This window comes from Asparagus officinalis, chromosome 7 (assembly GCF_001876935.1).
Source record: "Asparagus officinalis chromosome 7, Aspof.V1, whole genome shotgun sequence".
In the NCBI taxonomy this organism is placed as follows: domain Eukaryota; kingdom Viridiplantae; phylum Streptophyta; class Magnoliopsida; order Asparagales; family Asparagaceae; genus Asparagus; species Asparagus officinalis.
The window spans coordinates 117,889,446-117,961,534 of record NC_033800.1 but is presented as its reverse complement, the minus strand read 5'-3'; the positions used below and the strand labels follow the sequence as shown (position 1 = coordinate 117,961,534).

Here is a 72,089-nt window from a genome sequence, read left to right as displayed (position 1 = left end):
GTAAAAAAATAAAACAGAAGTCATAAAAGGTAATATTTTGTGAATATTTTATAAAATAGTTTAATTATTTTGAGTGAATTTAGAAATCTTTAGAATGGATTTTCATAAGCTTTTTCAGTACTTTTATATGCTTGTGCAGATGCTTTTATCATATGAAAGTATACTAGAGTTAGCATGAATCTTTAATTTATAATCTTTTATGAAGTCTATTAATGATTAGGAACAAACTTTATATATATTCTCCTTTGTATTTTTTAGCATACTGTTAAGCAATTATTTTGCCTTATTGGTTTTAAATATTTATCTTCCTTGTATAACATTGTTTCAACATATTTTAATTTTGTAACACTATACTTTCTTAAGTAAAGCTTAGTTTCATGTCAGTCAAAATAATATGAAAATTTAAATTAGCTTAAATTATATTTGTTTTCTATTAATTCAAATATTAACATGAAAATTTAAATTGGGTGTAGCCTATTTAAACAAACATCAATGAAAAATAACTAATCGCAATATTAAAGTTTAGAGACAAAAGTGAGTATAAACTATTAAAGTTGAACCGAGAAACAAATTTTAGTTAGAAAATAAACCAAAAATACTTAATCATGATATTTAACCATGTACATTTCACATGTATAAAACCTAGTATCTCTAAAAGTTTGAGTTGTTGTGCTGATTCACAATCATGCACAAAATAAAAGAACAGACCTATTTATATTATTATATACTCATAATTAAGCTATCTCAGAGGAGGAATGAACAAATGAAAGCTGATACGTGTTGGCTAACGATATTAATAAGGACCATGAAAGAGAAGCTTAAGAACGGATCGCCAGCGAAAAATCCCCAGCGCTTATTTGTTGGGGATTTTTAAGTTGGACTTAGACTTAAAATTAATATATTTAATATTAAATAAAATATGTTTGTTATTTAACATTTTTTAATATATTTATAGCTTAAATATTTAATATTATATTACATTTAGATATGAAGTATATTCCATTCATAGATATAACTTCTCCCTTGTCCGCCTTTTATACATAAAGAGAACTTGGTGGAATTTCTAAAAACACAGAAAATTGACATGTGTCATATTATGAAGACATAAAAAGTTGACACATGTCATATCATAAATATTTCCATGTCTCTTTATCCTATCAGAAGGTCACTCAGGGCCGGCCCTGGGTATAGGTGGGATAGGCCTTCGCGTAGGGCCCCCAAAAACAAGGGCCCCTAATGTAATATTTGATATATTTTAGATAGATATATATGGAAAAGTAAGATGACTTTTGTGTAAAATTGTTAGAGGGTTCTAATAGCATAATGGATTCCTACAGCCTTTCCTCTCCTCCCGTCCCTATCTTAGTTGCTGCTGATTGCTCTCACAAAAAAAGAGAGAAAACCCTAGGTCTCTCTCTCTCTCTGACCTCTCTTCTTCCAATCGCCCGCCGGCTTGTCCTCCTCCCTCTCGCCCGCCGGCCACCGCCATTGACCAATGTTAGGGTTTCTCACTTTCTCTGTAGTTTCTCAGTTCTCACTAGTGTTTAGGAATTAGGGCTTTAGGGCTTTGTGAAACTGAAATTGATTAGGGTTTTGTGAATTAGAGCAGAATCAAACGGGATTTGACGGATTGTCAAGAAAGAAAGTATCTTCAAAGTTTAAACTTGGAAGAAATTATAAGATCTTTTACCTATACAGATTTTATTATTTAATTTCAAATTTTAATTTAAATATTTGATATATTTTAGTCCCTAACATGCTTTTTGGTAGGAATTCTGATTAATTTATTTTTCTCGATATTTATTAGATTGTAGCAGAGTCAGAATTAAATTTGGATATCATGCCTCCTCGAAAGTATACGTCTGGACATGATAAGCGGATAAAGAAACAAAAAAATTGAAGAATTTAATCGATCTCAAGCGGGAGCACTTGAAAAATTTATTACTGGTAGTAGATCTAATTTAGTTCAAGATTCGTTGAATGTTAAAAATGAGCAACCTGAAAATCAAGAAAGCGAGGATTTGGTTAATGAAAATTTGAATGAGAATATAAATTTCATTGAAGAATATGAAGAACCTAGCAATGTAAATGAACATGAAGGAAATGTAAATGAACATGAAGATTTGGTACAAGAAGAGTAAATGAACATGAAGGAAATGTAAATGAACATGAAGATTTGGTACAAGAAGAAAACCTTGAAAGAAGGCTTTCAAACATAAATGACCCAGGAAATTGAACATGAAGATTTGGTACAAGAAGAAAACCTTGAAAGAAGGCTTTCAAACATAAATGACCCAGGAAATTAGAAAAATATTGATCAAATATTGAGAGACTTACTAGTTGAAAGAGGTCCCAAAAAACTGATAATCTTGATTTTCCGAAAGATTCAGAAGACAAACATTTCTCCTCAACACATTACATTCGTAACTTATCCAATGGTGAACATCATGATAGAAAATGACTAATCTATTCAAATACTTTGGACAAGATTTTTTGTTTTTGTTGTAAGTTGTTCAAATATAATGCAAACAAAATTCAATTGGCAAATGATAGAGTTAGAGACTGGAGAAATCTCAGTGCCAAACTTAAAAGTCATGAAACAAGTAGTGAACACTGTTAGCCCTTATGTTTTGCTGGTGATTTACAATCACCATTATTGGTACTAATTTCTTTTTAAGTGATTTTGTAGTTAATATATATATCAAGCATGTTAGTACCACATATGGAGGATTGGATGGAATATGAGCTTCAACGATAATATCTAAAGGAGGAGGAGGCATAGTGATGAAGCAAATGTTAATCAAGAACAACACATTCAAGTCAAAGCTTCATCAACTCAAAGCTATATCAAGACTCAAATAATTGTAATTCTATGTGAGGATATTAGCTAGTTTTTCTTTTCTCTCTAGTGCTAGAATGTAGGCAAGTGGATGTAGATTTCACTTGAAGCTATTGGGATATCACACACACGTTTTTATACTTATATTTTTGAGCATTTTGACAAAATATAATTTTTCACAAGTATGAGGACCTTTTCATAAAATTCCTTTTCTAAACTGTTTGTTTTTAGTGTCAAAAACAATTTACAAAGTTACACAATTTTTAGAAATCATTTGAATATTTTTACAGATTTTTAAAGAGTCAAAAACTGCTTTTGAAAACAGTGTCAGCTATATCAGTTTGCGGTCGACCGCCACGGTCGACCGCGCCTGAGTTTTTACCTACCGTCAGCTCGAAAATTCCCACGGTCGCCCGCCACGGTCGACCGCCAAAGTCTATGGAAATTTTCTGAGCCTCGAAAATGGCTCGCGGTCGACCGCGAGATTTTCACAGTCGACCGCCGTTTACTCCAACGGACTTTTATGTACAGTTTCAGACGATGATTTTTACAGGATTTAGGGGATATGGGTATGGGTTTTGACTGTAGTGTTTTCTCTTATTTAAATCCCTTATACCCATTCTTCTTCAAGTGTCCCAAACATTTTGAAAAATCAGAGATCTGTTTTTACTGAGAGCAAACTTTCAAAACCTGATTTTCTTTGTTTTTAAGTTCACTTCTGATGCGGCATAATTATGTACCAAAATTACAAGTACACAATTAATCAAGTTATAGTATAAAAAGTTATCGATCCCACGAAGAATGTGATTTTAAGAGATTATTAGTATTGGTTCTTATGTTTTGTACGTGACAAAAATAGGATTAAAGAATAAGTGTGATTGTGATGAGTGATTGTTATGAATATATGCAAGAGATAATAAATTGAATTTTAGAGAAGAAAGAATCAAAGAATAAATAAAATCACAAGGCAAGAAAGAAGAATAAATAAAATCAAGAAATAAAATCAAGAATAAAAAGAAAATTCAAGAAAGTCAAGATGGAGGATTCAATTAAGATATGAGAAATCTAGAATTTAATCCACTAACTAACTCAAATATAAAATACAAACTATTCTATTTTTATCATATTTCAACTTAGATTTATTAAGCATAGACTATCAAACCATTTAAGGAAAGTATAACCTATCAAATTATCATCTAAGTTAAAATTACTATTCATGATAACAATAATAACAAGATAGTAATCCTAGAATTCATAAGCATAACCTATCAAACCATTTAAGATAAACATAGATTATCAATAAGCATAACCTATCAAACCATTTAAGATAAACATAGATTATCAAATTCTTCTTCTACCGATTAGTTCTCTAGTTGATTATCCTAAACATGAATATCAAATTCTTCTTCTACCGATTAGTTCTCTAGTTGATTATCCTAAACATGAATATTTTAAGTGAAAGAAAATAACTTGCATAACATAAAGGAATTTAGATTAGCATCATACAATTCTAAGATTCCTACAAGAATTAATTTCTCATCTTAAGAAATAAAAACAAGAAGAAAAAGAACTAATTACAAAATTAAAAAGAAAATAAAAATCTAAACTATGAACAAGAAATAAATCTAATTACAAAGAATTAAAATCTAAACTACAAAATATATTACAAAAATTAAATGCAAGAAAATAAATCTACTCTACAAATTAAAGTGCAAAAAGAAATAAAAAGACAAGAAAATAAATCTACACTACAAGCATGAATGTAAATCTAACTAATAAGCAATAATAAAGAAATTACTAAAAAGAAATAAAAGAGAAAAATAAAAGAAATGCAAACCTTCAAATTACTCTTCATTTCCATCCTCATCATTCAACAAAGAGGAGAAAAACAAATTTAAAGTGGAGAAAAATTATTATTATTAATTACAACAAAAGTTATAATTTTTGGAAGGTATTCTCAATTAAGAGTAGCCCTCCTCTCTAAATAGAGTTACAAAATTTTTTACACCACTAACCCCTCACTCTCTAATCCTATTTATAGTAAACATCAGTGAATGAGAGCCATTGGATTGAAATCTTATCCAAAAACAACAAATTTTCCCAGCCTTCTCCTTTTTCAGCCCGCAGCTTCCTCTTCTCCTTGGCTTTTGGGCTTGGGCTTTTGGCTTTGATATATATTTCTTTTCTTCTTTTGGTCTTTGACATTTTTCCTTCTTTGCTTAGGCTTTTGGATAATTTGAAAATTAATTTTCCAATGGGCTTCTTTGCTTCATTTCTTCATTTAATCAATGGGTTTTTGTTGAGAGATTGGAGTTTGAGATTTATTCTTCATTAACCTGTAATTAAAAGATAAAAATAATTATTAGTGGTATATTTATTCATATAAAATAGATAATGAGGGTATAAAATTGCAATAAAATGTGATTATCAATTTCCCAACTTCAGTGTAATCTTTCTCCTTGTCATAGGGACATTGTAAAGATAGAGTTTTTACAGCATTACTACTGTTGAGAGCTTGATCTTGTGGAGATCAACTGTGTGGGAGTGAGATCTTTTGGTGATCAACTGTGTAGTTGTGAGATCTTGTGGAGATCGTTGTGTAGAAGAAGTTCCGGCTTTCAAACCGGATTGTGTAGTGGATTCTCCTCGAGAGTGGGGAGCGGTGACTTATGTCAGCGGACCGAACCTCGTTAACACATCGCGCGTCACTTGGATAACGATTTCTAACTGTATCTCATTTATTATAGTTGTTCATTTTGTGGTTTCTTGGTTGTCTTATTTTTTATTGCACAATTATAACCTTAAGACCCTAATCACCTCCCTCTAGGGTCCAACAATTGGTATCAGAGCTTGGTCTCTATATTAGTTTTTGGTCTAACCACCTTAGAAAAAAGATCTTATAGAGGCTTCAATGAATGTTCATATGTTAGAGGGACAATCCACCACTAGACCACCTCTTTTCACCGGTAGTAATTTTGCTTATTGGAAAGCTAGAATAAGGATTAATCTTCGTTGCATTGATCTTGATATTCTAGAACTCATAGAGAAGAAATATGTAGAAAAACTCAAAGTTGGGAACATGACCGATGGAGGAAGGCACCAAGCTAATCTCAATGCGAAGGCCATGAACGCCTTAATTTACGGTCTTTCCCCCAATGAGTATAATAGGGTTTCTACGTGTGCAACCGCATACGAAATATGGGTAAAATTATGTATTACACATGAAGGAATCCCCCAAGTTAAGGAATCCAAAATCAGTGGGCTTATGCATGAATATAAGTTATTTAAGATGCTTCCTAATGAATCCATTGATGCTATGTTTTCTCGCTTCATTAACATAATCAATGAATTGCATGGTCTTGACAAGCGTTTGACTATCCAAGAGATGAACTACAAGATCCTTCATTCATTGACTCCGGCATGGGAACCCAAAGCTACGGCCATAGAGAAAACTCATGATCTTACTACTCTAGCTCTTGATGGCCTCATCGGCAAACTTAAGGTTCATGAGAAGAAGCTCAAGGGAAAGGAGAAGGAGGAAGTGCCCCCATGGGAAGTTGAGGAGCCATCACCAAAAATGAAGATCATAGCTCTCAAAGGAGCTAGTGATAACTCCTCATCATCATCGGATAGTAAAGTTGATTTTTCTAGAGAAGTGACTCACCTCTCTAGAAGAATTTCTAGACTCATTAAAATGAACAAGAAGTTCAATCCCCGATCTAACAATAAATTTTCTTCACGTGTAGGTAAGTGCTTTGAATGCAATGAACCGGGTCATATCGCTAAAGATTGCCCCAAGCTCAAGGAGAAATACTTGAAGTACAAGAAGAAGAAAGCCATGTATGTCGGATGAGAGGAATCCGAACCAAGCAATTCGGATAGCAGTGAAGAATGAGCTAAGATTGCTATTCATGATCCCAACATTTGCTTCATGGCTTATGAAAAGGAGGTAGTTTCCGACACCGAAAGTGAATCCTTTTGCATGCAATATGATCTAGCTACCGCATTAGAAGAATTAAACATTAAGTTTAAAAGGATGTCAAAAGAATTTTCTTCCTTTAAAAAATTGCATGCTTCTTGTGATGCAAAACTAGAACAACTACAAACCTCTCTTGCTTTAAAAGATAAATTACTAGGGGATCTTGATTTTGAAAACAAATAATTAAGATCCAAGATTGAAAGACTTGAAATTGAGAGTGGTAGGATTAGACCCACTCATGCTTATGCTAATTATCATCATCATGAGAGAAATAGATTTCATAGATCTCATGCCTCTACACACAAGAGAAATTTTGTGTGCACATATTGCATGAAACGTGGTCATATTTCTACTCATTGTAGGATTAAAGACAATCATGATTTTTATGGAATGACATGGGTACCCAAAGGTACCAAGCTTACTAACCACCAAGGACCTAAGATTTGGGTACCTAAAGTTACTACACCTTCATCTCTTGTAGGGAACATTACGAACATGACGTAGAGAGATGTGGTACCTTAATAGTGGTTGCTCACATCATATGACGGGCAACAAAGAGCTATTTGCAACCCTATCAAGGATTGAAGGAGGTAGCGTCTCCTTCAGTGGTGGAGAGAAAGGTAAAATCATTGGTATTGGATGTATTGGTAAGACACCCTCTCCCATAATAGAAGATGTTTATTTGGTTAGTGGCTTGAATCATAATCTTCTTAGCATTAGCCAATTGAGTGATAAAGGTTTTGATATTTCCTTTAAACCGGACAAATGCATTATTAGCTCAAATAGAAAAAAACTATTTTTGTTGCTAATAGAAAATCTAATGTATATATTTTTGAGATGAATGAGCTATTAGATCAAGATGTCAAATGCCTTGCAGCAGTGGATGAAAACCCTTGGATTTGGCATAAGAGGCTTGGACATGCGAACATGGAATTGATATCAAAATTGTCTAAGAGGAATCTTATAAAAGGGTTACCAAACTTGCATTTCATCAAATATACCATATGTGAAGATTATGCTAAAGGTAAACAAACTAAGTCTACCTTCAAATCCATCAATGAGGTATCAACTTCTAAACCCTTGCAATTACTTCATCTTGATTTATTTGGTTCTATGCGTGTTACCTCTCTTGGAGGAAAACACTATGTTTTTGTTATCATTGATGATTTTTCTCGTTTTACATGGACAATCTTTCTTGCAAATAAAGATGAATGTTTTAAAGAATTTTCGAATCATGTTAAAAGAATTGAAAGTCAAAAAGATTTGAAAGTTGTTAAAATAAGAAGTGATCATGGTGGTGAATTTTAAAATAATTTTTTCTATAATTTTTGTGCACATCGTGGTATAACTCATGTGTTTTCCGCTCTAAGAACACCACAACAAAATGGTGTTGTTGAACGAAAAAATTGCACTATACAAGAGATGACACGAACTATGTTAAACTCTTTTGATTTGCCTAAGTATTTTTGGGTGGAAGCCGTCAATACGGCTTCCCATGTTTTAAATCGTGTTTTGATTAGACCAAAGCTTAAGAAAACTCCTTATAAACTATTTTATAGCAAAACTCCTTTCATTGGATATTTTCGTATCTTTGGTTGTAAAAGTTTTATTTTAAATGCAAAAGATCACCATGATAAATTTGATTCTAAAATTGATGTTGGCATCTTCCTAGGATATGCGCCTCGAAGTAAGGCTTATAGGGTCTTCAACAAACGAACTCTTGTTGTTGAAGAATCTATAAACGTTACTTTTGATGAGACTAATATTGGTTTACAAGTTGATTTGCCTAGGAAAGATGATGATGATGTTGAGGGAGGATTGGAACTTTTGCAAATAAATGAAACACCCTCAATAGATGTTCAAAAGGATAGAGAAAGCACAAACAACATTCAAGAGCAAGAACAAGAAGAACTCCCCATAGTATGGAAATTTGCACCAAATCATCCAAAGGAGCAAATCATTAGAAATCCTTCACAAGGGGTTCTAACTCACTCAAAGGCTTTGAGTGAGTGTGGTAATGTTGCCTTCTTATCTCAATTAGAACCTAAGAAGATTAATGATGCTTTAAATGATGCATTTTGGGTTTTAGCTATGCATGATGAACTAAACAATTTTTAAAGAAATGATGTTTGGAAACTAGTTCCTAGACCTAACAATGCTAGTGTAATTAGAACAAAATGGGTTTTTAGTAACAAACTTGATGAACATGATATTGTAACTAGAAATAAAGCTAGTTTGGTTGCCCAAAGATACAATCAAGAGGAGGGCATAGACTATGATGAAACATTTGCACCGGTTGCAAGGCTAGAATAAATTAGGATGTTTTTGGCATTTGCAAGCTTTAAAGATTTTAAATTGTTTCAAATGGACGTTAAAAGTGCATTTTAGATGGTTTTATAGAAGAGGAAGTATATGTTGAGAAACCCCCCGGTTTTATGGATCATGCATTTCCTAATCATGTTTACCGAGTTGAAAAAGCTTTATATGGGTTGAAACAAGCTCCTAGAGCTTGGTATGCTCGCCTCTCTAGTTTTTTTTCTTAAAAATGGTTTTTCTAAAGGGAAAATTGATAATACTCTTTTTGTGAGAAAAAAGGAAAATGATTTTATTTTAGTTCAAATATATGTTGATGATATCATTTTTGGTGCTACTAATGAATCTCTATGCAATGATTTTTCTAAAGTTATGCAAGATCATTTTGAAATGAGCATGATGGGAGAGCTCACATTCTTTCTCGGGCTCCAAGTCAAGCAAACTAAGGATGAGATATTTATTTCTCAAAGCAAGTATGCTAGAGAATTGGTGAAGAAATTCAATTTGGAGAATTCTAAGCATGCACCAACTCCCATGAGTACAAGTGTCAAACTTGATGCGGATGATAGTGGTGAGGATGTAGACCAAAAACTATACCGATGTATGATAGGTAGTCTTCTTTATCTCACCGCTAGTAGACCCGATATCATGTTTAGTGTGTGTGCATGTGCACGTTTTCAAGCTTCTCCTAAAGCATCTCATTTGATTGCGGTTAAAAGAATTATTAAATATGCATGTGCACGTTTTCAAGCTTCTCCTAAAGCATCTCATTTGATTGCGGTTAAAAGAATTATTAAATATGTTCATGGAATAATTGATCTTGGTTTATTTTATCCAAAAAGCACCTCTTTTGATCTATATGGTTTTTGTGATGTCGACTTTGCCGGATGTAAGGTAGATCGCAAGAGTACGAGTGGTACATGTCAATTCTTGGGTAACTCTCTTTTCTCTTGGGCTTCTAAGAAACAAAATTGTGTTGTCTTGTCCACTACGGAAGCGGAATACATTGCCACCAGCTTATATTATGCCCAAGTTTTGTGGATGAAACAAAGTTTAGTTGACTATGATTTGAATTTTCAAAATATAAAAATCTTTTGTGATAACACTAGTGCTATCAATAATTCAAAAAATTCGGTTTTGCATTCTAGAACCAAGCATATTGATGTACGCCATCATTTCTTACATGATCATGTAGAGAGGCAAGATGTATCCCTTGTGTATATTGACACAAAATCTCAATTAGCGATATCTTTACCAATCCTCTTAGTGAAGATGATTTTTGTCGCATAAGAAATGGTTTGGGTTTATGCACTATGTGAAAGTTCTATTTGCTTGCTTGGTTAGTTGTATTTCATATGCATGTTTTGATTCCCATTTTATTTACCCCATTTTGATGGCGACAAAGGGGGAGAGAAATCTTCCCATTTGTGCACATAGTAAAGGGGAGCTCATAGATAGGGGGAGCACCTATCTATAAGTTATATTTATTTTGCTCTTATATAATGGTTGGTTGTCATCATCAAAAAGGGGGAGATTATTAGCCTTTATGTTTTGATGATATTTTACAACCACCATTATTGGTACTAATTTTTTTTGAGTGATATTGTAGTTAATATATATATCAAGCATGTTAGTACCACATATGAAGGATTGGATGGAATATGAGCTTCAACGATGATATCCAAAGGAGGAGGAGGCATAGTGATGACGCAAATATTAATCAAGAACAACACATTCAAGTCAGAGCTTTATCAACTCAAAGCTATATCATGACTCAAAGAATTGTAATTCTATGTGAGAATATTAACTAGTTTTTCTTTTCTCTCTAGTGCTAGAATGTAGGCAAGTGGTTGTAGATTTCACTTGAAGCTATTGGGATATCACACACACGTTTTCATACTTATATTTTTGAGCATTTTGAAAAATATTATTTTTCATAAGTATGAGGACCTTTTCGTAAAATTCCTTTTCTAAACAGTTTTTTTAGTATAAAAAATAATTTACAAAGTTACACAATTTTTAGAAGTCATTTGAATATTTTTATAGATTTTTAAAGAGTCAAAAACTGCTTTCAAAAACAGTGTCAGCTATATCAGTCTGCGGTCGACCGCCACGGTCGACCACGCCTGAGTTTTTACCTGCGGAGCCAAACAGAAACTTTCGGTCGACCGTCAACTCGAAAATTTCCACGGTCGCCCGCCGCGGTCTACCGCCAAAGTCTCTGGAAATTTTCTGAGCCTCGAAAGTGGCTCGCGGTCGACCGCAAGATTTTCACGGTCGATCGCCATTTACTCAAACGGAATTTTACGTACAGTTTCAGACGATGATTTTTTACGGGATTTAAGGGATATGGGAATAGGTTTTGGCTGCATTGTTTTCTCCTATTTAAACCCCTTATACCCCTTCTTCTTCAAGTGTCCTAAATATTTTTAAAAATCAGAGATCTGTTTTTACTGAGAGCAAACTTTCAAAACCTGATTTTCTCTGTTTTCAAGTTCACTTCCCAGCTTCAGTGTAATCTTTCTCCTTGCCAGAAGGACATTGTAAAGAGAGAATTTTTACACCATTACTACTGTTGAGAGCTTGATCTTGTGGAGATCAACTGTGTGGGAGTGAGATCTTGTGGTGATCAACTGTGTAGTTGTGAGATCTTATGGAGATCGTTATGTAGAAGAAGTTCCAGCTTCCAAACTGGGTTGTGTAGTGGATTCTCCTCGAGAGTGGGGAGCGGGTACGTAGGTCAGCGGGCCAAACCTCGTTAACACACCGCACATCACTTGGATAACGATTTCTAACTCTATCTCATTTACTATAGTTGTTCATTTTATGGTTTGTTGCTTGTCTTATTTTTTATTGCACAATTATAGCCTTAAGACCCTGATCACCTCCCCTCTAGGGTCCAACAAACACATTGTTAACATGAAGAGTTGGATTGAATTAGAGATCAGATTACGACAAAATGCGATAATCGATAAAAGTGTTGAAGAACAAATCAACAAAGAACGAGAACATTGGAGAAAAGTACTATTGAGAGTAGTTGCTGTTGTGAAAACACTTGCTAAAAATAGTTTGGTATTTCGTGGAGATAATGAGAAGCTTTATGGTAGTTGCTGTTGTGAAAACACTTGCTAAAAATAGTTTGGTATTTCGTGGAGATAATGAGAAGCTTTATGGAGAAAATAATGGAAAACTTTAAAGTATAATAGAAATGATTGCCGAATTTGATCCAATAATGAAAGAGCATGTTCGTCGAGTTCAGGAGAAAGAAATTCATTATCATTATCTTAGTCACAAAATTCAAAATGAATTTATTCTTCGAATAGTAGATGAGATCAAAAGTTTAATCATCCAAAAGATTAAAGAAGCAAAGTACTTTTCTGTTATTCTTGATTGTACTCCGGATGCAAGCCATGAAGAGCAAATGTCACTTATATTAAGATGCGTGAATATTTCAATAAGCCCAATAAAGATGGAGGAGTTCTTTTTAGGATTTTTAAAGGTGGATGATACATCAAGATGAGGATTTTTTGAAGAACTTGTAAATATTTTGCAAGAGCTTAAACTTGATATTGGCGATGTAAGAGGACAAGGGTATGATAATGGTTCTAATATGAAAGGAAAACATAAAGGTGTACAAAGAATATTATTAGAGATAAATCCTAGAGCATTCTACACACCTTGTGGTTGTCATAGTCTTAACCTTGCACTTTGTGATATGGTAAACTCTTGTTCGCAAGCTTCATCTTTTTTTGGAGTGGTGCAGCGCATATATTCATTGTTTGCATCTTCTACAAAGCGGTGGAAAGTTCTTACAGATAATGTTAAAGGTTTCACACTTAAGCCACCATCACAAACTCGTTGGGAAGGTCAAGTTGAAAGTGTTAAAGCAATAAGATTCCAAGCTCCAGATATAAGAGATGCTTTGATTTACTTAGCAAGTTCTAGTGAAGATCCCAAGACAAAAAGTGATGCTGAGTGCTTAGCAACATATGAAATTGAGAATTTTGAGTTCTTACTTGGTATGGTTATTTGGTTTGATATTTTGAATGCTATTAACAAAATAAGTAAAATCATGCAATCAGAGGATATGCAGATTGATGTTGCTATAGACCTTTTAAGAGGGCTCATTTCTTTTTTTGAAAGCTACAGAGAAAATGGATTTGAAGCAGCTATGGTTGAGGCTAAAGAAATTGCAGTTAGAATGAAAGTTTCGGCGATCGTCAACGCCAAATAAGGCAAGAGTTCGAGAGGACCGGATCTCAGATCTACGCAGGCGTACTCCGGATCAAAGCTTGGTCTTTGATCCCGAGATTCGAGCGATTGTTTCCTTGGTGAAACAATCCCTCCGGCTATTATTTCCTTGGTGAAATAATACCCGTTATGCTGCGTAGATCCGACCGGATCTAGATCTCGCAGTGGTCCACGGATAAACCCCGGCGCAGGCAAAGAACCCACAAAGCGAGCGACCGCAAAACAGGAGCTCGTGATTTGTTCAACAAACAAGGAGAAAAAGTTGTAATCTTTTCTTTATTTTCTTTGATTTTCATTATAACCGGATCTTATAAAAAGACCGGATCTTTGTAACCGATAAACTGTTATTTGAGATAGCAATGGAATCAATAAAGAAAGACACGATTTTTCCCGCGAACAGTGATATGATAAACTCTTGTTCACAAGCTACATCTTTTTTCGGAGTGGTGCAGCGCATATATTCATTGTTTGCATCTTCTACAAAGCGGTGGAAAGTTCTTACAGATAATGTTAAAGGTTTCACACTTAAGCCACCATCACAAACTCGTTGGGAAGGTCAAGTTGAAAGTGTTAAAGCAATAAGATTCCAAGCTCCAGATATAAGAGATACTTTGATTTACTTAGCAAGTTCTAGTGAAGATCCTAAGACAAAAAGTGATGCTGAGTGCTTAGCAACATATGAAATTGAGAATTTTGAGTTCTTATCTGATATGGTTATTTGGTTTGATATTTTGAATGCTATTAACAAAATAAGTAAAATCATGCAATCAGAGGATATGCAGATTGATGTTGCTATAGACCTTTTAAGAGGGCTCATTTCTTTTTTTGAAAGCTACAGAGAAAATGGATTTGAAGCAGCTATGGTTGAGGCTAAAGAAATTAAGCTACAGAGAAAATGGATTTGAAGCAGCTATGGTTGAGGCTAAAGAAATTGCAGTTAGAATAAAAGTTAAACCCATTTTTTGTGAACGTCGCATCATTCGTAGAAAGAAACATTTTGATGAAAATGCTAATAAAGAGATGGCAATGACAGTTGAAGAATCCTTTAGAGTCAATTACTTCATATATATCGTTGATCAAGCTCTTTCTTCACTCAAGAGTAGATTTGAACAGTTTCAACAGTATGATGAAACTTTTGGTTTCTTGTTTAATTTGGAGAGGTTGAAGTCTGCAGATAATGATAGTTTGAAGTGTTCATGTCTTAACCTTGAAGATCTCCTAAAGCATGACAAAAATTTTGATATTAGTGGGACATAATTATTTTCAGAATTCAAAATCTTAAGGGAAGCATTACCAAGAGGAACAAAAAAAGCAATTGAAGTATTGAATTTTATGGAAAGGCTAAATTGTTATTTTCCAAATGCTTGGATTGCTTATAGAGTATTATTGACAATACCAGTTACAGTTGCATCGGCTAAGAGAAGCTTTTCAAAGTTGAAGCTCATCAAATCTTATCTACGGTCAATAATGTTACAAGAGAGAGATTGAATGGATTGGCTATAATATCTATCGAAAAAAAAATTATTAGAGAAGCTTGATTGGAATATTTTAATTGATAATTTTGCAGCTCAAAATGCAAGGCGATCCTATTTAATGTAGTATGAATTGTGTTGTTTATAAAGCATCAAGAATTTTTTGATTTTAATATTAATACGATTATGTGCTTATTGTCTCATTTTAATAAAAAATATTTTGCTATCTTGTAAAATTTTTTGTGTATGAAATATTGTATATAGAGGCCCCTCATTTGAAAGCTTGATTAAGGCCCCGTGAAAAATTAAGAATATTAGGGTCGGTCCTGAGGTCACCTAGAGATATATTCACCTAAGAATTCTTATCAGATTAAAGCTATCCATAATTAAAGAAATCTCTTAATTATATATTTAAATATAAAAATAAAAAAAAAGTTCATGTAAAAAGTCTCTCTACCTAAAATCATAGATTGATTTTAGAAAACCCTCCTCAACTATTTTAATATAAGAAACACCCCCTACCCCTCTAAATCTGAGTATATTTTATATAACCCCCTCAACTATGATAATTTGAGATAACCTCTTGAACTTTTCTCACAATCCCCCCTCAAATATGGGGCATGTCTCAAAAAATCACCCTCAGCTATTTTATTTGAGAAACTCCCTCAAGTTTGAGCCTACTGTAGATAACTCCTCAAGTTTAAAATTTTGAGAAATCCCGATGAACCCTTATCTCTCTACGACGTAAAAGTTAACACTTTAGGTCTAGCGTGTCACATTGTGATGCCCCTGGGTTCACACAAGGCTACAGTCCGAGGTGAAACCAGGAATGTCAAATCTGCCATGCACCACACCGTGCAATAACATGTTTCACCATCACAATTACTATCTCTCTAGTAGAGTGAACAATAAGTGTAAGTACAAAAGTAAGTAAAAGATAATACAAGAGATATATGATGAAATAATAGAGATAAAAATGATATTTCATCATCCAACATACACAAATATAAAGGGAATTTCTAAAATAACTAGTCTGGAGATCTCAACAAGTCTCAAATACAGAATATCTGATAAAAGGAAATAAGGCACACAGTCTTTACAACTTCTAGAACATAACTCTCAAATGTCTAAACAAAATGTCTACAGTGGAGCTCCATAAATAAAATAAAACTACAAATAAAAGATGGACACTAATAAGTATCGCCATCAACCTTCGACTCTCCATGCACCTGGCTCGTTACCTGAAATGGGAGGGGACAACGAGCATCAAAACGCTAGCGAGTAACATCACAACCAACCCCAAGGGAGAGGGCTCGTTGCATATAGAAAATACTGTTTATATATATATATATATCCTAACAATAAGAGGGTTTTAGTATTTAGGAAATTACAACACGAGCATAGGTACGTCGAGTGAAATAATCCAAACAAGGAAACCCTCATGTATATACCTTGTATCTCAAATTATAAATCACTAAATACCAAATCCAAGATCTAATACACGAACAATAATATAAAGAAGACTAACCCATCTCAGAACTCAAATACCATGTCATGTCAAAACCCACATTAGTGTCATGTCCAGCCTATGTAAGTGTAAGTTTCATACTCAAGTTTTAAAGATGTGTCCAACACATGGACTAAGACTAGGTGTAGTGGATGCCCAACACATGGACTGCATATATAAATTATCCAACACATGGACTGAATGATGAATGTCCAACACATGGACTAAATATAATGAATGTCCAACACATGGACTAAATATGATGAATGTCCAACACATGGACTACACATAATAATTACCCAACACATAGACTGAATGAAATGTGTAGAATATCGATGAGATATATGAAAAGGATGCATATACACTAATTTCACACGTGTCTCGGTGTGCAAATCTAAACTCATGTCCGCAAGCCATCTCACATATGAAGATACATAATAAATAATAATTTCTAACGGCAAATATTCGAGACGACTCCTCATTCACATTAAAGTACACAACAAAAATAAACATGCACAAACTGTACCGGCGATCAACCGAAATAGGCAGAAACCATTCACAGGTTTCTGTCTGCTTCGAAACAAATCTAAAAGTGACATCATTATTTTCCAAGCATAATATTACTGATATTAACATATATGAAACAATATGAAACGAAATATTAGCATGTAAATATATCGTCGAAACCCTAAACATTTATATACACATGTTTAAACGTTTTAAAAGCAAACACTTGTGATTTAATTCATGATTAATAAATTTCAGATCTAAAATTTGTCAAGGTTACTATTGTAATCAATTAGAAAATTATGATAATGTATTCTCACTTCATAAGTTATAAAGATCTATCTTTTGTACACTAAAAATACGTTTTAGGCTCGAAAAATCCGAATAAAACTTAATAAAATATGCAAAATAAAAGGGTGTAGAGTTGGACGAGATGTTACTCGCCTCAGATGCTAAAAAACTCCTGCCACGTGAAAGAGAACCAATCCCCTTCGCTGTACTGCACAAAACCCACTGAAAAATCCTCTGAAATCCCTCAAAATCGCCAAAGAAAAGAACTAGGGTTCGAGAGGGGAAAACGGTCTGCTAGGTTTTGGAATATAGGAAAAAAGAGGTGTTTTTCATGTTTAAACATGTGTATATATGACAGCAAACCTAAAAAACTACAGCCCAAAACCCGAAACCCAAAACTGAAAAACCCAGTCTGACTAGAAACATACTCTTCAGTATTTTAGCTGTAACTTTTGTATCCGACCTCAGAATGAGGTGATTAAAGATTTGTTAGAAAGTTGATAAAGATATCTATAACTTTGGTCTTTTAAGTTTTTCCATATTCACAACGTATCAGTATGTGAAATATAAAATCTCTCCACTAATCATAAATTTCTAGATTTATACATCGAGCATGATTTATGCATTTGCTCTTATATATATACATATATACATTGAATTGATCTCAAATCAATTCCTAGCATACTCAAACATCATAATATGTTATTTATAAATATATAACATATTTATTATTATTTATCACAAAATATTTAAATTTTTAGGGTTTTACACACATGAAAAGTAGGTGACTAAGAAAGATCAAAATACCCCTCAATCATAAAAAATACTTTGAGAGGAGAAAGAGGGTAAAAATAATTGTAACCTGGGAATAGTTCTTTTTCATGGGTTGGGGGTTTCTTGGTAACTAAGGATATGTTTGGTATCTAGAGCCTAAGGTTCGTTAGTACATACATCTAAATAACATAATAACATTTCACAAAATTTACATATTTCCATTCATTTAACTATGTATCCTTTGATTCCATCTTGATCCCTTCTGTTCCTATTTTAGGAGAGATTTGTCATTGTCTTTCACCGTATCATTACTTTTGCTTCTTTTTGATCCGAGTCTTGCATCTATCCTTTAGGCTAGGAGCATCATCAAGAGTTGAAGACCCTGATCAGAGTAGTGGAGCATTAATGTGAGGAGATGACCTGAGAGGAGATCAGGTTGTCTCATCAGGCAGTGATTGTTGTAGTAGCAGAAGCTCTGGCACCTATGATAGGAGTGTCCGTGACTCATCCAACTAGAGGAGGTGATACCGCAGATCAGGATTCACGCAGGGGGTCAGTAGCCGATTTTTGCAAGCTATACCAAGCAGTATTTGGGGGATGAGACTGGAGTGATGGTTTTCTAGTAGCTCACGACTATAGAAGGATTTCTTCAGGCTTCCTTTATTCATGAGGATGACTGGGACAAGATCCTCAAGCTCCAGCTGACTCACACTACACAGGAGTAGTGGCTGATTGCTACCCATGATGGTGCGTTAGCTGCAACTTGACATTTTGAGGAGTCTTATGGAATGGGCACGTAGATGGTGCGAATAGTACAACGGGCGACTATATGTGACTTATAAGGCGGAGGGCACATCGCCAAGGATTGTTACCAGAAGTTAGGAAAGTTCCATGGATGTGGCAGGTAGGGACGCTACCAAGACTAATGCCCTTAGCTGATCTGACCAGTGTCATCTCAAAATAGTACCTTATTACCACACGCACCCCTACCACTACAAAAGGGATTTTCTAAGGATCCCGACTCGGACTATAGTATCAAGAGGCATGGACCATAATAGGAAGCCAGGAGACAGGCGATGCTGATGGATATAGAGGAGGGAGAGCCTACCTCACGTACCCTTCTAGTTTACTCAGTACTTGCACCCTCTCTATTTGATTTGTAAGCATCACATGGTTTCCTATCATCTATATTCATTCGAGTTCACTGCATCCCATGCATTCTTTTAGACCAATCTTGGCATGTTAGTACTAGTAGTGGAATAGTAGCAGTGGATCAAGCGTGTAATCTGTGCCTTATAGTTATTTGTGGTCAAGAGCTATATGCAAAATTGTTAGTACTAGATTACCTCGGGCATGACATTATCTAAGGAATGGATTAGCTCAGCATCTTTCATGTGACCATAGATTGCCACTTGTGAGTCGTTACTTTCCATTTGCCTAAGCATAGACCTTTTGTTCATGGGTAGTAGTTAGAGTTCAGATCCACCATGTTAAATTAAGTATTGAGTATTGGGTTAATGTGTTGTTACCCGTTAACCTTAACCCTATTTGTATCTTTACATCTTTCTGATAAGTTTCCCTCTATCCGCATTGCAGATGGTATTCTTTCTCCATTTCGTGGTGATGGAGTAGTTCATGCTACTTCCTCTTTAAAACTAACTGATGTGTTATATGTTCCTAGATTCCCTGTTAGCCTATTATCCATTAGCAAGTTTACAAAACAAAAAATTATAAAGTCACATTCTTTCCATCTTATTGTGTTTTTCAGGACCTAGCAACTGGGATGACGATTGGTTCGGGGCATGAGAGAGGAGGTATGTATTATTTGGACGACAGTGTGCCAAAAGTTGGCCTTGTTGCATCACAGTCTGACTCCACTTTATTGTGGCACTGGCGTCTGAGTCATCCTTCACTACAAAAACTTAGATCGATTAAAGTCACATTCTTTCCATCTTATTGTGTTTTTCAGGACCTAGCAACTGGGATGACGATTGGTTCGGGGCATGAGAGAGGAGGTATGTACTGTTTGGACGACAGTGTGCCAGAGGCTGGTCTTGTTGCATCACAGGCTGACTCTAATTTATTATGGCACTGGCGTCTGGGTCATCCTTCACTACAAAAACTTAGATCCGTAGTTTCTATTCAGCCATCTATTTCCTCTTTAGGTTGTGAGTCGTGTGAACTGGGTAAGCACCATCATGCTACTTTTCAGAGTCGTATCGATAAACGTAGTAGCTTTGCTTTTGAGTTGGTTCATTCTGATGTCTGGGGTCCTTATCATGTTCCCTCTGTGCAAGGTTTTCGATATTTCATTATCTTTATTGATAATTTCTCTCGCATGACGTGGCTTTATTTGTTAAAAGAGAGGTCAGAGGTCTTGCACATTATTGAACTCTTTTATAATGAAATAAAAACCCAGTTCTCTACTTCTGTTCGTATTCTTCGTACTGATAATGCTTTGGAATATATGAAAATTGATATTTCAAAATTTTGTGCTCTTAATGGCATTATTCATCAGACTTCTTGCTCTCACACTTTACAAAATAGAGTTGCTGAGATGAAGCATAGACATATTCTAGATGTTGCTAGAACACTGATAATACATATGAATATTCCAAAGTATTTATGGTCTGATGCTGTTCTCACTGCCAATTATTTGATTAATCGCATATGCCTTCCTCTGTCCTTGATGGTTTAATGCCATTCAATTGTCTTTATCCTGATAAAAAATAATTTTTTGTGATTCCCCGTGTCTTTGGTTCTACGTGTTTTGTTCAGGATTTAACAGTTGGTTTGGATAAGTTGTCTTCTAGATCCATCAAATGTATTTTTGTTGGATACTCTCGTACTCAAAAAGGGTATAGGTGTTATCATCCGTCCACCAAGAAATATTTTGTGTCTGCTGATGTTACCTTTTTTGAGTCTGTCCCATATTTTCCCTCTGGTTCCACTACTATTGGTTATCCAAAGGTACCACTACCTTCTTCTGCTCCTACTAGTATTCCATTACCTGCTCTTGTAGCTCCTGCACCGAAGCCTCTACTGACATATTCTCGCCACCCAAAAGTACATGCCCCTGCCTCTGACCCTGCTGAATCTTCATCTCCAGCTGCCGATCCATCTCATGTTGAAACTTCTATTCCTTCTGACTTGGATATTCATATTGCTCTTCGAAAAGGTAAACGGTCTTGCCCGAAATATCCTACCTCTCTTTTTGTCTCTTATGACCATCTCAACCCATCTTTTCGTCAGTTTGCCTTGTCTTTGTCTACTGTATTTATACCCAGGTCACATGAGGAAGCTATGTTAGTACCAGCTTGGAAGCAGGCTATGCATGAGGAAATGAGTGCACTGCTTTCTAGAGGGACTTGGGACTTGGTCTCTCTTCCTACTGGAGCGATTGTGGTTGGTTGCAGATGGACGTATACCTTGAAATATCGCCTCGATGGGTCTGTTGACCGATATAAAGCTCGCTTGGTTGCTAAATATTGTACCCAGACATATGGCGTCGACTATTTGGAAACCTTTTCTCCCATTGCTCATCTCAACTCCATCAGAATTCTTTTCTCTATGGCTGTTAATATGGATTGGGTGATGCACCAACTAGATGTGAAGAATACTTTCCTTTATGGTGATTTGGACGAGGAGGTTTATATGGAGCAACCTCTTGGGTATGTTGCTCAGGGGGAAAATATTATATGTAGGCTGAGGAAGGCCATCTATGGGTTAAAGCAGAGTCCTCGAGCTTGGTTTGACAAGTTCAACAAGGTTTTTTCTAGTGTTGGTTTCCAACGATGTCAGTTTGATCACTCTGTCTTTCTTTGACGCATAACAACTGGTTTGGTTATTTTAGCTGTATATGTTGATGATATTCTGCTGACTGGGAGTGACTCTGTTGTCTTAACTAAGACTAAGGAATATCTAAACCGTCATTTTGTCACTAAGGACATGGGAAAGCCAAATTATTTTCTTGGGATTGAAGTTGCATATCACAAACATGGCCTGTTGTTGTCCCAAAGGAAGTATATGCTAGATCTACTAGAAGAAGCAGGTCTCTTGGAATGCAAACCTGCAAGCACTCCAATGGAGGAAAATGTTGATTTGTGGCGTGATGATACCTCTCTACTAGATGATGTTAGACGATATAGGAGACTGATTGGAAAGTTAATATATTTGACAGTTACCAGACCTGATATTACCTTTGTAGTAGGTGTACTAAGCAGGTTTATGCACAAACCTAGAGAGGTTCATTAGACAACAGCTCTGAAGATTTTGGTATATGTCAAGAGTTGTCCTGGCAAGGGATTTCTATATAAGAAGCATGAGCATACTCACATTTTGACTTTCTCTGATGCTGGCTACGCAGAAGACATGGGAGACCGAAAGTCGACCTTATGATTCTGTACTTTTGTTGGAGGTAATCTTGTGACTTAGAGAAGCAAGAAATAAGATGTAGTATCACGATCTAGTGCAGAGGTCGAATATAGACTAATGGCTCATATTGCTTGTGGGATGGTGTGGCTACGAAAGTTTATAACAGAGCTTGGTTTTGTTCAGCCTGGACCCATGCCAATGCATTGTGACAACTAGTCTATCATTTATATTACATAGAATCCTGTGTTTCATGAGAGGACAAAATATATTGAAGTTGACTATAATTTTGTCAGAGATACTTGTGAGAAGAAGATAGTATCTCTCATATTCACTCCGTCCTCACAGCAACTTGCTAAAATTCTTACCAATGCTACTTCTTCAAAGGTGTTTTATACTATATGTGACAAGCTAGGCATGGTAGACATCTATGCTCCAGCTTGAGGGGAAGTGTTAAATTAAGTATTGGGTATTGGGTTAATGGGCTGTTACTCATTAACCTTAACCCTATTTGTATGGGTATATATATCTATCTTATTATCTCAATAAGTAAGAACTATGGTTTTCTCTATTCTCTACACACCAGAATATCGAGCTGTAGCTACTAGAGTTTTAGTTGCAATAGAGACAAATAAGTCAGTTGAGAAGAGACTATTCCACCTGTAGTGAGAGAGTTTATGGATATTTTTATTGAGGAGTTGTTGGGATTACCACACAATTGTAATATAGACTTTTCTGTTAGTGTAGTACCAATGTACCATGCATGACACTAATATCCAAGTTAGTGTACCGGATGACCCCGAAAGAGATAGAAGAGATCAAAGAGTAATTAGAGGACTACCAAAGGAAGTTTATACATCTTAATTATTCACCGTGGGATGTACCAGTTGTACTAGTAAGGAAGAAATATGAGAGAAGATGTATGTATGTGTGGACTATAGGGATTTGCACCGGTGATTATCAAGAATAAGTTCCCTATCCCTTGTATCGATGATCCATTTGAGGAGCCACCGTGTACTCAACGTTTTATTTGAGGTTTGGGTGTCACCAGTTCCATGTGAAGGAGGACATACCCAAGGCTATTTTTAGAACCAGATATGATCATTTTAAGTTCCTACTTATGACTTTCAATATAACTAATTCCCCGTTCATAGCCATAATGAATCAGATCTTTGTTCCATACTTAGAAAAGTTTATCAAAGTCTTCATTGACAATATCTTAGTGTATTCGAAGAGACAGGAAGTGTTGGGGATTCACAATCCCCTGATGCGATTTGGAAATAGAGATTTAAGAGAGAAAAGAGAAAATCAAACAATCTCAAACACACAAGATTTATGTGGTTCGCTTCTCAATGTGAGAAACTACGTCCACGGCCGCCGCAGGAGAAAAATTCACTATTTTTCGTCTTTTTACATCATGCCCTAATCAACCCTTTTATAGACTTAAGGGTTTAACCAATAAAAAAGAAAACAGAACAAAACAGGTTAAAATTCGAAACTGGGCCAAAACCCGACTCCGGTCGACCGCCGCACCACGTGCGGTCGAGCACGACGTCGGTCGACCGCCGCGCCATGGCCGGTCGACCGCGATGCAGAAAACTGTCTCCTTCGTCGTTTTGCTTGAACTTCGTCGTCGTCGATCATGTTCCTCCTGTTCCAACTTTGTTCCTCCTCTCTTCTGAAGTATAGGGCATGCTTGATAGTTAGGCTTCACATATCCTAACAATCTCCCACTTGGAGACTAACTATCAATCTCTTTCAGCTCTCTCTGCGGCGACGGTCTCCATATCATCAAGTGCTGAGGCCAACTGAAGTTGAACACAACTTCAGTTTCTCTGTAGTGACAACCTTGGTAAGCATATCAGCTGGGTTCTTGCTTCCTTGAATCTTCACAAGTTCCAACATGTCCTCGTCCAACGCTGATCTTATGAAGTGGTAGCGGACCTGTATGTGTTTGGTCCTTGCATGAAAAACGGGATTCTTTGCCAAATGAATTATGCTCTGGCTATCACAATGTAGGACACTCTTCTCACTTTTCTGTCCCAGCTCCTCCAAGAAACCCTGCAACCATATCATCTCCTTGCTTGCCTCTGTCACAGCAACATATTCAGCCTCTGTCGTTGATAAAGCAACGATCTTCTGCAACTGAGAAACCCAACTAATAGCTGTAGAGCCCAAAGTGAATACATATCCTGTAGTGCTCCTTCTCTGGTCTATCTCACCAGCATAGTCTGCATCAACAAAACCCTGCAGGACTAACTTGCCTCTCCTGAAGCATAAGCAATCTTCTATAGTACTACCTCACAGGTATCTCAGAATCCACTTTACTGCTTCCCAGTGCTGCTCTCCTGGATCTGACATAAATCTGCTCACTGCTCCCACTGCATGGGCAATGTCAGGTCTCGTGCATACCATGGCGTACATAAGGCTTCCGATGGCTGAAGCATAAGGAACCTTAGCCATGTAATCTTTCTCTTCATCAGTCTCGGGGCACTGCTCCTTAGTCAATCTGAAATGACTAGCTAACGGTGTGCTGACGGCCTTAGCACCACTCATCCCGAATCTCTCAAGCACCTGTCGAATATACTCGGCTTGAGATAGTCGTAGTGTGCCTAAGAGTTTGTCTCTGCTGATCTTCATTCCCAATATCTGCTTCGCTGCGCATAGGTCCTTCATGTCAAACTCACTCGACAGCTGCTTCTTCAGCTTCTTGATCTCTCTCATGTCTGAGCCGGCCACAAGCATGTCGTCGACATATAGGAGCAGGATGATGTAACTCTTGTCAAACTCTTTGACAAAACAGCAATGATCAGCATTGCACCTGGAGTAACCGTTCCTGTGCATGAATCCATCGAACTTTTTGTACCATTGCCTTGGAGCTTGTTTTAGGCCGTACAAGCTCTTCTTCAATCTGCATACCATCTTCTCTTTTCCCTTCTGAGTAAACCCCTCTGGCTGCTGCATATATATCTCTTCCTCTAGATCACCGTGGAGGAAAGCTGTCTTTACATCTAGCTGCTCGAGATGTAGATCTTCAGCTGCAACAATACTCAGGACTGTTCTGATGGTAGTCAGTTTGACTACTGGAGAGAAGATCTCTGTGTAATCAACTCCTTCTCTCTGCTGAAATCCTTTAACCACCAATCTGGCCTTGTATCTCTTGGAACCATCATATTCCTCTTTGATTCTGTACACCCATTTATTGCTCAAGGCCTTTTTCCCCGTTGGTAGCTTCGCAAGTTCCCATGTATTGTTGGTGTCCAAGGATTTTATTTCATCTTTCATAGCGAGCTCTCACTTGCTCGCATCATCCACTCGAAGAGCCTCATCATAACTTTCTGGCTCTCCACCGTCACTCAAAAGTAGGTAATTGAGATGAGCTCTTGGCTGTAGTGATGGATACTTAGGATTGGGCTTGGGAACTCTAGCTGACCGCCTCAACTCTCTAACGGGCGAAACAGTCTCTCCATCTTCATCTGCCCCCTCTGAAGTGGTCTCATCCATCATCTCTTCTTCTTCATCAGAACAAGCTTTGGGATTGCCTCCACCTGAGGCATAATCTGACTCGAAGTATGTAGGATCACTCTGCATCGAGCTAGTGGGCTGAACTGCATCACGGTCTTTGTAGAGGACTGATTCGTTAAAGACCACATCCCTGCTTCTGATGATTTTCTTGTTCTGCTCATCCCAGAACTTGTAGCCAAACTCATCGCCGCCATAGCCAACAAAGAAACATTTTAAGGACTTAGGATCGAGTTTGCTTCTAGCATGATCACTCAGATGTACATATGAAACACATCCAAATACTCTCAGGTGAGAAATGTTTACCTGCTTTCCACTCCATACTTCTTCAGGTATTTTGTGCTCCAAAGGCACTGATGGTCCCCGGTTGATCAAGTAGGCAGCTGTGTTGACTGCTTCTGCCCAGAATTGCTTTGGAAAACCTGCTTGTAACCGCATACTTCTGGCTCTCTCAGTCAATGTTCTGTTCATGCGTTCTGCTACGCCATTCTGCTGGGGTGTACCTGGCACTGTCCTCTCTAATCTAATGTCGCTGTCATAACAGAACTTCTTGAACTCTGAGTCTTCATACTCGCCGCCGTTGTCAGAACGAAGCTTCTTGATCTTCAAACCGGTCTCGTTCTCAACCATAGCCTTCCATCGCTTGAAGACTTCAAACACTTCTGATTTGTGTTTCATGAAATAGACCCAAGTCTTCCTCGAGTGATCATCTATAAAGGTCACGAAATATAACTTTCCGCCGGTGGATGGAACTGATGTTGGGCCCCACACATCTGTGTGAACTAACTCAAGATTCTCTTCTTTAGGAGTTCTGCCAACCCTTTTGAAGCTTATTCTCTTTTGTTTCCCTAGAATGCAGCTTTCACATAGGTCAATATCAGCCGATCTCAAACCTGGTAACTTCCCGTTCGATTGCATAACCTTTAGGCCTTTGCTACTCATGTGACCTAGCCTCTGGTGCCACAAATTTGGGTCTTCACTGCCTTCAGCCACTGCAATGGAACCTCGTGCATCTATCGTCATGTAGAGAGATCCCGTCTTCGTACCACGGGCAACAACCATGGATCCCTTTGTAACCTTCCATGTATCACATGCAAAGGTTGATACGTATCCCTCTTTCGCCAATTGTCCTATGGAAATCAGATTTTTCCTCAAGCTAGGAACATGTCTCACATCGCTCAGCTTCCATATAGACCCATTGAGCTTGATCTGCACGACTCCTTTGCCAACAATATCACAGGGCTGATCGTCACTAAGATAGACTTTTCCTAGGTTTCCTGAAATGTAGTTCTCAAATAAATCTCTATTTGAGGTAGCATGAAACGAAGCTCCTGAATCCAGCACCCACGATTCAGTTTTGCTCTCCAACGAACAGATTAGGGCATCATCTGATTCTCCTGAGGCCACATTCGCTTCAGTCTTGTTCTCCTTATCCTTCTTGGGTTCTCGGCACTGATTCTCATAGTTGCCAAACTTGCCACAATTCCAGCAATCGATCTCCTTCTTGCCCTTGCGGTTCCTGGACTTTGGCCTTCCGTTCCTCGAGTTAGATCTTCCTCGGCTACTCCCTCTATTTCTGTTTCTGTTTCTTCCTCTGCCCTCAAGATTCAAGGCCGACCCTGAATTAGAAATCCCTTCCTCTTGTCTTCTTATTTCCTCAGTCATAATCATGTCCACCACCTCTGAAAACTTCAGTTTTGATTTGCCACATGATCCGCTGATCGAGATAACGGTACCCTTCCAACTGTCGGGCAATTGACCAAGTATCAAGAGGGCTTGGATTTCATCGTCAAACTGAATATTGACCGAGTTTAGTTGATCCGTGATCTCGTTAAACTCGTTCAGGTGTTCCTTGAATTTCTGGCTCTCGGACATCCTCAAATTAAACAACTTTTTAATGAGATGTACCTTATTCGCCGCAGAGGGCTGCTCATACATACTGGACAACGCCGCCATGAGATCCGCCGTCGTATTCTGATTCTTGATGTTGAACGCTACTGATTTAGACAAGGTCAACCTGATCGCTCCAAGGGCCTTTCGATCCAATAGCTTCCAATCCGCATCTTTTATATCCGTCGGCTTCTCTCCCAATGGTAGGTATAAATCCTTCTGATAGAGGTAGTCCTCCATCTGCATCTTCCAGAACCTGAAGTTTGTTCCATCAAACTTCTCAATCTTGGATGTTTCCTTCTCAGATCCCATTGTCTCTGACCTCAAATCGCTCGCGCCGAACCTGGTCGCTCTGATACCACTTGTTGGGGATTCACAATCCCCTGATGCGATTTGGAAATAGAGATTTAAGAGAGAAGAGAGAAAATCAAATAATCTCAAACACACAAGATTTACGTGGTTCGCTTCTCAATGTGAGAAACTACGTCCACGACGCGGCAGGAGAAAAATTCACTATTTTTCGTCTTTTTACATCATGCCCTAATCAACCCTTTTATAGACTTAAGGGTTTAACCAATAAAAAAGGAAACAGAACAAAACAGGTTAAAATTCGAAACTGGGCCAAAACCCGACTCCGGTCGACCGCCGCACCACGTGCGGTCGACCGCGACGAATCCTATTCCTGATCGAGCTCTCTGGACTTTGGGCGGTCGACCGCAGCGCCATGTGCGGTCGACCGCGAAGCTGACTGCAGACTGGGCTTGCTCTCTGGACTTTTGCTGGTCGACCGCAGCGCCATGCTCGGTCGACCGCGATGAGCTCCTGGCCTGTGCACCCAGCTGTGCACGACGTCGGTCGACCGCCGCGCCATGGCCGGTCGACCGTGATGCAGAAAACTGTCTCCTTCGTCGTTTTTGCTTGAACTTCTCCATCGTCGATTCTGTTCCTCCTGTTCCAACTTTGTTCCTCCTCTCTTCTGAAGTATAGGGCATGCTTGATAGTTAGGCTTCACATATCCTAACATGAAGAACATGAGGAGCACTTGAGAGTAGTGCTAGAGGTGATGCAGGAGCAGCTGTATGGGAAACTTGAAAAGTGTGAGTTCTAGTGGAGTGAAGTTGTCGTCTTGGGGCATATTGTATTGGAAACTTGTATAGCCATTGACGATAATAAGATTGAGAATATAATCAGGCAGCTGACACTGAAGGATGTCACAAAAGTTTGGAAATTCTTGGAATTTGTAGGATATTATTAGATATTTGTTTAGGATTTTTTTGGATTGTTGGTCCTATTACTAGGTTAACCCAAAAGAAAGAGAAGTTCAAATGGACCAAGGAGAGCTAGGAATCCTTTGAGGAATTGAAGAAGAGACTGACCATCGCCCCTATCCTAGCCATTCCGGATGGATCAGGAGGTTATGCCATTCTCAGTGATGCATTAAGCAAAGGACTTGAATGTATATTGATGCAAATTGACAAGGTGATTGCTTACGACTCAAGACAATTGAAGCCTCATGATAGGAATAATGTCAGCCATGATTTGGAGTTGTCCACAGTCATTTTCGCCCTAAAGATTTGGATGCATTAGCTGTTGGATGAACAAGCTAATGTCTTCACTAACTATAAAAGCTTGAAGTACATATTCATCCAAAAGGAGCTCAACATGAGGCAGAGGAGATGGTTAGAGTTATTGGCGAATAACAACATGGTCTATAGTATCATCTAGGGAAGGTTAAGATGATATACTCGACACATTGAGTATACACCATGAGCTAAGGACATTGATACCTCAAGTAGATTTAGCCTAATAATGTAGGCGTCTAAAAAAGCCTATAGGTGTCCGCGCACAGCTCAAGACAAAGAGAAAGCAATGAACGCCATCATCCAAGTCGAGAAGATTTACCCGAGTGGCCCGCGTACTCATCGGCCACCACCAAGTGGCCCGTACGCTCAACGACCCTCGGAATGATGAACCAAGTGTCCCGTGCGCTTGCCGGCTATTTCCAATTGACCCGCACACTCATTAGCCAGTTCTAAGTAACCCGCGCATTCGCGGGCCATCGAAACGGCAAGCCAAGTGACCTGCACATTCGTCGACCACCGTCAAGCGATTCACGCGTTCACGAAACATACAAAGCGAGTCGAGGAAGTGTATCAGTCAGCGAAATGATGAAATACACACAAACGACGAAACAAGTCAAACCCTGGAAAACCAAAAAAGCCCCTAGTGGCCGAGTCGCGTCAAAACGACCCGGTCAGGCCAGTGGCTCGGCCAAGGCCGAGCCACCATTTGGTGACTCGGTCATGGCCGAGCCACCAAGTGGCGATTTGGCCAGTTCCGATCCAAGATCAGTTTTGTTTTGGTTTTCACGGATTCTTTCAGGATTTGTTTGTTCATGGGTGTCCTAACTCATCTGATACTATGGTTATACAGTTGTTAACTAAAGATAAAGAGGAATCTATCATTCTCATCCAAAGACCCACATCCGAGGCCTATAAATATGAGCCTAAGGCCTCCATTTTACTGGTTGGGCATCAAGAGGGAGAAACGCTGTCGAATTGGAGAGTGGAGCCAGGAATTTACAGCAAGGGTTAGCAGATCTTAGTGATCTCTTGTGCATAAAGAGTGGAGTTCGACAGATCCGAGACCCGTCCCCTATTCCTCTGGATTTAAGCTTAGTCTTAAATCTCGAGAAGAGCCGTGATCTCGCTTGGTCGAGATCATCGCTGTAGCGATTACTTCCTTCATGAAGTGAGAGCTTTGATCATTTATCTATCAACCGGATCTGATCCGCGATGGTCCACGGATATTAACGTCCCCGGCACAAGCAAAGTTCCCATGCAAGCAGTGGGTGATAAGCGTCCGTTGCGCTGTTTGACAAGAGTCGTATCTTTTGTATTTTCATTGTATAAGAAGATATTATAAAAATGTCAACTTTTTTATTTGAGTTTATTGTAAACGATTAAAGTTGTAATAGATTCAATCACAATGAAAACAATGATTTTTGACCCAAACATGCTGGCGACCACAGTGGAAGCCAACAGCTTCGCTGCCGAAGCTGTCGTGTTGCAACCACGGATCCGGATCCCGATTGATGAAGAGGTCGAGTACAAATTCGACCAACTGAAGTTCGAGGAGTATCTGTTATCCTCCTCCTTCAGATCCTCTGTCCCTCGCAAGCGTAGGAAAATCAAGGCCCCCGTTGCTATTACAATCTCGCCTTGCAACGCCCCTCCGACCACCAACAAGCCCGTATCTATAGATTTGGACCTTTCCTCCATCAAGGGGTCAATTGCAGAAGGCATGCCAACCCTATCAAAGTGGGCACGCCAAAGGCAGCGCTAACGACTCGCGCACCAATTCGCAAGGGCTTTGGAGCCGGTTGACGGGATCTGCTATGAGGCGGATTTGAAACTCAGAAAGAACCGAGTGCCCCAGGGGTAAACAGATGCCCTCTCCCCCAAACCAACAGCAAATGAATGGATCCAAGTAAAACAGACCCACTCAACCCTCGAGGAGCACATTCAGAAGTGCCATGCCTTGATTGCGTATGCAGGATCCTCATGCAGGAAGCACAAAAGTTAAAGCAGGAAGAGGTGACCAAGAAGCCACCAAAACCACACCAAGTACAGAAGCCAAAGTCCAAAACGGTGTCGACAAAAAATCGAACACCGCCCGGAAATCGCAAAGCCCAGTCTGTCCTCGGCCAAAGCCGAGCCACATTGGGGGTTTGCGTCTGACCGCTCTTGGTTCGATTCGCCTTATCACCTCTTGCGGACTGTTTTGAGTTTCCGACGGCCCCTATTCCTGTCCCAATAGATCCTGCACTTCTGGTAGAGCCCTACGACAATGTGGACTTGTCCCGTTTCGAGATGAGGATGGCAGATCGCCTGGGTCCTTTGCATAAGGATCGAGGCAAAGTTACGATCAAAGAACGCTTAGATCCGGTGATTGAACCCCGAGCGACTCGTCGAGCTGGGGGTCGCACACACTCTCGCAATAAGTCTGAACCTTCCTATAATGGAAAAACCCCTGCACTTGACCGCATCGGACGCTGAATTGAAGTCCAAGAGCCCGTCAAGAGTTCGCGCTCCCAAAAGCATAGCTCCAAACACGTGACTCTTAAGAACGCCAATAAGGCAACAAGCTCTTAGAAGGAAACGTGCTGGTCAGACGACGACGTTATACCTGAGGAGTCATGCCAACACACGATAGGTTGCTCCGGACATCTAACCGATGAGTTGTACTATTAGGCTGGGGGTATAAACAAGTCTCGGAAGAGAAGTACCCGAGAAACAGACTCTTACTGTCCGTGTACTAAACTTATCAGGGTAATATTATCAGCATGTAGCTACCTCAAGACTGCTCCAAGGAGAGTCTCAGTATTCCAAAGGCTTTCCTCTAAAGCGTCGAAACCCAAATCAAGGCGTTTTCACAAAAGAAGATCAGTCATTTGAGATGACGAATTCCCAGAAGTTACCATTAACATGGTCAACAAGGAAAAGTCTCCGATGGTTTCAAGCGGGTCTAGCCCTAACTTTTCTTTAGGAAGAAGAGTCAATTCGGGAATAGCCCAATTAATGTCTCGGCTCCAGCTAGAAGCTATAGGACCTAAACAATCCGCAGTCACCATCAACATGGCTGATAAGGGAAAGTCGATTCACCTTCTAATTCTGATCCCCTCATATCGCATCGTCTGGCCCGTTTACGATCGGTAACCACTACACGCAGGGATTATCAAAGTATGAATATAGGACTATCCTCAAATAACGAAGCGTCAGACGCTTGCTCTGCAATTGCTTTAAGCGCTACTGTATCCAGCCTAGGGCAATCCCGTGAAGAACTCACCATCACTTCTGACCAAATAACTCGGATGATCGAAAATGCTCTCGCTAAGTAGAAAGAAGCATTTAAGGTTGAAATAGAATTGACCATATAACGGATGAGGGAGTTACATGACCTGCAACTTCAAGCCTTATCAAGACAGATTGGCGAATCTAGTCATCGCAACGATGCTATAGAACAAGTCAATGCAGCAGATAGTGATCCAGAACTGGATGAGACTATCAACACTGATATCCCTCCCGACAACAACAATGATGGAGTTGGTCTCAATTATAATGACAACACGGGAGGGGGTCCCACTGATAATGACAACGCTGGGGGTAGCCACGCTATCCCTCCCCAAAATTACTCAAAGCAAAATACAAGCGAGGATGAGAAGATGAAGGAGCTGGAAAATAAGGTGAAAGCCTTAATGTTCGCCCAAGAAATAAAGAAGACCGGTATTCTGTGTCCCTATCTAAGAGAATAAGACGTAATCCCGTATGCAACAAAATTTAATCTGATCAACTTCACGTCGTTCGACGGGAAGGGCTCGTCCACTCAACATCTGATCTACTTCAAGTCTTACTTGGGTATGATCTTCGGTAATGAAGCATTGATGGTTCGGTCATTCATTGGTACCTTTCGCGGGCCCGCCTTCTATTGGTACCGCCGTCTCAAGTCTGAAAGCATCAACAGCTGGGACGACCTGGAGAACCTGTTCCTTGCTCACTTCTTTGATGATGACGCCGAGGTGTCTATCAGTACACTCTTCGATAAAAAGCAAAAAGACGACGAGACGGTCGACGACTTCGTCAAGCGCTTCCGGAATAAGGCGATGAACTGCCGAGATCCGATCACAGAGGACTTCATCCTCTAAACCTGTCACAACCTCTTTTTGGACGTGTTGGAAGTTATGGGAGTAGCACTGTACAACAACTGGAAAGAGTTAAAGGTGCATGGAGAGCGGGCCGAACGCTTCCTCAGAAGGAAGAAGACCGAAAGAAGCCAGCAGTCAATGCCTGTGGTTGCTAGTGATAATAATCAGACATCACAACAACAATCTTAAAAGCAGCAAAGAACTCCAGATCCGAGACTCCAAAAAGAGTACTCTTTTAAGGATGAAGAAGTTTCAGATATTTTCGAGTACCTCCTGAATAACGGTGAGATTAAGCTATCACCTATAAAAGATTAGGAGGGAGCTAAGAGGATTACGAACCCAAACTACTGTGCGTACCACAAGAGGGTTCTCCATCCTACCGAGGTTTGTTTCGGTCTAAAGAACAAGATTCAAGCTTTAATCGACTCTGGCGCCATAAAGTTAGAATAATCCGAATGACGGTGAACCACTCTGAAGAGTATACGAGTATAAACTGCTTCTCAATACTCCAACATGTATATGAGTCTAAACTATTTCCTTTTTTTCACGGTAAGTTTCTAGAGAATCTTATATTCTTAAGGATAACCCGAACATACGACTGAGGACAATGTACTCCTCATTGGACCTAGTTTTGCAAAGAAAGCTGGGGGTGGATAATGGGAAGTTCCCGAAAGAATGTTAAATATAATATTCTTAGGGATAACCCGATCATTACGAACAAAGTGATAAACACTAAACTCCTATTGTGATTTCCGAACGCTTTTTTGCTGAGACGAGATTCGATCACTTCATTGGATCAATTTTCCCTCACAAAACTCCCATTGATATTTGACGACTCACAGTCTTCCAGTGAGATTGAGCTACCACCTATTAAAGATCAGGAGGGAGCTAAGAGGATTACGGACCCAAACTATTGTGCGTATCACAGGAGGGTTCTCCATCCTCATGAGATTTGTTTCGGTCTAAAGAACAAGATTCAAGCTTTAATCGACTCTGGCGCCATAAAGTTAGAATAATCCGAATGACGGTGAACCACTCTGAAGAGTATACGAGTATAAACTGCTTCTCAATACTCCAACATGTATATGAGTCTAAACTATTTCCTTTTTTTCACGGTAAGTTTCTAGAGAATCTTATATTCTTAAGGATAACCCGAACATACGACTGAGGACAATGTACTCCTCATTGGACCTAGTTTTGCAAAGAAAGCTGGGGGTGGATAATGGGAAGTTCCCGAAAGAATGTTAAATATAATATTCTTAGGGATAACCCGATCATTACGAACAAAGTGATAAACACTAAACTCCTATTGTGATTTCCGAACGCTTTTTTGCTGAGACGAGATTCGATCACTTCATTGGATCAATTTTCCCTCACAAAACTCCCATTGATATTTGACGACTCACAGTCTTCCACCATAAAATTCCCCGCCTATCAGACTAATTAACGGTGTGACCACCAAAATTCTTTTCGGTTGAATCCACTCAAACTCCCGCTATGTTTGTGCACTCAACACTCCTATTGTTAGAGTCTGGACATAGTACTTGGTATTTTAATATCTTGATCATTGACGATTATTAAACCCCTCCGTGTTAAGTATTTATTACTTAACACCAGAAACCCCCCTCTAAGTGACTTGTACAAGTCAACACTCCCACTGTGATTTATACTCCCACTCCCACTGTCTACTTGGTCAAACCTTTAAACAGTTAGGATCACAACGAAAATCCCCTCTTGATTCCTTTCATGAACGAGATGTCCACAAATTGAACGATCAAACCTTTAAACAGTTAGGGTCGTCTCAAATTCCCATCTTGGTCAAACCTTTAAACAGTTAGGACCACAACCCGTTAGACCCTAGAGGGGGGTGATTAGGGTCTTATGCTAATCTAATCTGATTTTATGCCAATTGAAACTTATTAACAAGTTATCCTAGCAAGTATAAAATACAACAATGTATACGAGCTAGGATAAGCAATATGAACAACAAGATATATCCTAACAAAGAGATATAGGCAATGTATGTGCAAGGATATATAAACTCAAGGGTAAACAATCTAAACTAGATAGTGGGCAATATAATCAACAAGCAATATACAAAGGCGATATAAGATAAGAACATAAAATTAAGTGCGCCAATGCAATCACAAACCAACAATATGATTACGGAGTTCGGTTCCCACGACCTACGTCTCCGCTCCTCACCTCGAGGAGATCTCCACTATCACAACCGGGTTTTCTACGTTCACCCGAACAACGTTTACACCTCACAATACAATCACTATGCAATCACACCTCACACACTAAGTGTTGGTCCTAGCCCGTGTCCTCCTCCTCAAGTGCTCGGTTATAACCTCTCCCTAGGCACGTCAACCGACGCCACTCCTCTTGGATTCGACCCCGTCTCTCACCACACACTTCTCTCGGTGTACAAGTGTATTACAAGTGAATCCTCACAATTAGACAAAATATGACAAATGATTGTTCTCTCTCTAACAAGGTGAGAACTCAATTAAGCATAACTCTTAGTCACAAACCCACAACCCCAAATTATACTATGAGTGTAAATACAATAAGCTCAATAGGTTGTGTGTGAACAAAGAGATAAAACAATATAAACTCAATATGAAATCTAGCTTATGAAATTAAGAACAAACTTATAAAATGCTAGAATTGAGTTTAAGGAAACTTTTCTATAAATGACAAGAGAGAGGAAGAAGAATGAATGCTCAAACACCAAGGATGATCTCCACTTGCTCTTGTAAAATTTGCTCCACAAACCAAACTCTTGTAAATGCTTAAAAGCTTTTTAAACAAATAGTAAAAACAAACTTAAACCCTTGATTAAAACTTTCTTAAACTTGTTTTAAAACTCTCTTAGATTTATTAAAACTGAGGTATAAGGGGGGTATTTATAGCCTCCCAATACCTCAAACAAAAGCCCAAACCAAAAGACCAAAAACCCCTCCAACGGATACAAAAAAATAGTCGTTATGGGCATTATGGGAGCTGGGCGGTCGACCGACCTTTTTTTCGGTTGATCGCTCGCACTGTACAAGCCTGAAAAAGTTCCAGAGATATTTCCGGTCGACCGGTCCGGTCGACCGGAGTTACTGTAGCAGTGCACAGCTGTTTTGTAAAATCAATTTAAAATAGTAAATGAACTCCAGAAATTATGAAATTTTGTGGGAATATTCTAGACATGTAAAATAACATGCCAGAGAAATACTTTCTGAAAAATCTTTTCCCAGTTGAGAGAATAAATATTTGAACACAAATTTACAGTTTCTGAAAAAACTGTTAACATATACGATTTTGTAAAATCAATTGGCACAGTAAATCAACTCCAAAATAGTAAAAACTGGAGAAAAGTTTCTAAACATGTAGATAAACATGTAAGAGAAAGAATTTTTCAAAACATGTAGATAAACATGTAAGAGAAAGAATTTTTCAAATATCACTTCCCATTTGCGAAAACTCATCAGTTTTGTAAAACATGCACGAACATGTGCACGAACGAAAACGTGAATTTGTAAATTCCTTTAAACATAACAAATCAATTGCAAACTTGATGAAACTTTTAAAAATGTTTGCTAATGATATTTTGAACATGTTACAAAAAGAATTTTCCAATTTTCATTTCCCAATTGTGAAATCTCATTATTTTGCAAAAGTGTTCAAAACATGAAAAAAATGATATACATGAAGTTTGATGTTTTGACATAAACAATGTTTTGAAACTTTGCACAATGATTATATAGACTTGATAAAATATGTATATGATGATTGTTAAGTCTATAAACTGAGAATACAATATTTGAGCTTAGAAACCAAATACGTGTGTGTATATGATATTGAGCTTAGAGTATCTAACACACATAATATAAAACCTAAACTAAATATACCAAAGCTTGATCTTGATCTTCAATAGGCTTGACTTGATATATTTGCGGATGAAGCTTGAACTCGATCTTTAACTTGAATTGCATGAGCTTCACCGACATTTCGCCAACCTCCATTTGATATGATCGTTAAGGCTCGATTCCATCCATCCTCCAACTATGTTGTTTGTCTATAATAAATAAGAAAACACAAATACTAGACAAACAACATTAGTGGTAAATTGTTTGTTAAATATCATCAAAACAAGAAGGCCAACACAACCAAAAACTCCTCTCGATTCCTTCCATGAACGAGAGGTCCACAAATTGAACGATCAAACCTTTAAACAGTTAGGATCGTATCAAATTCCCATCTTGGTCAAACCTTTAAACAATTAGGACCACAACCAAAATCCCCTCTCGATTCCTTCCATGAACAAGAGATCCACAAATTAAATGATCAAACCTTTAAACAGTTAGGGTCGTCTCAAATTTCCATCTTGGTCAAACTTTTAAACAGTTAGGACCACAACCAAAATCCCCTCTTGATTCCTTCCATGAACGAGAGGTCCATAAAATGAACGATCAAACCTTTAAACAGTTAGGGTCGTCTCAAATTCCCATCTTGGTCAAACCTTTAAATAGTTAGGACCACAATCAAAATCCCCTCTCGATTCCTTCCATGAACGAGAGGTCCACAAATTGAACGATCAAACCTTTAAACAGTTAGGATCATCTCAAATTCCTATCTTGGTCAAACATTTAAACAGTTAGGACTACAACTAAAATCCCCTCTCGATTCCTTTCATGAACGAGAGGTCCACAAATTGAACGATCAAACCTTTAAACAGTTAGGGTCGTTTCAAATTCCCATCTTGGTCAAACCTTTAAACAGTTAGGACCACAACCAAAATCTCATCTCGATTCCTTCCATGAATGAGAGGTCCACTTTTAATTTGAGCAATCAAATCTATAAAAGTTAGGATTACCTCCAACCTCACCTGGTCAAACCTACAGATAGTTAGGACTAAGATCGGAATGCTCCTTTTGATAAACGAAAGACTTTCACCTTTTCCTACTCGGCCAAACCTATAAAAGTTAGGGCTAAAATCGGAAGTTTACCTTAATAAATGAGGAATTCTTTTCTTGGATTAAGCAACCAATCCTATAAAAGTTAGGGTTGCTTGAATCTTTCCGATTCTCGGAGTGGAGATCCCACTCCTAGTTTTACTTTTCTGGATTCTTAGGGTGGAGACCCCACTTCGAGTTTTCTTGGCAACTGGAGATAGAATATAAAATTCTTCCTCTTCGGTTTTGGGAGATAGAATATAAAATTCTTCCTTTCCCATTTTTGGTTCATCTTTTCCCCAAGATAAGACACCATTCTTCAACTCCATAATTCGTGCCTTACACACACGAGGAATTTTATCCCGAATCCTAAGTAGGGATAAGTCGACGCCTAACATGCGTTACCGGATAGTCTATTCCCGTAAAAAAAACTAAGTCTACGTATTCAATATCGTAGCACTAAGAGAGTTAACTCTCTTAGCACAATGTCACATGCGGAACAAACTTAAGCAATCTACATGCAAGCCCGATTCAAACGGTAATCGGTAAAGTCACGTCAAATCCATTGAAGGCTGAGGATTTGCCAAAAATCCTAAGTCTACATCTGATACACGTTACTGTTTAGTCTTTTCACAGGAGAAAGATGAAGTCTACGTATTCAATATCGTAGCACTAAAAGAGTTAACTCTTTCAGCACAACGTTACATGCGGAACGAACTTAAACAATCCGCACGCTAGCCCGACTCAAACGGTAGTCGGTAAAGGCTAATCAAACCTGTTGGTGGCTGAGGGTTTGCCAAAAATCCTATAAATATGAGAGTCATTGACGCACCAGCCCCATTAGTTGGTCTCGTGACTTAAGCATCTAACAACTTTAGATAAGAACCATTCATGTAGATGAATCAGCTTTAACAGTTGGTCTTGCGTCCCAAACATTTGGGACCGCCACGCTCTAACACCTTAAGAGCTTAAATTATGTAGACTCCAGCAAACGTATGAGTATAAGCTGTGTTAACGTCGGTCAACACGTTATAGTAAAGGTCGATACTGGTCAACGCATCAGCAATCTTACCAAAATAAGGCAAAGGAAGATTCCAGGGAGTTCAATCACATTCAGATATGAATTACTGATGAAGATGATCAGTTTAACGTCAACTCAATGACAAGAGCTAGATTCAGAAACTTACACACCAACTTCAGTTCAAGATTTCAACAACGGTCAGACGATAAACGCAGCGTCAGAAGAACTTTATCTATTCAACAAAATACTAAATAGAAGGAAGGCTGAAGAAGTCAAGAATTGGAGCTAGCTACAGGTCCTTTGACACCGACTGAAGGTGGGACCTATCACATCCAAAGTATTTCAGACTCCTCTATAAAAGAATGAGGCTGAAACACTTTAGAGGGGGTATCTGTAGGCATCTAAAAATACCTATAGGTGTCCGCGCACAGCTCGAGACAAAGAGAAAGCGATGAACGCTATCATCCAAGTCGAGAAGATTTACCCGAGTGGCCCGCGTACTCATCGGCCACCACCAAGTGGTCCGTACGCTCAACGTCCCCCGGAATGACGAACCAAGTGTCCCGTGTGCTCACCGGCTATTTCCAATTGGCCCGCATACTCATTAGCCAGTTCCAAGTAACCCATGCATTCGTGGGCCATCAGAACGGCAAGCCAAGTGACCTACACATTCGTCGACCACCATCAAGCGATCCACGCATTCACGAAACATACGAAGCGAATCGAGGAAGCGTATCAGTCAACGAAACGATGAAATACACACAAACGATGAAACAAGTCAAACCCTAGAAAACCAAGAAAGCCCCTGGCAGCCAAGTCGCATCAAAACAACCCGGCCAGGCCAGTGGCTCCCATGGCCGAGCCACCAAGTGGTAATTCGGCCAGTTCCGATCCAAGATCAGTTTTGTTTCGGTTTTTACGGATTCTTTCGGGATTTGTTTGTTCATGGGCATTCTAACTGATCTGATACTATGGTTATACAATTGTTAACTGAAGATAAAGAGAATCTATCATTCTCATCCAAAGACCCGCATCCGATGCCTATAAATATGAGCCTAAGGCCTTCATTTTACTAGCTGGGCATCAAGAGGATGAAACGCTGTCGAATTGGAGAGTGGAGCCAAGAATTTATAACAAGGGTTAGCAGATCTTGGCGATCTCCTGTGCATAAAGAGTGGAGTTCGAGAGATCCGAGACTCGTCCCCTATTCCTCCGGATTTAAGCTTAGTCTTAAATCTCGAGAAGAACCGTGATCTCACTTGGTCGAGATCATCGCTGCAACGATTACTTCCTTCGTAAAGTGAGAGCATTAATCATTTATCTGTCAACCAGATCTGATCCGTGGCGGTCCATGGATATTAACGTCCCCGACACAGGCAAAGTTCCCACACAAATAGCGGGTGATAAACGTCTGTTGTGCTATTTGACAAAAGTCATATCTTTTGTATTTTCATTATATAAGAAGATCTTATAAAAATGTCAACTTTTTTATTTGAGTTTATTGTAAACGATTAAAGTTGTAATAGATTCAATCACAATGAAAACTTTATTGTAAACGATTAAAGTTGTAATAGATTCAATCACAATGAAAACAACGATTTTTGACCCAAACAAATAATTCTCCTAATTACAGATTGAAGTTTTGCCTCTGAATGTAGCATGAAGATTGATGACACTCCAGATTGATTCTAATCTAGTGAAGAAGATTTTGATTGGGCAACCCAGTAATGAGTGAATCCAAAAGTTGAAGAAGTTAATTAGGAATGGACAAAGGATATCTATATACATAAGGAAAGAAAGACCACTAATGTGTGGAGATCATTTGTGCATACTAAAAGGAGATGTCTAGAGGGAACTTTTGACAGAAGTTCATACCTTGGTATACACCATGTATTTAGTAATACCAAGATGTATCGTGACCTTCATTAGAAATTTTAGTGGGAAGACGTGAAGAAGGAAATGACTAAGTATGTATCTCAGCGCATGACTTTTCAGCAAGTTAAAGCCTAGCATTAGAAGCTAGGAGGTTTGCTATAGTCATTACCCATTTCACAGTAGAAGTGAGAGCACATTACCATAGTTTTTTTGAAAATATTACCTAGCAGTCCGAAAGTTAACAATGAAGTATGGGCCATTGTAGATTGGTTGACCAAGTTGGCATACTTCTTATCATTTAGAGTTGAGTAGCCTACCGATCAATTTGCTGAGAGATACATGCAGAAGATTGTTCGACTTTATGTAGTCTCTTTTAGTATCATGTATGACAGAGATACCTATTTCTTATCTCATTTCTGGCAAGAGCTACATGCTAAGCTAGACACATGTCTTCATTTTGCTATGTCCTTTCACCTACAAAGTAATGGCTAGTCTGAGCATGTCATTTAGTTCTTGGAGGACATGTTGAGGCGATGCATGATCAATTTTGGAGGATCATGGGAGTATTATATACATCTTGCAAAATTGTCCTACATCAACAGTTACTAATCTAGTATTCAGATGACATCATACTAAGTGTTGTATGGTTAAAGGTGCCGATCATCTGCTTTTTAGGATGAAGTTGGAGAAAGGGAGATGTTGAGTCTGAAAATAGTGATACATACAGTAGACAAGATCAAAGCGATAAGGGATCATTTGAAGAGAGCCTAAGATCACCAGAAACGCTGGACAAACAAAAGCCGAAGATCTTTGGAATTTAAGAAGGGTGACCATGTGTTCTTGAGGATTTCACTAATGCGGGGAGTTATACACTCTAAGGAAAGAGGGAAGTTGAGCCCTAGATACGTGGGTTCGGTCAATGTCTTGGAGAATATTGAAGAAGTATCCTTCATTTAGCGTTGCCACCTTTTTTATCCGATATACATGATCTTTTCCCATGTCTCAACTTTGACGATACATTTTGGGAGATGGTCATGTTGTGGAAATATCTAAGCTTGAAGTTAACCCATTGCTACCATAAACTAAAGTGAGAAGATACTTAAAAATTATAGTATCCCACTAGTCTTAGTCTCTTGGGATATGAACCGTCTCGGTGAGGCCACATGAGAGAGAGAGAGAGAGGATGAGATTTGTGTTCGATATCAACATCTTTTTTCTTAGGAAGTATCTTTTATTTTTCCGTGCTTTCCCCATCTTATTCTATAAATTTTGAGGATGAAATTTTCTTTTTAAGAGATATGGTGTAAGGACCCTACCCTACTCTAATTTTTTTTAACTGTAGATTTTGTTCAAATAAATTTAAATATCCAATTCTCATCGAATTCTTGATTTTTGACATGTATCACATGCTTTTATTCAAGTGAAAAATCATGAATGTTACTTTTTTGTTTATTATATTAAGTTTTGGGTTTCAATTTGAATTATTGTGTTTTCACAATAGTTTGGGCCTTAAGAGAGAGATAAATGTGTTATTATGATAAGTTGGTTTATTAGGTTGGATCTAACAGAATGTATATCCATTTCACCTAAAACCTCTTCTTAATCCCCCATAAAAGCCCCAAATCCTTCCCCTCATGAGATTAGAGCTAAGATTGGAGAGCTTGGAGGTCAAAGATAGGATTGCTTCCACACGTAAGATAGACATTTTCTTGCTCAATAATTTTCCTTTGAAAATGCAAACTTATCAGTTTTGAAGATCTCATTCTTCCCTTCCTTTTGATATAAAAGAAAATTTTGAAAAAAAATACCTTTGTATTTTTATGAGGTTTGACCAAAGGGAGGATCTCTCAATAGGTGGATTTCAATCCACAATCTCTTTCAAGGGGAAGGTCCCCTTGTTGTAGGTCAATATTAACTTTTCAAGATAGAGTATTCGATCCAAATTTTGATGAGGCTTTTCATGGATTTTTAGTATTTTGTGATGTATGTAATTTTATTATATTGTTTAGATAGTATCAGGTAGATTGGATAAGGGGCTATCCCCCTTTTTTCTTGCATTGCTAGCTCGAAGGCACTAATGGTAAATTTGGAAATACTTGACTATTTGATGTCAAACTTAATAGAATAGATCCCTCTTGGAAGTAGAAATCCTCAGTTGAAATTGGTTTATTTATTTGCTTTTGAATTAAGGAAGATTTTGATCAAAAATATTTTAAAACTCTAGTATAAGCGCATGTGGTCAATCTATCCAGCTTAGGCGCTTGGTGAAATGCCCGAGAGCAGTTTGGTTTACTGTATTGCACACACATCCAAACAATGAGTTCACACACTCAAGCGGATTTTTAAAGAGGATTTTCTATTTTAACTTCTTAGTCAACTATTAGAACTTGGTTAAGTGGCATTGGGGGGAGCATACACGCACAACCTCTTAGCACACATGCTTAGTTAAAAAATTAATTCTTTTAGTTTTGGAAATTTGATCCATTCAAGCTTGTTTTTCATGATTTTTTGGTTTCAATTCATGGATTATTATATCAGTTATGTGGCATTGCTTGTTCTTTCCATTTTGAGATAAAGTAGATGACAAAGTAGTTGCTTGGTTAAAATTCTTCATCTTTATTTGTTTCATCGAAATCATGATATATCCATGTTTACATACAAGTAACGCTTGTGGTGCTATGTTATCCCATAGTGTTTTATCATATGTTTCTATCATACTATGCTTTGTTATGTCATGGCCTAGAATCCAGGAATATTATGCATGTCGGCCTGGGTGAGACCATGAAGTTTTGTTTGCTTGGTTCGTTATCATGAGACTTGGCCTTAGGGTTATGCATGAGCACCATCATGTGGTATATACATAATGATGATGATTAGTTGTGTTTGGATATTGACCATGTCGCTCATAACACTAAATCAAGAATATTTTCAAATTGAATTAAGAAGATTTGGGATACATTGCAATTATGAGTAGAGGATCGTGATTCTTCACTACTAGAAACTTGATCAAGTATAAAACATGATAAACTAAAAGAGAAAAATCGAGAATATGTCAAGTTCCCAATCATGATTGACTTCCTTTAATATTTGACAAATATGTTTCATTTGAATGGAAACCCAGTCTAAGGGGGCACCCACATGATGTAGTTCTCTACAGATTGAGTTGTTCAGACCTAGTGCATAATATATTATGTATAACTAAGTAATAAAAATGTTAAAATTAGTTATGGGAGGGAATTTACATCTTAAAGATATTGTGTAGCCCAGGGTTGTGTTTGAGTGCTAGTGCTAAATATGTCTGTACACATAAACCAAGTAAAGTAAGAATTTAAATAATGTTCCTAAAGGGTACACCAAACACATGTTATCTCGTGAGATCTTTTCATAAACAATATTAAGTAAAATCTGAGAATAGTTAGATACGCACACTAGTCTTGCATCACACTTAAGGATATAGACGCACTCTCCTTTGTGATCTCTGTATTGCCATATATCTAATGATCTGCCACTCTGATAGCTCTATTTTATGAGCAGAATTTTGAGATCATAGTTCTTGTTCATGTACATACAATTATATAGTCTTTCTTATGTATATACCAGTTATATATTCATGATACATATTACATGTGCAAAAACCACTTCCTTATTTTACCACTTGCTAGACGGATTTCTTACCATCCTGGTTTGCACACCTGTTGTGAATCTAGACATTGTACAATGGCTTTTAGGCACAACAAAATCTAGTAATATTCTGTAGATGGAGTTTCCACAAACCAGTTTACCTGCCTATTTATCCAGTTTTTATTCTATTTTGCTAATTATCGGACTTTGTTATCTATGTTTACTTTTTCGCTGCTTTATAATGACTCTGATGTACATAGTTATTTTAGTTGCTATTCCAAACTTATATGGTCGTACGACCTTTTATTATGTTTTCTATGAGGATGACATTGATATCAAACTCGTGATATCTTTTATGTTATTCGGTATTTGTCGAACTTGCTATTTAATTTTGGTGAGTATTTTTCACTCTCATTGAGTATTTGTACTATACACTTGCTTTATACAATATAATAGCTTCTTTATATTTTGATTATATATGATTCCATCTATTCTAGATATAGTTGATGAGATATATGTACCAATGTTTCTGACATGCTCAAGCATATGCTTTCAGATGGTGTTTGGCCCGATTGTATATATTGCATAGCCTAGTCACATGCTTGTCGACTCAGGGTATGACACCCATAGTTGGGTTGGCTTTTTTTCTAATTTTCAAACTTGAGTAGTGTTATATACAATATGTTTAAATTTTAGGGGATTTTTCTCAAATTAAAATAGTTGAGAGAAGTTTTTAACTCTTAAATCATGTATTTAAAATTATACATGTGCCACATTATATTTATAGTTGATGAATTAGTCTTCCTCTTAAAATATTATTAATGAGTTTTTCAATTTTTTATTATTTTTTGATTTGATATCATGTCCTTACTGATTTTATAAAGAGAGATTATTGTTTTACCGTGCCTCTCTTTAAAACATTAATGGAACAAAGACATCATAAAAAATAAATAAATATGTATAAAATTTAAAAACTTTCGTATGATAAAAAAAGTACAATTCAAAATATAAAGAAATTATTTACACAAATTACTTAAAATATTAGGCTAAATATCCATATTGGTATTTTAATTCCACCCCATTTACCAAGAAGGTATTTTAATTAGGCAAACATGCTTTAAGTCATTTTAATTGATTCAACTCACCAACAAAGCCCTTTTTCTCGTCGGCGACCAGTTTTTCGGTGAGAGCTCGTCACGTGCGTGGCACGTGATGACTTAAACTATTTTTTAGCTGCTGATATGGCATGAATTTTCTAACATGTATCACGTGGCACACATGTGACAAGCTCTCACCGGAAATCTGGTTGCCGACGAGAAAAATGTCCTTGTTGGTAAGTTGAATCAATTAAAATGCCTTAAAATAGGTTTGCCTAATTAAAATATCTTCTTAGTAAATAGGGTGGAATTAAAATACCAATATGGGTATTTAGCCTAAAATATTAACTCAAAGTCTCCCAGCTTCATCAACTTTTCCAAATAATTAGATTGAAGTTCTAATGGTTCTTAAGATTATTCTTCTGATAAATATTTGGATTCTAAAGGTATGCTATGATATTTTAAAATCACATATATTTTTCCAATTAAGTTAAAATTCTAAAGCAAACATCACAAGATGAGATTGGATTTTGAGGTTGTTTTAGATTAAGTCAACATGTGAACACCTTATTCTCATCTAACTGTGTTTTTATTTGATTGATTCATGTTGTAGGATTTAACTCAATTAATGTACTCTTTATTTCATACCAAATCTAAAAACAAATCACAATAAATTGTCAACGAGATATTTTTCTAGTGTTGTGATCATACAAGGACCGCTGATTTTTTATATCATTTTTAATTTTTAAATATTATAAAAAGGGATGAATATTACCAAAGAGATTTTGAGATTAAACTATGTAATTTTGAATTTGAAATTTTAAAATAAAAAGTATCCGCACACTCATTCTACAAGCTGACGTTTTCTTTTCCTCTTTTTATCTTAAAATATGATAAATAAAGAAAAATATTGTAAAGAAGAGGTTGGTGATTAAACTATCTAATTCTGAATCTTAAAGTTTTAAATAAAAGTCAACCACACTCCTACTTTGAATTTATTTTAAGTTTCAAATTATTTGAAGAAAAATATCCAGCTCAGATTATGTAATTTTAATAATCTATATGCTATAAATCATTGGTATAATCCATTAGTATAATCATATCTATAAAAATAGTTTATATAAAAATAGAAAAGAAGAAGCAATAGTTTAAAAAGAATATGTTCAATTCAATTTAGAAACACACACATACGACCAAAGAAGAAATCTATAGAGACCAAACAAATTAGATATAAAAAACTTAGGACCCTACCTCCCTAGATAGTATTGTGGTTTCAATTCATGCTATCCGCTTCATAGTACTTATTACATGTAAGACTATGTTGTGCGCGGCGGAAGCTTTCTAGGGCAACACGAACAATAACTCGAACTAAACCACAAATAATATGCAAACCACAATCAAAGCAAGAACAAGAATTTACGTGGTTCGGTAAGTTGCCTACGTCCACGGGGCAAGGAGGGGGGGAGTTCTTTCTACTAGAAATCAAGAGAATACAAATAGGGTTACAAATCTCTCAGACCAAACCCTAAAACAAAGCTCTAGATCTCTCCAAGCTCTCTCACAATTGGATGCAACAAATCTCTCTTAGAGGCTGCTCAAAATCGTCCTTCAGATTCCCTAACAAATCAGGTTTAGGGTATATATAGATTTCAAACCGAAACGGGTCAAAAACCTGAAAGCCCAGCCCAAAACGACGTCGGTCGACCAGCACGGTCGACCGCGATCAATTCCGGTCGACCGGCCCGCCAGTCGAAAACCCAAAAATCCAGAGAACCCCTCGGTCGACCGCACCGGTCGACCGAAACACCTGCGGTCGACTGGCCCGGTCGACCGACCTCCTTTCTGTCGCACAGTAAGCTTTGTACACGAATGCGGTCGACCGGACCGGTCGACCGCCGCCTGGTTTGTCTGATTCTTCTGAGTTTCTGTAATTTCTTCAATTCTCCTCCTCGGCGAATGTTTCCACCAAAAAACTGAGCCGACACCAAATCATCCAATAGTTCCTTAACAAGTCCAGGAACAATACTCGAGCTGAAACGCGATCTCCCCCCCCATCTGAATCAACTGATCAAACCGGTTGCATCTGAAAGACTGCCTACGTATTCTCTTGCCCAAGGAATCAAGCCGAACGTAGTTCATACTAATGGCCTCCAAAGGCCTCAGCACTGAAGGATGTTCAAAAGCTTCAAACAATGACCAAATTTCACTCCTGAAACAACTTTGGTCAACATATCTGCAGAGTTGTCATTTGTGTGGACCTTCTCCAATATGACATCTCCATCATCCAAGACGTCCCGTACAAAGTGGAATCTGACGTCGATGTGCTTCGTGCGCGCATGATAAACCTGGTTCTTCGCCAAATAGATAGCCGACATACTATCACAATATATCCGAATAGTCTCCTGAGCAATCCCCAAGTCCTCCAATAATCCACGCAACCATAAAGCCTCCTTAATAGCTTCAGTAACTGCCATATACTCTGCCTCTGTAGTAGAGAGAGCCACTGTGGACTGAAGCGTGCAACGCCAACATACAGGTGCACCTGCCAATGTAAAAGCATAACCTGACGTAGACCGGCGTTTGTCAAGATCTCCAGCATAGTCTGAATCCACATATCCAATACAAGCCTGCCCATCCTTCTCATCCTTCTGAAATACTAAACCAACATCCACGGTGCCTCGAACATACCGTAGAATCCACTTCACGGCCTCCCAGTGACCCTTCCCGGGGTCATGCATGTATCTCGATACCATGCTCACGGCCTGTGACAAATCTGGCCTCGTACACACCATCGCATACATCAAGCTACCTACTGCACTAGCATATGGGACCTTCGACATATAATCTCTGTCCTCAACTGAAACAGGTGACATCAACGATGAAAGCTTGAAGTGGGGAGCCAATGGTGTGCTAACTGCTTTTGCATTGCCATCAAAGCTGAATTTCTTCAACATCTTCTGTAAGTAACTCCTCTGTGTAAGCTTCAATTTCCCCTTCACCCTGTCTTGCTCGATCTCCATACCCAATATCTTCTTTGCCTCTCCAAGATCCTTCATCTCAAACTCGGATGATAACTCCTCTTTCAGCTTTCGAATAGCCGAAGAATTCCTGGAAGCAATAAGCATATCATCAACATATAAAAGCAAATATATGAGCTCACCATCCTGTAGCTTGTGCATATAAACACATGGGTCATATGGGCTCCTCGTGTACCCTCGGCCAATCATAAAGCCGTCGAATCTCTTATACCACTGTCTTGGTGACTGCTTCAAACCATAAAGAGACTTCTTCAGCTTACAAACCAAATTTTCCTTTCCTGCAGCTTTGAAACCCTGTGGTTGTGTCATGTAGATCTCCTCATCTAAATCACCGTGTAGAAAGGCTGTCTTCACATCCATCTGGACCAAATCCAAATCCAACTGTGCCACCAACGCCAATAAAATCCGAATCGACGAATGCTTCACAACGGGTGAAAATACCTCGTTGTAATCAATGCCCTCAAGCTGTGCATATCCCTTGGCAACCAACCTGGCTTTGAATCTTATGTCCCCAATAGAAGATCCCTCCTTCTTCGCATATACCCACTTGCAACCAATAGCTTTCTTACCCTTAGGTAGATGTGCAAGTGTCCAAGTGTCGTTCTTCTGAAGTGATCACATCTCCTCCTCCATAGCTTCCCTCCACCTGATCGAATCGGGGCTAGACTCTGCCTCCTTGAATGTGGCTGGGACCATATCATCAACGACCTCCACTGATAATGCATATGCGACCATGACATCATTATACCTAGCTGGCCGACGAATCTCTCTCCTCGGTCTATCTGCTGCAATGGTCCTCTGAACATGACCCTGTTCCTGAGTCCCATGATCTACTGTATCCTGTATCTGCCCATCTGTCATCTCATCTCCTCCCAGTGTCACCTCTGTAGGAGCCTCAATGGATACAGTGTTCTCTGGAGTGGGTGGAGTCACATCATCCTCCACCTGCTGCGATATCTCTCCTGTCTGGTCTCCCTCCACCTGCTGAGGGGCTCGAGGCCTCATCATGTACGCCTCGTCAAATGTGACATCTCTGCTAATAACTATCTTCTTGTCCTGTGGATCCCATAACTTGAAGCCTTTGACTCCATCCCTAAATCCCACAAAGACTGCTTTCCTCGCTCTCGGATTTAATTTGCCATCACTGACATGATAATAAGCTGGACACCCGAATATCCGAAGCGACTCATAGTCAATAGCCTCCGAACCAAACCAACGCTCCAAAGGAGTCTTCCCGTCTATCGCAGTGCACGGCAACCTGTTCACAAGATGGCTCGCATAAACCAACGCCTCGGCCCAAAAAGATCTAGGCAATCCACTCTGCGTCATCATACACCGCACCTTCTCCAGCAAGGTACGGTTCAATCTCTCAGCCACCCCGTTCTGTTGCGGTGTCTCTCGAACTGTGAAGTGTCTTCTAATGCCGTGATCCCGGCAAAACTGCAGAAACGGATCACTCTTGTACTCTCCACCGTTATCTGAACGTAGAGTCTTCACCTTTCTACCTGTCTGCAGCTCCACTTTCTTTTTCCACTCCACAAAAATATCCAGGACCTGATGTTTATGCTTCATCGGGTATACCCAATTCCTCCTGGAATAATCATCAATGAAAGTGACAAAATAGTTGGCCCCACCAAGAGATGTGTTCTTGGAAGGACCCCAAACATCCGTGTGAATATAATCCAATGTACCTTGGGTGTTATGAACAGCGGTGCCGAACTTCACTCTAGTCTTCTTCCCAAGTACACAATGCTCACACAATTCCATCTTGCAGGTCTTAGCACCTTTCAATAGCCCCTGTTTAGCCAATGACTGTAGGGACTTATCTCCTGTGTGTCCAAGTCTCATGTGCCATAAGGTGGTAGTGTCCTCCTCTGTAGTGATAGAAGCTGCCAGACCCCCTGTAACTGTCTTGCCCTTCAAGTAGTATAGGTAGTTTTCCCTGACACCTCGCATCACCACCATAGAACCCTTCGTGACCTTCACTGTAGCATCCTCTAAGATCACTCGATATCCTGCTGCCTCCAAAGTCCCAAGAGAAATGATGTTCTTCGTCAACTGCGGCACGAACCTCACTTCCTTCAATTCCCTCACTACACCATCATGCATCCTGATCCGGACTGAACCAATACCACCAATAGGGCATACGTGATCATTACCCATAAGCACGACATCCCCTCTTTCCAAATAATACTAATCCTGGTTAATGAACTAATCTAGTGGCCATAATAGAGTACAAGTTGTAGAAAGTGCACGTCAAATTTAACAAGGAACTAGATCTAAAGAGGGAGAATTAATATTGACTCAAAATTACTTTTTTTTTGTAAGCATCAAATTAAATCCTCGATATTCTGCATGCATAACCCAGTTTACTTTAAAAAAATAGATGCATCATTCTAGAGAACACCGTTAAACTTCCCTAAATGTATCTATGTATTGATTTTAAAGCCTTGAAACGTCATCACCCTCACACCTCAATAATTTCCCACAAAAGCTTTTACTGGTTTGATTGATTTCCCTCTATTAATGACCCAAATTCAAAGCCACGTGCTTAATCCACTATCACAATCTAATTAAATGCTTTCCAATTAAAGTCATTCTCTTTTAATTACTCCATTCAGAATCCTTCATCACCAGCACGTTCACATGTTTTTAAGCTGAAGCTATTCCTCTCTTAAATAACAATTAACCTTGCAAGGCTCACTAGGGTCCCCTCCATGTCGCCTCGCATACTCAGTCCCTCTCTCCCTTCATCTCTCTTCACAAATGTCATAATATTTAACCTTTCTGGCTCCATCCCATAGGATTTTCCAAAAGATATTTTAGTAGCCAGGTCCAACCTGATAAATCTGTCCATACAACTACTCATATATAAATGATCGTTATGCATAAGTGCCTGTATGTGCAAAATATACAAGAATCCAACTGTGCATAGAATAATCAATCATTGAAATTGAATATGGAGATAATTAAGAAAAAATGCTTGCTGATTATGAAAAAAATATGGTGGTCAATAAAAGAGTTTAAGGATAAGAAATGTTTGCGTAATAAGAATGAATAAGATAAAATATGTTAATAATTGAGGAAAAGAATGCTTGCCGTCGAGGGGGTGATGGCGATGTTTAGGGACGGCGATGACGATGGTGGTTGTCATCACTGAGGGGCTCAACGGGGGCTGTTGGCATACCGTCGAACATATGGCATGCGATGGAGGCGCTGGTCGTCGGAGGGCAACGGGTCTGGACAGCGAGCAGGGATCGGCGTCGCTGCTGCAATGGAAGGCTCGCACGGTTGGAGGAGCGCCGACGAACTGCAGAGGAGGAGGACGGAACTAAGGTGGAGGCTCTGGTGGATCTGAGCGACGGCGAAGTTGGGACTGACGGCGAGGAGATGGAGTTGAGGGTAGGGAGAGAGGTGGTCGGCGAAGTCGGGTCTGGGCTCGAGGGAGGTTGGACGGAGGTGGTGCACGTGGTCGAGCGGGGAAAGAGAAGGAAGGAGATGATGTTGGGGAGTGGGTTCTCTGGCGGCTGGGTAACATGAAAAAGAGAGAGGAAGAGGGTTTTATTTATATACTTAGGGTTAAGGTTAGGGTTTAAAGAAATACTTAAGGATTTGTTAATAAAATAATAGGGGGAAAATAGAAATAAGTAGAAAAAATTTTCTTGTAAAAATTAACAATGATAATATAACACTAATAATAAATAAAACAATTATTTATTTGAAAGTTTTCACCTAACTATTTAATTTAAAATTTTCAAAATCATTAATAAATATAAAAATCAGATTTTTAAATCATAGAAAATTCTAGAAGGCCGGAAAAATACAAATACTCTTTTAAAATAATAATTAAATATTTTAAAATACCAGAAAAATTATTTTAACTAGTATCAAAATTCACAGTCCTTACACATTATACCTAGCTGGCCGGCGAATCTCTCTCCTCGGTCTATCTGCTATAATGGTCCTCTGAACATGACACTGTTCCTGAGTCCCATGATCCACTGTATCTTCTATCTGCCCAACTATCACCTCATCTCCTCCCAGTGTCACATCTGTAGGAGCCTCAATGGATACAGTGTTCTCTGGAGTGGGTGGAGTCACATCAACCTCGACCCTGTTCCTGAGTCCCATGATCTACTGTATCCTGTATCTGCCCATCTGTCATCTCATCTCCTCCCAGTGTCACCTCTGTAGGAGCCTCAATGGATACAGTGTTCTCTGGAGTGGGTGGAGTAATATCAGTCCACCTGCTGCGATATCTCTCCTGTCTGGTCTCCCTCCACCTGCTGAGGGGTTCGAGGCCTCATCATGTACGCCTCGTCAAATGTGACATCTCTGCTAATAACTATCTTCTTGTCCTGTGGATCCCATAACTTGAAGCCTTTGACTCCATCCCTAAATCCCACAAAGACTGCTTTCCTCGCTCTCGGATTTAATTTGCCATCACTGACATGATAATAAGCTGGACACCCGAATATCCGAAGCGACTCATAGTCACTAGCCACCGAACCAAACCAACGCTCCAAAGGAGTCTTCCCGTCTATCGCAGTGCACGGCAACCTGTTCACAAGATGGCTCGCATAAACCAACGCCTCGGCCCAAAAAGATCTAGGCAATCCACTCTGCGTCATCATACACCGCACCTTCTCCAGCAAGGTACGGTTCAATCTCTCAGCCACCCCGTTCTGTTGCGGTGTCTCTCGAACTGTGAAGTGTCTTTTAATGCCGTGATCCCGGCAAAACTGCAGAAACGGATCACTCTTGTACTCTCCACCGTTATCTGAACGTAGAGTCTTCACCTTTCTACCTGTCTGCAGCTCCACTTTCTTTTTCCACTCCACAAAAATATCCAGGACCTGATGTTTATGCTTCATCGGGTATACCCAATTCCTCCTGGAATAATCATCAATGAAAGTGACAAAATAGTTGGCCCCACTAAGAGATGTGTTCTTGGAAGGACCCCAAACGTCTGTGTGAATATAATCTAATGTACCTAGGGTGTTATGAACAGCGGTGCCAAACTTCACTCCAGTCTTCTTCCCAAGTACACAATGCTCACACAATTCCATCTTGCAGGTCTTAGCACCTTTCAATAGCCCCTATTTAGCCAATGACTGTAGGGACTTATCTCCTGTGTGTTCAAGTCTCATGTGCCATAAGGTGGTAGTGTCATCCTCTGCAGTGATAGAAGCTGCCAGACCCCCTGTAACTGTCTTGCCCTTCAAGTAGTATAGGTTGTTTTCCCTGACACCTCGCATCACCACCATAGAACCCTTCGTGACCTTCACTGTAACATCCTCTAAGATCACTCGATATCCTGTTGCCTCCAAAGTCCCAAGAGAAATGATGTTCTTCGTCAACTGCGGCACGAACCTCACTTCCTTCAATTCCCTCACTACACCATCATGCATCCTGATCCGGACTGAACCAATACCACCAATAGGGCATACATGATCATTACCCATAAGCACGACATCCCCTCTTTCCAGCTCCTCAAATCTAGAAAACCACTCCCTCTTAGGGCAGATGTGATATGTAGCTCCCGAATCCATCATCCACTCCGTGGAATCCGCATAGCAAACCGACGGTAAAGCAGGGCATGAATAGCCTGAAGAATCTGAATCTGAATGCTCACCAATAGCTTTTGCAACATTCACTTCTGAAGCTTGTGCAGCTTTCCCCTTATTCTTTCCGGCTTTTTCTTTCCACTTTGGGCAGTCAATCTTCCAATGTCCTTCTTCTTTACAATACCGACATTGATTTCTACCAACACTCTTATAGGCACTCCTATTCTTTGACTTTGAGCGGTTAAACTGACGACGGTTTGGATCTCGGCCTCGAACTGCTAACGCATCTCCCGATGCCTTCTCGGAGGGTTCACCATCACTCTTCCTCAACTCATAGTTCACCAAAGCTGAGGTCACCTCCCTACATTAAAAGAGAATAGTGTATGGTTTACTGGCAATACAAAAAAAGAATGAAGTTTGCAAAGGTTGTGCACTTGGGAAACAACATTGAGAAGATTTTCCAAAAGAGAAAGCATGGAGAGACAAAGAACTATTGGAGCTGCTTGATACCGATGTATGGGGCCCTATATATGAAAACTCCCTCACATGCTAGTAACCTCTACTTTCTAACTTTTATTGATGATTTTTCAAAAATGACTTGGGTTTACTTTATAAATCACCAATCCGGAGCTTTCTCCATTTTCAAGAACTTCAAGAGCCTTGTTAAGAGGCAAAGTAGATATTACGTCATAGTGCTAAGAAGTGGTCGAGAAAGTGAATAAAAATCTAGAGAATTTAACAAATTTTGTAAAGATGTTGACTTACAAAGAAAATTAAAATCCAAAATTGATCTTGCCATCGAACTTCGGAACATCAATCTTCGTGTTATTGATGCTCAGACTCTGTATCGCCTTTGTTAGAGACGAACCTGACGTGCTTGCATCTCCCATGTTGTCGATCTAGCTCTGATACCAATTGTTGTGCGCGGCGGAAGCTTTCTAGGGCAACACGAACAATAACTCGAACTAAACCACAAACAATATGCAAACCACAATCACAGCAAGAACACACAATTTACGTGGTTCGGCAAGTTGCCTACGTCCACGGGGCAAGGAGGGGGGGAGTTCTTTCTACTAGAAATCAAGAGAATACAAATAGGGTTACAAATCTCTCAGACCAAACCCTAAAACAAAGCTCTAGATCTCTCAAAGCTCTCTCACAATTGGATGCAACAAATCTCTCTTAGAGGCTGCTCAAAATCATCCTTCAGATTCCCTAACAAATCAGGTTTAGGGTATATATAGATTTCAAACCGAAACGGGTCAAAAACCTGAAAGCCCAGCCCAAAACGACGTCGGTCGACCGGCACGGTCGACCGCGATCAATTCCGGTCGACCGGCCTGGTCGACCGACCACCTTCCAGCAGAAACCTAAAAATCCAGAGAGCTCCTCGGTCGACCGCACCGGTCGACCGAAACACCTGCGGTCGACTGGCCCGGTCGACCGACCTCCTTTCTGTCGCACAGTAAGCTTTGTGCACGAATGCGGTCGACCGGACCGGTCGACCGCCACCTGGTTTGCCTGATTCTTCTGAGTTTCTGTAATTTCTTCAGACTAACCCGTGCAAGCACAACTAAAATACTTATATGTAATAAAGAGAAATCGGAGAACTATACATAAAGGCACCAAAAAGTGATATGTGTACTAAAAGTGTCACGAGTCAATCCCCCAATAGAAAAATGTCACTTGTCCCTCTATCCTATTAGAATATGACATTTGTACAATTAATTCTATTTTTCTAAGAATCTTCATCAAGTTAAAACTATTCGTATCCATAATTAAAAATCATATCTATTAAAATAGAAACTTTTAATAATTAAACATTTATTCTAATTAAATTATAAAGTATCCATAATTAAAAAAATCTACAAAGAATTGTCATTTATCCGTCTTTAATTTTTTAAAGGAAACTTTCAATAAATCCATAACTTTGGGCATTTAGTACTAAACCCCCAAAATGTTTGCAATTCTCACTAAATCCCAATAAGTTTAAGAAAAAACCCACAAAACATATTTAATTTTTGCACTAAACATTTATAATAGTGTTATCCCATAATTTTATATTGATGGAAATTAACCCTCAATGCTATTATGTATCGCTCAAAATCATTTCTTAAAAAAATGAAAATTATATATAGCTTCCTAAGATTCAAAAACTACAAATCACTTGCAGAAAAATTCAAAAGTTTCAAAAAAATACCTTCAAATTTCTAAAAATTATAAAAAGCCCTTCACAAATTAGAATACTATAGACAAACGCTTGCAAAATAAAGGTTACGTATAGCCTCCTAAAAAACTTGAAATTAAAAATTACACTGAAAAATCTAAAAATTATGAAAAAAAATTCTAAAATTATGAACGACCCCCTAAAAATTCATAAATTACAAACACCCCTTGAAAAATTAAAAAAATACAAATAACTCCCTTAAAACCTGAAAAATAAAAACAACCATTTTAACTAAAAAAATTTAAACAAAGACATGAGAAATATGAAAATTATAAAAAAACCCATAAAATTAAAAAATAACTAGTGGCACCCTAAAAAAATCTAAAACTACAAACAACTCCCTATAAAATTTTTAAAAAATAGGCAATTTAATAGGAAATTATAAAAAAAACCTTCAAACAATTATGAAAAAATGACCTAGAGAAATTTAACAATTACAAACAACTACACAAAAAATGTAAAAAAATACAGACAAATACCTTTAAAATCCATAAAGTACAAACAAGGTCTTAAAAAATCAAAAAATTACCAGCAATCCTCTAAAAGAATTTAAAAATTATAAACAAATACTATTGGTGGTTTTCTACCATTAAGTGACAGAAATTAAGATTTATTGGGGTTGACAGAAATTATCTATAGTATTTTAATATGGTTGATTTTTTTTCTTTTTCAATTTTATAATATTACAATAAATATGGATATTATAAGGAGGGATTGGTGATTAAGCCATCTAATTTGAATTCAAATTCTAAAATAAAAATCACCCATACCCTTATTTTGTCTTTCTTTATAAGGAAATCTACTCCTGAAAAAGGTTTAGCAATCAATTTTTTTCCCCAATACAAGTAAAGTTTTAGAAGCAGGGCTATAATCAAAAAAGAAACTCAGCCAAAGAAGTCAGACCCACTGGTGTAGACACGGGCATTAGAGCGGTATAAATAATGCTAGAGGCACACCATGAACCACACTCTCAACCACACCCCTACACTCTCTATAGTGCTAGTGGGCCATGCACGATATTTTTTAAAAAATATCATGCATGGCCCACTAGCACTATAGATCTGAGAGTGTAGGGGTGTGGTTGAGAGTGTGGTTCATGGTGTGTCTCTAGTGGGATTCGAGCGGTATATATAATATTTAAAGTTTTAATATATTTAATAGCACAACATTTTAACAGGATATTTGGTCGATTTCAAACATGGATCAAAAGGAAAAACTTGTCGATCCTATGCTGGTAGATTGGAATTAATCAAATCAGTGATATTTGAAATTCAAATTTTCTTGGCCAACAATAATATACTACCCAAGAAAGAGTATTGGAGAAAATAGATGAGCTGTGTAGAGCTTTTCTTTAGGGGAAGAAGTAAGAACTGCTAAAGCTGCTAAGACTCCCTTAGTTGCAAGAAACAAAATCTATATTGACACTCAACATGGGGGCTTGGTATTTTTTCTGCAAAAAATTGGAATTAGGTCGCTGCTTTAAAATTGCTATGGCTGATTCATCTTAAGTAGGACATCTAGATCAAAAGTTCGAGCGACTTGTTCTTTCTGCTGTTGTATACATGATTTTGTAGGAGAGAAACCATCGAATTTTCTAGCAAAAAGCTAGAGCTAAGGAGGTGTTAGTTCATGTTATCAAGACCTCCATATATACTGTTGTACTCAATGGGAGGAGGTGTGATTGTGGGGCCAACACCCACGTGATTACGCGTGAAACAATTCCGCGTGAGAATGCCAAGGCCCACCCGACTTCACTTGTATAAATAACAACCAATTTTATTTTCCCTAGGTTTTTAGGCGAAGGAGGTGTGCGGCTACAGTTTGTGCAAGTGCAGGAGATTTTGTTTTTTTTATTGCGGCTGCAGCAGAGCGCGGATTCGTTTGGCTGCTGTAAGGGGGAATTTGTGGCGGGTGCAAAAGATAAAGCAGCAGCTTTTGTTAGGGTTTGTGCATCCTTTTGTAGAGAGTTATTATGAGGGATTTGAGAGTTTGTTTGAGAGTTTAGTTTGTGAGTGATTGTAAACCCTAGTTGTATTCTCTCCCTCTATTAGTGGATCTCCCCCCCCCCTCCTTGCCCCGTGGACATAGGCAATTTGCCGAACCACGTAAAATTGGTTGTATTGCTATTTGTGTGATTTGTAATAGCTTTTAGGTTCCCTCGACGCGCAGTCCTAGAGCTGACGAGAGGAAGAGCTAATATCTCACTTTGATGAGATATTAGGCTTCAGATTCTTGTTCCCTTTGAGAAACAAGAATTCTTATTGCGACCTGACTCTCTTGTTGTGTTGCCGAAGCGCTGCCGAAATTTCCGCTGCGCGCAACAAGTGGTATCAGATCCCAGATTTCAGATCTAGGGTGTTTTGGTGGAGGAAGATTCAGTTAGAAGCTTGGTTCTTGGAGTTCTAGGCTTCGGTGGAGATAGCATTAGGAGTTGCTGTTGGAGATTTCGCTTTCCTCGTGTGGATAGGAGATCTATTTGGAATCCGATTTAGGGTTCAGTTGGGTGGTTCCTAATTCTATCAAATTTATTCTTTCTCTACAATTTAGAGTTAGTTTGCAATGGGAGAAGAATGTGAAAGTAGCAAGTCAATGGCGAGTACAATACAAGTAGGTTTTCAGAACACTAAGATTAGTGTAGTGAAGTACGACGGCAAAATCAACTTTGGTTTGTGGATGAGCGACGTATAGGATGCGCTCAATGCTCAGAATTTGGAAGAGACCATCATGGTCCATGAGAGGCCACCTAAATATGATGAGGCGATATGGGAGAAAATGAATAGGAACGCTTGTAGGGTGATCAGGTCCTGTTTGGAACATGAGCTGAAATATGATGTGATTGGGGTAACGTCTGCAATGAAGATGTGGGAAATTCTCAACAACAAGTATCTCACAAAGAGTGTTGAGAACAGGTTGCACTTGCTGCGAAGACTCTTCAGATTTCAGATGTCCAGAGGCACCTCGCTAGTGGCTCATGTGAACAACTACACTAAGTTGTTGTCGGACTTGGCGAATGTTGATGAGAAGATATCGGATGAGTACAAGGCGATTATTTTATTGGGCTCATTACCGGATGAGGAGTATGATACCTTCGTGCTCACTTTGTTGAACGGGAGATTTCTATCAGCTATAGTGAAGTGACTAACGCTTTGACGAACTACGATTTGAGGAGGAAGGATAAGGAGACTTCCCGCGCTAGTACTTCAGGAGAGGCCTTGTCGACAAGAGGTAGAAGCCCATATCCGAAAGGTGGTAACAGAGGGAGGTCAAAGTCTAGAGGCCGCCACCAATTAACAAAGAACCAATGTGCATTCTGCAAGGAGCAGGGACATTGGAAGAGAGACTGCCCGAAGCTCAAGGAGAAGGAGAATGGCAAGAAAAAGGGCCCGAAGGCCAATGAGGTGAACATTGCGAAAGGCGATGATTCCGATGATTCGTGCTTTTCTCTACTGATTACTCCGGAGGTGAACCATGTGGATGCATCAGATTGGATGCTTGATTCCGGCGCTACCTTTCATGTGACCCCTAGGCGAGACTGGTTTGCATCTTTTGAGAAAGTCGACGGGGGCGTTGTTGTCATGGGAAATGATCAATCCTGTGGCGTTTATGGGATAGGTACCGTACAGATTAGGATTAGGATGCACGATGGAGTAGTCCGTGAGTTGAAGGAGGTGAGATTTGTTCCTCAACTGAAGAAAAATCTTATCTCAGTTGGAGCTTTGGAGGCGAAGGGATCCAAGGTGACTTTCGAAAACGCTGTAGTGAAGGTTACTAAGGGATCATTGGTGGTGATGAGGGGAGTCCGCAATCGGAATTTATATTATCTGAAGGGAAGCACCGAGATTGGCCAGGTTGCTTCGGCTATTTCAGAAGCGGACATGAGCAGACTTTGGCACTATAGATTGGGGCACACAGGTGAAAAGTCACTGCAGGCATTGTGCAAGCAGGGGCTATTGAAGGGAGCCAAGAGTGGGAAGATTGAGTTCTGTGAGCACTGTGTTCTTGGCAAGAAGACGAAGGTGAAGTTCGGGACTGCCATTCATCAGACGAGGGGCATCCTGGATTACGTGCACACAGACGTTTGGGGTCCTACCAAGACTGCATCACTTGGTGGTCGACATTGGTTCGTCACTTTTGTAGATGACTATTCTAGGCGTTGTTGGGTGTACACCATGACGAAGAAGAGTGAAGTCCTAGATTTGTTTGTGGAGTGGAAGAAAAGATTGGAACTGCAGACTGGGAGAAAAATCAAGACGTTGCGATCCGACAACGGTGGTGAGTATACTTCTGACCCCTTTCAGCAGCTATGTCGAGACGAGGGCATAGAGAGACACTTCACAGTTAGTCATACACCGCAGCAAAATTGGGTGGCAGAGAGGTTAAATCGGTCTTTACTGGAGAAGATCCGATGCTTATTGTCACAGAGTGGTTTGGAGAAGATCTTTTGGGCTGAGGCACTAACATATGCGAGCCACCTCATTAATAGGCTGCCTTCATCTGCGATTGAGGGGAAAACCCCTATGGAGATGTGGTCGGGAAAGCCAGCACATGACTATGACCAGCTCAAGGTATTCGGGTGCCCTGCATATTATCATGTTAGAACTGATAAATTGGAACCTCGAGCTAGGAAGGCCATATTTGTAGGATTCAAGCGTGGTGTCAAGGGATACAAGCTTTGGGATCCAGTTGATAAAAAGATTGTTCTGAGTAGGGACGTCATCAGGTTCAGGATTCGATTGTGGTTCGGAGACAGAGGAGAAACATACAGATGCCAGCACGGTATGCCGACACAGTTGCGTATACACTTCCGGTGGAGAGTATCGATGAGTTAGTACCTACTACATTCAGAGAGACCGAGCAGAGTTCGGAGGCTGATTCGTGGCAGGTAGCTATGCAGGAGGAGATGGAATCTCTTCATAAGAACGATACATGGGAGCTTGTTCAGCTTCCAAAGGGGCGGAAGGCAGTCTCCTCGACAGTGGTATAGGCGATTTGATGGTTTTATGCTTGGTCATTCGTACACTCGGAGCCAGTTTGATCCTTGCGTGTATTTTCACAATTTGAGAGGAGGTGCGTACATTTATTTGTTGCTTTATGTCGATGACATGTTGGTTGCTTCTAGTTCCAGGTCAGCTATAGATGAGTTGAAAGTTCAGCTTTCGAATGAGTTTGAGATGAAGGACTTGGGCGAGGCGAAGCGCATTTTAGGGATGGAGATCGGCAGAGACAAGAAGAAGGGCAGAATTTGTTTGACACAGGTGGCTTATTTGAAGAAGGTTCTACAGCGATTCCATGTTAGCATGGATACGAAGCCAGTTAGTGTACCATTGGGAGCCCATTTGAAGCTTTCAGCTGGTCTTTCACCGAAGTCAGTTGAAGATCGTGAGTTGATGTCGAAGACTCCATATGCGAGCGCGGTTGGGAGCTTGATGTACGCGATGATATGTACGAGGCTGGATTTGTCACAGGCGGTAAGCATGGTTTCGAGATACATGCATGATCCAGGAGTGGGTCATTGGGACGCCGTGAAATGGATTTTGAGGTACATTCGAGGTACGCTCAATGTTGGTTTGGTTTATGAGCGGGACACTACAGGTGGGCAGCTATGCATTGGCTATGTTGATTCGGATTATGCCGGGGATTTGGATAAACGCCGGTCTACGACGGGGTATGTGTTCACTTTGACCCGTGCGCCGGTGTGTTGGAGATGCACCTTACAGTCTACGGTGGCTTTGTCTACGACAGAGGCAGAGTATATGGCAGTTACGGAGGCTGTGAAGGAGGCCATTTGGCTTCGATGACTTTTGGAGGAACTTGGTATATCGCATAGGTCCGTCGCTATTCATTGTGATAGCATGAGTGCTATCTATTTGGCGAAGAATCAGGTTTTTCATGCGAGAACGAAGCACATTGACGTTCGTTATCACTTCGTTCGGGATGTTCTTGAAGATGGCGATGTGGAGATTGTTAAAGTCCACACGAAGGATAATCCGGCGGATATGCTCACTAAGGTGGTTCCTAGCAACAAGGTGGCCATTTAGGTGAACTACGTTCGGCTTGATTCCTTGGGCAAGAGGATACGTAGGCAGTCTTTCAGATGCAGCCGGTTTGTGTTAGTTGATGGGGGTGAGATTGTTTGGACTCTCGTTCAGGTTCTCGACTTGTTGTGGATTGAGTTCGTACTGGACACAACAAGTGAGACATTTGGTTGCTTTGGTGTCGGCTCAGTTTTGGGAAAAACTTTACCGATGTGGAGAATTGTGATTGTGGGGCCAACACCCACGTGATTACGCGTGAAACAATTCCGCGTGAGAATGCCAAGGCCCACCCGACTTCACTTGTATAAATAACAACCAATTTTAATTTCCCTAGGTTTTTAGGCGAAGGAGGTGTGCGGCTACAGTTTGTGCAAGTGCATGAGATTTTGTTTTTTTTATTGCGGCTGCAGCATAGCGCGGATTCGTTTGGCGGCTGTAAGGGGGAATTTGTGGCGGGTGCAAAAGATAAAGCAGCAGCTTTTGTTAGGGTTTGTGCATCCTTTTGTAGAGAGTTATTATGAGGGATTTGAGAGTTTGTTTGAGGGTTTAGTTTGTGAGTGATTGTAAACCCTAGTTGTATTCTCTCCCTCTATTAGTGGATCTCCCCCCTCCTTGCCCCGTGGACGTAGGCAATTTGCCGAACCACGTAAAATTGGTTGTACTGCTATTTGTGTGATGTGTAATAGCTTTTAGGTTCCCTCGACGCGCAGTCCTAGAGCTGACGAGAGGAAGAGCTAATATCTCACTTTGATGAGATATTAGGCTTTAGATTCTTGTTCCCTTTGAGAAACAAGAATTCTTATTGCGACATGACTCTCTTGTTGTGTTGCCGAAGTGCTGCCGAAATTTCCGCTGCGCGCAACAGGAGGAATATAACAAAAAGAGAGTGAGTGAGCTGTGATTGCATTTTTCTTTCTTTTTCTTTTGAGTTTATTGATGTAGGCTTATAAGGTTACAAGTTTGGCTCCTCGGATTATCATTGATCTGAGTACATCTGATGTACTTAAAAGCTCACTTGGTTAGTGAATAAAGTTTATTTTCGTTGACCCCAAGGAATAAAAAATGAAAACAAAATAAAAAGAAGGACGACAAAGCCATAGATGTAGGAACGACAACTTCATAATTAGAGAATCTTAACATTCCAATAGCTTCGGTGCCCGAAAAAGGCCAAGTTAAAGATTGACCATCACAGTAGAGATTGTGGAGCAGCAAGATTAATTTTAGGGGCTTGATTTAAAATCATAACGAGATTCTCAAATGCTAAAATCTTGAAACATTTTGTTTGTTTCTTCTCAAGAGATTTTTACCCATCCGTAGACGGATATTAGACAGTTCATAACCGCAGGTGATCAGCTTGTTGTTAGTGCGTACGTAGTAGATCTGCACGCTGTGACCGCAATAATTTTTTCTTTCCTCTATCCAAACAAATTCATCCTTGTGTTTAGCTAACCAAATTAATCCAATAAGTTGGCATTTTACCAGCATTAATTTTTCGCCTCCCTTCCGTATCAAAAGTGCAACATTTTGGCCACAACGCGGATGGCTTTGCATGACGACAACTGTAAAATTGCCAAAAGAAAGTGAATGGGTTTTAAAGGAGTCCAAGGACAGTACTGCGCTGCGGCTGCCATGCATAATGCCACAAAAAGATGTACTGCTTGTTGCGCTGCATTCGAAGTCAGAAAATAATTATGAAAACCAAGCAAGCACGAGCTTGCCTTGTCTCCCTCCATATTGCACCGTACTCTTACTTACATCGTGCCCTTCAAATTTAATAATTATTGTGTTTCCATCAGCCCGTAAGAAAAACCTACCAGCGAGTAAGTCGTGTCAAAAAGCAGATCCATTTGGAGTGTGGGCCTTATCAGGGCGTCAACAGCATGCAGGGAGTTTTGAATTGGAAGGATTAGTTGATGGAGGTGCTGTTCGTTTTACAAAAATTTTTGATATTTGGTATGGATTACAAGTTTTAGGATCAAAAACTGAGTTTTTTTTTTTTTGTATTTTGGGATTCCATATATGGTGTTTGTTTTAAGAAATTTTTTAGAATATTAAATCCCAAAAGTGTGGAAAGTGTCCAATTTTTAGAATTTGTCAAATCCTCTCAATTAGAGAGTATTTTGACAAATCGCATAAATTAGTGTACTTACCTCTCAATTGGAGACACTAGTAGAAAACTGAGTATTGACGACGGGGTATTGGCGATGGATTTTAAATCTGTCGCCAATACAAACATTGGCGACGGAACATTGGCGACGGGGTTGTTCCCGTCGCCAATGTTTGTATTGGCGACGGATTTCAATCTGTCGCCAATGTTTTCCGTCGCCCATAACCTTTGGCGACGGGAAAACATTGGTGACGGATCCAATCCGTCGCCAATAAGTATTCGCGACGGATTCGATCCGTCACCAATAAGTATTGGTGACGGAGTCTATCCGTCGCCAATGTTCCGTCGCTAATACTTATTAGCGACAGATTCTATCCGTCGCCAATAAGTATTGGCGACGGAAATGATGCGTCGCCAATACGTATTGACGACGTAATTGATCCGTCACCAATGTTCCGTCGCCAATACTTATTGGCGACGGATCGAATTCGTCGCCAATTAGTATTGGCGACGGATCGAATCTGTCGCCAATAAGTATTGGCGACAGATGTGATCCGTCGCCAATGTTTCGTCGCCAATACTTATTGGCGACAGATTCGATCCGTCGCCAATACACATTGGCGACGAATTCGATCCGTCACCAATAAGTATTGGCGACGGATTCGAGTCGTCGCCAATACTTATTGGCGACGGATTTGAATACGTTGCCAATACTTATTGGCGATGAATCTGTCGCCAATGTCCGTCGCCATCGTAAAAAATTAACACTAGTGATTGATTATCCTATTGTTAATGAGTGGCCCCACAAAAAATTAAGAATTATTTTAATATTAGTCCCTCAAATCTATAATATTTTAAATGTAGTCCAATACTATTTTGTTCCACACAGGTAGATGATAGCTTGAGAGCTGAGGACGTGGAAGTCTACTATGATCCAGGATAGTTGTTTGGTGGCCTTCTCAAGGGCCCCCTGCTCCCCTCTAGCGTCGTCGTCGAGGAGGCTGTAGCCGCAACTTTGTCGCTAGAGGCATGTCCCTTCTTTTAGGGAGAAGTGATATATGCTTCCTGAATTTGAATTTGAAATCCATCGCCCAATACAAACATTTGCGATGGAAAGATACATATGTTATCAGATTCTTATGTTAAAATATTAACTATTAATTAGGAATTCTATGTTAGTTTTAAAATTTATTTATTTTTATTCTTTATGCTAGTAGATTCGATGAACTCCACTACTCTGGGCTTCATCTACGGATGGACTTGAGCCTGTAAACATCATTAATGAATCCGAGAGGAGATAAATTATATTTAATCACTAAAAACCGTATGAAAATAGTTTGGATAGAGTTCTCTTGGAGTTTTTTATAAGGTTAAGAGGAGAAAGAGCCGTCAAAATTGAGTTCGAGCGAATATGATATAACAGGTCCTATGTTCGAACTCTTGGATCACCACTACTTTCTTTTTTTGTGAAATTTTTACATATATACCCAAGCATTGTATATATTTGTAAATACCCCCCCCCAAAGCATCATTTTACTAATTTCCCCTTCTAAATTGTCTTTTCCATTTAAGCTTATGTCTCAAATTGAACAAAGATTTAATGACCAAGAATATTTCTTTAAAAGAATATTTCTTTAAATAGTTAGATTTAAAAGAATATTTCTTTAAATATAACCGGTGTTAACCAGGGGACCTAATAGTAAATATTGTGATGATTTGAGGGATGTAATAGAAATTTCCATGATTTGAATGAGTAATTTTGAAATATTGAAGATAGCCAATCGGACTAATTTTGAAATGGGTTAACTTATCATACCAGAACTTATCATATCAGAACTTATCAACTAGGTCCAAACGGGTTAACTTTTTATAATTAAAAGTCAAGAAAACTAGTAATAATAGTTAGATTTAAAAGAATATTTCTTTAAATATAACCGGTGTTAACCAAGAGACCTAATTTCTCTGGGGATCTAAAAGAGGATACAATGGTGAGCTATCCTTCTCTCTATCTGTTAATTACCATAAGAAATGAGGGTTAATTTTTTAAATTTAATTTATGTTTATGTATTATTTTCAGATGCCGATAGATTGTTTTGAAGAACCATGAGTTATATTTAGAGGGAAAGATGGGAAACCTGGATGCTTGCAAAATACATGTGCTCATAGAGCCTGCACACTCCATCTCGGGTCAGTGAATGAAGGAAGAATCCAATGCCCTTATCATGGTAAGACTACAAAATTTGATACATGCTTATTATATTTGCTTCAATATGATTGGCAGTGACCATGTTCTTCACAGTTGGACATATAAATGAAGTATCAGGAAGGAAGATGATATATGAATTTAATTTTAGTAATTGGGGTTGTATATAGTTTCTTTTCATGCTTAATTATTAAAAAGTTAGTGCTAGGGAATATACATGTATGTGGTGCTATTCCAGTGTTATGTTGAAACTATTCAGAACTTACAAAAAATGGGACCAATACTTCTGTTGGCTCTGTTTTAAGGTTAATATTGTGAGGTTGACAATATTCATCACTATTATTGTAGTAGCATTCTAAGTTGTAAGTATCAGAAAGAGTACTAATGGTTTGTTTTCCTTGATAATATTAGATACTTGATTAGTTCATGTTTTGATTAGTTGTTCATCCTCATGATAATCTAATGTAACTCATTTATTTTCTTCGCATCATAGATAGCGAAATAAGCCCGTATTTCTAGAATGATATCCTTGCAATATTTTCATAAGTGAAATATTTTGGACGACTAATGTTGGAAAAAAACCCTTTACCTACATATGCCTCTTGGTTAAATAGACACTCCCACTTCGTCTTTTTCAAAAAGATTTAGCGACCGGTGTTACTTTTTGATAATAAAAAAAGTTGATAATATCCTTGTTTAAATAGAAATTCCTACTCTCTGTCTTCTTCAAAAAGTCTAGGTTTTGAAAGATTAAATCTTTCACATGACAATCACATGTTAGTAGTGGATTCGGATTAGGACTGAAATAGTTTGGTTAGTGTAAATCTTTCACATGACAATCACATGTTAGTAGTGGATTCGGATTAGGACTGAAATAGTTTGGTTAGTGTACTGGACTTTTTTTTGAATGATTTTAACTTTTGAATGGATTATTAGGACTGAAATAGTTTGGTTAGTGTACTGGACTTTTTTTTGAATGATTTTAACTTTTGAATGGATTATTGGAGTTAAATATTAACAACCATAATTATTCTTTAATGACAAACATAATTACTATTTAATTAATAGTTTTCTATAATTACAATTTATGATTAAATTTTTACTACTGATTTTTTTTATTTGGTACAACAATGGCCATTATAGAAGAGTAATTTAATTTGTTTGATTATTTGTTCAATCAACTAAAATAAAGACTATTAAACTTATGACGATTTAAGAGATATTAAATTAATTAATAAGTTTTCCTATTATACAGATGAGAGAAGTTCCTGATAAGTCATGGAATGATATTCCTATATTGAAAAGAAGAGCGAAAGGTGATACTCGATATCAAGACGGATGAGAAGCATTCCTTGAATATGCATATGCTAATCCGAGGAAGATAGAGAACGAGGACTCTTGTTCAGCTTGCTCTTGATGAAAACTCGGATGATACTGATGACCCAAATGAGGCTGAAGGAGAAATTTTTCTTAATTACTCATACCCTCAGAATGTCAATTTTAATATGTATACTTCACAAATTCGACTTGATATTTGTAATGTAGGAGATTGAATACAAAGATCCTTATGCAAATTCGACTTGATATCTGTAATGTAGGAGATTGAATACAAAGATCCTTATGCAAATTCGACTTGATATCTTGTATGCATTTATTAAATATTTCAATTATGTTAGATTAACAATTTAAGTTGCAGATCAGCCAAAGAGTTAGGAGGCTATCTTTTCCTCGGGATCGAGAAGGTCCATCATCCGGTATGCATATTCAAATTTTGTTTTAAGTAGTATTTTTGATATAAATATGCATTATATTTACTATTTTGTTTATTTATCTAGGATCATCCTCACGACCATCTCGTAGTCAGTTATCTCTACATGGATCCTCACCAATTGAAGGTATAAAATTTGCTTGCTTTGTTTAGTTTTCATCCTCTTCCTGGTAAAGCAAATATACCTTAATGTTCCCGCAAGGATCCATGATACGCAATACATAATACGCAAATTTGCTTGCTTGCTTTATTCAGTTTGAACTTTCTGTGCATGTAATTACCTCAATTGATAAATTTATGTGCTCATTTCTTATTTTATAATTTGTTAGATATTGTGGGGACATCTCAAATGGGTACACCGCAACATCAAGACGCATTACCAGATATAGGTATTATACATTTGTAATGTAATGATATTTTAATGTAATGTAATGATATTTTATATTCCTAATAAATATTTGCAGACAATGCTTGCGATGGATCTGGTGATGATGAGATCGAGCACGAGAGAATGTCCGGATCTTCTCAGTCAGAGATGGCATGTCTCCGCCCATGGATTCCGTCAGTATCTCGCAACCCTCTACCAGAAAAAGCTATTGAATTACAAAAAAAATGTGATATGAACTACAAATTGAAGAGAGATGATATTAAAAGAAAGGAGCGTGCTATAAAACAGAGACTAGATAAAGCTATGTCAGATCTAATGAGGGGAAAATGTACTAATTTCGTTTAAACTTTGGATAATTCATACTTATTTGCTTACTTAAGTTTATAAGAAATTTATTTCTCTTTGACTTTGTAGGCCAAAAAGATGATGAGTGAGTGGTGACTTATACTTTTTGGTAACTTTTGTGGACTTTTGGATTGTGTTGAACATATTATGACCTCCTAATTATGTGGACTTTTGGATTGTGTTGAACATATTATGACCTCCTGATTATGTGGACTTTTGGATTGTGTTGAACATATTATGACCTCCTGATTATGTGGGTTTTAGGATTGTGTTGAACATATTATGACCTCCTGATTATGTATATATGTGAATTGTTAAATGTTAATATTGTTGGATGTGAATCGATGAATGTAAATGTTAATATTGTTGGATGTGAATGTGAATATTGTTGGATGTGAATCGGTGAACGTGAATATTGTTTGATGCGAATCGATAAATGTGATATTGTGAGTATTGTTCAATATATTGTGAATAATGGTAGTAACAGGTATGCATTCCCGATTGGGGGGCTTTGCAATGCAGAAATAATTTTTTTTACCTGATTATGTACATTGGCGACGGGCACTTCCCGTTGTCAATGTACATTGGCGACGGGCGACGGAAAACATTAGCGACGGATTATAGCCCGTCTCCAATGTACATTGACGACGGGCTATAACCCGTCGCCAATGTACATTGGCGACGGGTTATAGCCCGTCGTCAATGTACATTGGAGACGGGCTATAATCCGTCGCTAATGTTTTCCGTCGCCAATACCTATCCGTCGTCAATGATCATTGGCGACGGATTTCCCCGTCGCCAATGTTTATTGGCGACAGGATTATTGGTGACGGACTCCGCCCCGTCGTGAAAGTGTATTGGTGACGGATTTCCCTGCATTGGCGACAGATTTCCCCGTCGCCAATGCTCATTTTTCTGCTAGTGAGAGGATTTGATAAATCCCAATTTTATATTTTTATGGGAGGTAACCTCACCAAGATAGTATATTCATCATATTACAAAATTTTGGTATTTGATAATGCTACAATTTGAGCTTGAAACAAACAAAATATTACAAATTGTAGTATTTCAAATCCCAAAATATTAATGAAACAAACAACATTTTAGAAATATCAACCCATAACAAAACACCTATGAATTTCAAATCTCATGGTGAAATTCACATCCTAAAATTATAGGATTTGAAACAAACACCCCCCTAAATAGATCAAATCATCTATATATAGTGTCCTTTATTGTCACAGGATGTCACGGGGTGCCTACTTTATAGACAATTTTACTTACTTTTATGTGTAACTAGTATGGTGCACGTGCGTTGCACGTGTATTTAATTTTTCGTTTAATTTTTGTGATGATACTTTTTGTGTGTGTGTGAACTATCCTTTGAAATGATCATCATGAGTAATTTTAGAATACTCAAATACAAAAAAGCACCAATCATTTGATGTTTGCTAAGAAAATTTTTAGGGATAGCAAGTTTAATGGATAGTCATGATGCTCATTTAAAGATATATAATCACGCTGCACGTGGACATAAGTATAAAAGTAATTTTTATATCAAAATAAAAATAAATAATCTTTTATGTGTGTTGCATGTGAATTGGAAGTCTAATACGTACATTAAACTTATTATCACAAGTAATGTCTATTAGCACATGTTTAAATAAGTATATAATCACATGTTTAAATAAGTGTATAATCATCAAAGATTACTACATCCACCATCAAAATCTAAGCTTTTATGTGTGTTGCATATGAATTGGAAGGCACTAGAAGTCTAATACATTAAACTTATTATCGCAATTAATGTCTATTAGCACATGTTTAAATAAGTAACCTACATGCTATTCACTTAACTTATGTATGTAATCAGCAAAGATTACTCCATCCACCATCAAAATTTACCCGAACAACAACAATAATATCTCATTATATCATTTCATTCATTTTTTTCATCTATATTTATTTTACTGGTTAGTTTTTTAATTACTCATTATTCATGAAGGATACGATGGATTAAATATTGAAAATTTCAAACTCAATCAAGTACAAAATTTTGACTAAATTTAGTTGTCAAAATTCACTTAAAAATAATGAGAAAAAATATTTATTATGGAGAATGTGCTATATATATAGTTTACATGACCCAAAAAATAAGGAAAAAATAAAGTTTTATCATATATATTTCAACGTTTTCTTTGTTTAGTATATTAATTTATAACATACCAATCATTAAATATCACACACTATGTTAAAATTTTACAAAATAGATTTTCAAGTAATATATAGTTAGTGGAACGCTTGCAATCTCTTATTAAGAAAATGAGTTAATAATGTAAATGAATTTGTTAGTCAGGTGTTTTTAATCCCATCATTCCTATATTGGGAGTTTAGGATACATCAAAAAGGCATTTGACATATATCTACA

The 72,089-nt window shown here is 38.5% G+C and overlaps 1 protein-coding gene and 2 long non-coding RNA genes across 3 annotated transcripts; 2 read left to right on the top strand and 1 right to left on the bottom strand.

Annotated features, from left to right (window-relative positions):
* Positions 42,836–68,753, top strand: LOC109850547. Its single transcript, XR_002249464.1, has 3 exons — positions 42,836–42,957; positions 67,035–67,182; positions 68,416–68,753. It is a non-coding gene; the product is annotated as an uncharacterized LOC109850547 (long non-coding RNA).
* On the top strand, positions 68,850–69,750 carry LOC109847679. Its single transcript, XM_020416910.1, has 5 exons — positions 68,850–68,914; positions 68,996–69,055; positions 69,258–69,317; positions 69,393–69,644; positions 69,731–69,750. Exons 3-5 carry the CDS (start codon positions 69,278–69,280, stop codon positions 69,748–69,750), a joined length of 312 nt encoding a protein of 103 aa, XP_020272499.1. The 5' UTR covers positions 68,850–68,914; positions 68,996–69,055; positions 69,258–69,277.
* On the bottom strand, positions 69,824–70,056 carry LOC109850546. Its single transcript, XR_002249463.1, has 2 exons — positions 69,949–70,056; positions 69,824–69,903 (listed from the first exon to the last, which is right to left on the bottom strand). It is a non-coding gene; the product is annotated as an uncharacterized LOC109850546 (long non-coding RNA).

Coding starts and splice junctions, on each gene's coding strand:
- LOC109847679 (XM_020416910.1), top strand. CDS start 69,278: ATGGGTACACCGCAACATCAAGACGCATTACCAGATATAG. Junction 69,318..69,392: donor AGACGCATTACCAGATATAG/GTATTATACATT, acceptor AAATATTTGCAG/ACAATGCTTGCGATGGATCT. Junction 69,645..69,730: donor AGATCTAATGAGGGGAAAAT/GTACTAATTTCG, acceptor TTGACTTTGTAG/GCCAAAAAGATGATGAGTGA.